Consider the following 61,326-nt stretch of genomic DNA (forward strand, 5'->3'; position numbering starts at 1 on the left):
CATTTTCCCGTTGACTGCTCCCCTGAGTTCTCCTTCTCATCTTCCCCGCTGTTGGGATGGGGAATCCGACAGCCCAGGCAATAATAAGCCTAGACCCAAATGAATTGAATGAGTGGGTTATATATTCATCAGACTTGGTTGCTAGTTAGCCATCACAATGTACTGTATAAAGTCTACTTGGGTCCCTGCCTAAAGGAACGCAAGTGCTGAAGCCGATCATCTTTAATGGTTGCAGTGTGTTATTTCCATAGGTTCATACGGCATAGGAGCAGAGGGAGGCCATTCGGCCCATCATCTACTCCGCCCATCAATCACGGCTGATCTATCTCCACTTCTTCCTAAAGGGCCTGTCCCACTTGAATGGCCTCGCCCCGCCTTACCTCTCTGAGCTGCTCCACCTATATGCTCCTACACGGTGCCTCAGGTCAGCGGATCAGCTGCTCCTTGAGGTACCAAGGTCTAAGCGGAAGCTCAGAGGGGATAGAGCCTTTTCTGTTGCTGCCCTGGCACTCTGGAACATCTTGCCACTGCAGATCAGACAGGCCCCTTCACTGTCCATCTTTAAATCCTCCCTAAAAACTCACTTTTATTCACTGGCTTTCGACACTGGCTGAGACATTGTTCCTGTTTTAGTGCTTTTAATGTCTTTTAATTTTTACTGTTTTTATAGTCCTGTCGTCTTAATGGTTTTAGTAGTTTGTAATAACTTTTTGTTGACTTCCCATGTACAGCACTTTGTGGTAACTGATGTTGTCTAAAAGCACTTTATAAATAAAGTTATTATTATTATTATTATTACTGTACGAGCTAATTCAAGAGTTCTCCTGAGCCTCCTCTGATTCGAACTCGGAGATTTACAGTAATGGCCGCTCGCAGGTACTTCGGGCTCTCATGGACATTTTTCAACATGTTGAAAAATCTTTACGAGTCTTCACGAGCTTACCCCGTTTCCCGAGTACCTGGCGTTAGCGTTACGAGCCGCTAAGAGACGTCCCCGAGCTCCGACGTACCCGCTACGTACATTCTACGTGCTTACCACGAGTTTGATTTTTTTTTTAAACTCGGGAGAGCTCTTGAATTAGCTCGTACAGTGGGACAACCCCATTCTCCTGCCTTCTACCCATAACCCCTGACACCCGTACTAATCAAGAATCTGTCAATCTCCGCCTTAAAAATGCCTAATGACTTGGCCTCCACCGTAGTCTGTGGCAATAAAACCCACAGATTCACCACCCTCTGACTAAAAAGATTCCTCCTAATTTCTTTTCTAAAGGTGCAACTTTTAATTCTAAGGCGATGGCCTCTGGTCCTAGACTCTCCCACTAGTGGAAACATCCTCCTCACATCCAATCTATCCAGGCCTTTCACTATTCGGAAAGTTTCAATGAGATGCCCCCTCATGCTTCTAAACTCCAGCGAGTACAGGCCCAGTGCCATCAAACGCTCATCGTATGTTAACCCAGACATTCCCACTGTCATTCTCATACACAGTAGACAACAAACAATAAGTGCAGGAGTAGGCCATTCAGCCCTTCGAGCCAGCACCGTCATTCAATGTGATCATGGCTGATCATCCTCATCAGTACCCCGTTCCTGCCTTCTCCCCATATCCCCTGACTCCGCTATTTTTAAGAGCCCTATCCAGCTCTCTCTTGAAAGCATCCAGAGAACCTGCCTCCACTGCCCTCTGAGGCAGAGAATTCCACAAACTCACCACTCTCTGTGTGAAAAAGTGTTTCCTCGTCTCCGTTCTAAATGGTTTACCCCTTATTCTTAAACTGTGGCCCCTGGTTCTGGACTCCCCCAACATCGGGAACCTCCTCTGGGCCCTCTCCAGTGCCGGCACATCCCTCCTCAGATACGGGGGTCAAGACTGCCCACAATTCTTTATTTTGTGTTATCCTTCTGTTTTGCAGAAAGCCACAACACAACCACGCAGCCCGCCCAGATCTTACGAGGAGCTTTTACCATAACTCAAGGAGCCTACTATACAGCTCAGCTGCAAAACAAATCATCGCTGCAGTTTAAGGTTCTTGCCTTCGATGTGACCAACTTGGTATGTGCGATATAGCTCTCAGCGTAACACTTTCATTTGTATAGTCGGGTATTGTGGGGGCAGTGGGTGGAGAAGGGAACTTCATCACTCGTTGATCGCCTTAATGGTGACCATCGACACAAGGTTAGAGTTTCCAAATGCCGGGTACAAATGTCACATACTAGAGGCCAGAGCTTTGAGCTGAGTTTGGTGAAAGATTTGGTGGAGATTTAGTTTTTTTCAGTTTTTAGTTTTGGAGATACAGCACGGAAACAGGCCCTTCGTCCCCTCTGAGGCCGCGCTGCCCAGCGTTCCCCGCACACTAATACTACACGTACTAGGGACAATTTACAATTCTACCTGCAGCGGTCGGGGGGGGTCACAGTGGCCTGGCGGTAGAGTTCCCACCTTACAGCGCTTGCAGCGTCGAGGACCAGGTTTCGATCCCGACTACGGCCGCTGTCTGTACGGAGTTTGTACGTTCACCCCGTGACCTGCGTGGGTTCTCTCTGAGATCTTCGCCTTCCTCCCACACTCCAAAGACGTACAGGTTGGCAGTGCGTGCGTGCGTGTGTGTGCGCGCCGAAGGGCCTATATCTCGAGATCCCGGAGAAAACCCACGGGGAGAACGGACAGATTCCGTGCAGACAAGCGCCCGTGGTCGGGATGGAACCCGGGTCTCTGGCGCTGTGAGGCAGCAACTCTACCGCTGTGCCAGCCGGCCGACTCTTTGGGCGACTGAGGAGACGACTCACGACTATACAGGTGACATGTCGCGGGGTGAATGAAGCCTGTACGGTCGTGAGTAGTCGCCCAAAGAGTCGTACCTTGTTCCGGTCACCACCTCCATACTGGAGGCCGCGGCTTTTGAAGCCGACAAGGCCGCGCCGGATGGATCTCGTCACGAGATCCCAGGCTCCCGGTGTAAAGTTCGGTGCCGCCGCCCGCAGCTGGTCGCTCCACAGTCCCGCAGCTCCGCCATGTTGTTCCCGGCGGTCTCAGCTCACCGGAGCTCCAGCGCGGCGACCCGGGCAAGGCATCGCCCGCTCCACGATAGCGCTCCAGCGCTGTGCCACCGCCAAAGCCGAGGTTCTGGGCGGTCTGCGACAGGAAACGCCGCTCCAGGCCCGCTGGTAGGCCGCGAGGACGGGTCGAAGCTGCAGCCCGGAGAAAAGCTGCCTCTCCGACCAGGTAGGGACCCTGAAAGGCAGTTTCCCCCTTCCCCCTTCCCCCCCCCCCCCCCCACCCCCCACACAAAAAAAGTCTAGACCTCCAACAAAACACTTTAATTAACTAAAAATAAAAATAAAATGGTGAAAAGACAGATAACATAGGACAGCGCCCTATGGCCGACCGAGTTTGCGCTGGCCAGCGATTCCTGTATTCTACCACTATCGGACACACTAGGGACAATTTACAATCTTTATCGAAGCCAATTAACCTACAGATCAAGTGCTCTGGATTCCTCCCATACTCCAAAGACGATGTACAGGTTTGTAGGTTAATTGGCTTTAGTTCAGATTAGTTTGGAGATACAGCACGGAAGCAGGCCCTTCAGCCCACTGAGTCCGCACTGACCAGTGATCCCCGCACACTAACACAATCCTACACACACCAGCGACAACTTACATTTGTACCAAGCCAATTAACCTACAACCTGCACGTCTTTGGAGTGTGGGAGGAAACCGAAGATCTCGGAGAAAACCCACGCAGGTCACGGGGAGAACGTACAAACTCCGTACAGACAGCGCCCGTGGTCGGGATCGAACCCGGATCTCCGGCGCTGCATTCGTTGTAATGCCCCTGTCCCACTTAGGAAACCTGAACGGAAACCTCTGGAGACTTTGCGCCCCACGCAAGGTTTCCGTGCAGTTCCCGGAGGTTGCAGGTGGTTGCCGGAAGTTGCAAGTAGTGGAAGCAGGTAGGGAGACTGACAAAAACCTCCGGGAACCGCACGGAAACCTTGGGTGGGGCGCAAAGTCTCCAAAGGTTTCCGTTCAGGTTTTCTAAGTGGGACAGGGGCATAAGGCAGCAACGCCATCGGGACTGCCCTTTAGTTTAAAAAAACTGTACACATTCCGTGGCGTGTAGGATAGTGCTAGTGTACGGGATGATCGCTGGTCGGCATGGACAAGGTGGGTCGAAGGGCCTGTTTTCACACTATATCGCCAAAGTCTATAGACTCAAATGAGTTGGAGCATTAACCTTTGGACATTTTGTACGCGAGGTTTGGGCCACCTTGTACCTGCCATTATTATTTATCAATTGATAGAGACTAATTGACATAATCAATCAATAATTCCATTGCAGTTGACTCTTGGAGTCATAGAAGCAGATGTGGTGAACTTTGATTTTATTCATCAATAATTCACATTGCCTATCTAGCTGGCGGAGTTGGCAGCTCGCTGGCACAGCTGGCAAAACTGCTGCCTAACTGCACCAGAGACCAGGGTTCAATCCTATTCTTGGGTGTTGCCTCTGTGTGGATCTTGCACCTTCTCCCCGTGACTGAGGGAGTTTTCTCCGGTTTCCTCCCACATCCCAAAGACGTGTGGGTTTGTAGGTTAATTGGCCCTCTGGTGCAGTGGGAGTGGATGTGAAATTGGAATAACATAGAACATAGCAAAAGGATTTGAGTATAGGAGCAGGGAGGTTCTACTGCAGTTGTACAGGGTCTTGGTGAGACCACACCTGGAGTATTGCGTACAGTTTTGGTCTCCTAATCTGAGGAAAGACATTCTTGCCATAGAGGAAGTACAGAGAAGGTTCACCAGACTGATTTCTGGGATGTCAGGACTTTCATATGAAGAAAGACTGGATAGACTCGGCTTGTACTCACTAGAATTTAGAAGATTGAGGGGGGATCTTATAGAAACTTACAAAATTCTTAAGGGGTTGGACAGGCTAGATGCAGGAAGATTATTCCCGATGTTGGGGAAGTCCAGAACAAGGGGTCACAGCTTAAGGATAAGAGGGAAGTCTGTTAGGACCGAGATGATGAAAATCATTTTTTACACAGAGAGTGGTGAATCTGTGGAATTCTCTGCCACAGAAGGTAGTTGAGGCCACAGTTCATTGGCTATATTTAAGAGGGAGTTAGATGTGGCCCTTGTGGCTAAAGGGATCAGGGGGTATGGAGAGAAGGCAGGAACAGGATACTGATATTGAATGGCGGTGCAGGCTCGAAGGGCCGAATGGCCTACTCCTGCACCTATTTTCTATGTTTCTATGTTTCTAACTAGCGTGAGTGGCTTTAGTTTTGTTTAGTTTGGAGATACAGTGCAGTAACAGGCCCTTCGGCCCACCGAGTCCTCGCTGACCAGCGATCCCCGCACATTAACACTAATCTACCGGCACCAGGGAGAATTTACTGTTATATACCATGTAAATTAACCTACAAACCTGTAACGTTTGGAGCGTGGGAGGAAACCGGGGATCGCGGTAAAAACACAGGCAGATCACAGGGAGAACATACAAACTCCGTACAGACAGCACCCGTAGCCGGGATCGAACCCGGGCCTCTGGCGTTGTCAGGCAGCAACTTTAACGCTGTGCCACCGTGCCACCCTATGATAAATACGCTCAAAGGGCCTGTTTCCACGCTGTACATTTCAATTAAATCTGAAGAAGGGTTTCGGCCCGAAACATCGCCTATTTCCTTCGCTCCATAGATGCTGCTGCACCCGCTGAGTTTCTTCAGCTTTTTTGTGTACTTTCAATTAGTCACGTGGGTTTTCACCGGGTGATCCAGTTTCCTCCCACACTCCAAAGACGTGCAGGTTTTGTAGGTTAATTTGCGTTGGTAAAATTGTAAATTGTCCCCAGTGTGTGTAGGATAGTGTTAAGGGCCTGTCCCACTTAGGCGATTTTTTGACGCGACTGCCAGCGCCTAGGACAATGGGATTCACCAAAGTCGGCGCTGGTGACAACCTACGACAGGTCAAATTGTCGCCACTGTCGCTGAAAAATTTTCAACATGTTGATCATTTTTCGGCAGTCGCCTGCAGTCGCCTGAAAAATCGTCTAAGCAGGACAGGCCCATTAGTGTGTGCGGGGATCGCTAGTCGGCGTGGACATGGTGGGCAAAGGGCCTGTTTCCGTGCTGTATCTCCAAAGTCTAAAGTCTACAGGGACTAAATGCCAGTGAATTGGGTTAATAAAGCTATGCTTCAATTCCATAGATACAGAACATATATGTGCGGGGACAGTACGAAGATCAGTACAAAGGGTGTGAGGTTCTGGAGTTCCGGTGAGTATCTCGTTGAGAATCCAACGAAATAAACATATCTCCCTATTGAAGCCGAGGTCTAGAAACATAGAAAACATAGAAATTAGGTGCAGGAGTAGGCCATTCGGCCCTTCGAGCCTGCACCGCCATTCAATATGATCATGGCTGATCATCCAACTCAGTATCCCGTACCTGCCTTCTCTCCATACCCCCTGATCCCCTTAGCCACAAGGGCCACATCTAACTCCCTCTTAAATATAGCCAATGAACTGGCCTCAACTACCCTCTGTGGCAGAGAGTTCCAGAGATTCACCACTCTCTGTGTGAAAAAAGTTTTTCTCATCTCGGTTTTAAAGGATTTCCCCTTTATCCTTAAGCTGTCCTGGACTTCCCTAACATCGGGAACAATCTTCCTGCATCTAGCCTGTCCAACGCCTTAAGAATTTTGTAAGTTTCTATAAGATCCCCTCTCAATCTTCTAAATTCTAGAGAGTATAAACCAAGTCTATCCAGTCTTTCTTCATAAGACAGTCCTGACATCCCAGGAATCAGTCTGGTGAACCGTCTCTGCACTCCCTCTATGGCAATAATGTCCTTCCTCAGATTTGGAGACCAAAACTGTACGCAATACTCCAGGTGTGGTCTCACCAAGACCCTGTACAACTGCAGTAGAACCTCTCTGCTCCTATACTCAAATCCTTTTGCAATCAAAGCTAACATACCATTCGCTTTCTTTATTGCCTGCTGCACCTGCATGCCTACCTTCAATGACTGGTGTACCATGACACCTAGGTCTCGCTGCATCTCCCCCTTTCCCAATCGGCCTAGAACCTCACCTTATCCCTTATCCCCTCTCACACCCTTACTGCCTCAACATTGAGCTGAAACTCGATATCAGAACCGTTGCTCTCATTGTTAGAGTTTCAGTGTCACGATAGTACCTGCCTCAACTACCTCCTCCTGCAGCTCGTTCCATACACCCACCACCCTATGTGTAAAAAACTCCCCCCCTCACCTTAAGCCTCTGTCCTCTGGTTCTTGATTCTACTACTCTGGATAAAAGACTCTGTGCATTTACATTTTCTGTTCCCCTCATGATATTCTTAGACCCCCTTCAGTCGTGGCTGACCATGGGTGTCTCCAGGGTGCTATTCCCTATGTGGAGGACGCCTGTGCGTGACTTAATGTGGGGATACTGGTGCACAGACAGCCACCCCACGGTCCTTGACAGATCTGGGTCAGGATCCAGTGGCATGGAGTCCAAGACGACCGGAGACCCTTTTCTGCCGCAGCCTTCATCCGCCTTCCCAGCCGTTGTGACGTTAGCTCCACTAAGGTCAGCCATCGTCCTCCGCCTGTTCCACCATTGAGGTCTTGGTTGGATTGCTCTTTGTCAGAGACCTCCCCCTCGACCTTACCGCCATGGGTGGCCCTACCAGGAGCTTAGGTCCTGACGGCATCGCTCTCAGGATCTCAGGCCCACACAAGCTTCTCCACCACAATCCACGGAGAAATATCCATGATATTATACACCTCTACAAGATCACCCCTCATCCTCCATCTATTCCAAATCAATTCAATCAATGGTCCCCTAATTTGAGGAAGGACATTCTTGCTATTGAGGGAGTGCAGCGTAGGTTTACAAGGTTTATTCCTGGGATGGCAGGACTGTCATATGCTGAGAGAATGGAGCGGCTGGGCTTGTACACTCTGGTTTAGCTGGATGAGAGGATCCTATTGAATCATATGATTATTAAGGGTTTGGACACGTTAGAGGCAGGAAACATGTTCCCGATGTTGGGGGAGTCCAGAATCAGGGGCCACAGTTTAAGAATAAGGGGTAAGCCATTTAGAACAGAGATGAGGAAACACCTTTTCTCACAGAGAGTGGTGAGTCTGTGGAATTCTCTGCTTCAGAGGGCGGTGGTGGCCAGTTCTAAATGGATTACTTTCAAGAGAGAGCTAGATAGGGCTCTTACAGATAGCGGAGTCGGGGGATATGGGGAGAAGGCAGGAACGGGGTACTGATTGAGGATGATCAGCCCTGATCACGTTGAATGGTGGCGCTGGCTCGAAGGGCCAAATGGCCTACTCCTGCACCTATTGTCTATTGTCTAATCAGGTGTTAGAGGTTATGGGGAGAAGGCAGTTGAATGGGGTTCAGAAACAGGCCATTGTTAGCTGTGCTCAAAGCGAAAACAAGTTACAGACAATGAAACTCGACAAGACGGCTTTGAAGCTAGTAAACTTGGGCGGGGGAGGGACAGTGTGAGAGGGGATGCAAGGGTTACTTGGAGTTAGAGAAATTAAAATGCTGGCTTGAAGGGCTGAATGGCCTACCCCTGCACCTATTTTCTATGTTTTTACGACCCCTCGTTAATGGCAGGAACGGCAGCGTCATCGCGTTGTTCGAGCTGCGTTTCACCGCCGCCGTGGCGAACGCCGCTGTACGGGACGAGATGGTGACGGCCATCGAACAGAACGAGGGGTCGCTTCTGGGCAACTTTCGAATCGACCCGAGCAGTCTCCAGATCTCAGGTGAGTGGAACGGACCTAGGAGTAAAAAGGGAAGTGGGTAGAGAGGAACGGAAGATGCTGGAGGTAGACACAAAAAACCCGGAGTAACTCGGCGGGGTCAGGCAGCATCTCCGGAGAGAAGGAAAGGGTGACGTTTCGGGTCAAGACCCTTCTTCAGACTGAGAGTCAGGGGAGAGGATAACGAGAGATAAGGATGGTGATTTTAGTTTAGTCTTGTTTGGATTAACAGTACGGAAACAGGCCCTTCGGCCCACCGGGTCCGCGCAGACCAGCGATCCCCGCACATTAACACTATCCTACACACGCTAGGGACAATTTTCACATTTACACCAAGCCAATTGACCAACAAACCCGAACGTCTTTAGAGTGTGGGAGGAAACCGAAGATCTCGGAGAAAACCCGCGCAGGTCACGGGGAGAACGTGCAAACTCCGTACAGGCAGCACCCGTAGTCGGGATCGAACCCGGGTCTCCGGCGCTGTAAGGCAGCGACTCTACCGCTGCGCCACCGTGGCTGCCCTGATGTCGAGCGATCTAGAACAAATGAATGAATGATATGCGAAAACATAACGACGATGAAGGAAACAGGACATTGTTAGCTGTGATCTAGGTGAAAATGGGTTACAGACAATGAGACTCGACAAGAAGACCTTGAACCCGGTACAATGGCTTGGGTGGGAGACGGGGTCAGTGTGAGAGGGAATGCAAGGGTTACTTGAAGTTAGAGTAATTTAAATAAACAAATAAATAAATAAGTGGTATCAGGACCTGGTAACGGGAGGTAAAACAACAAAAACAGACTTGGTTGGTAGTCCCCTTTCTGCGGAGTTTAATGTTATAATAAGAGCGATTGTTCCTTTTTTCTTTTTCTTTCTTTTCTAGGATCTATTTTCTCACTTTACTTCCTTCTCTAACTTCTTCTCTAAGGGGCTTTCTTTTCCCAACACTCTTGCACTTCACGACTCTCGCGCACTCTCCTTACTTTCCTTACTTCTACCTTTTTCTTAAAGCTCAAAAAAAAAATGAAGCGGTACAAAATATGTATTAAGATATATGTGTTGTGTAGTATTGTAATTTACCGTACTTCTAATAAAAATAAAAATAAAAAAAAAAAAAAAAAAAAAGAAGTTAGAGAAATCAATATTCATACCACTGGGTTGTAAGCTGCCCAAGCAAAATATAGGTTGGAGGATCAGCACCTCATATTTCAATGTTTTCAAGGCACAGATTAGACAATAGACAATAGGCAATAGGCAACAGGTGCAGGAGTAGGCCATTTGGCCCTTCGAGCCCAGCACCGCCATTCAATGTGATCATGGCTGATCATCCCCAATCATAGATTGACATATTCTTGATTAGTAATGGTGTAGGGGGTTATGTGGAGAAGGCAGGAGAATGGGGTGGAGAGGGAAAGTTAGATCAGCCATGATAGAATAGACTTGATGGGATGAATGGCCAAATTCTGCTCCTATCACTTGGATGTAAGGATGGAGGAAGTGATTTGTAGCTGAAGTTAGCGCGGCGTTGGGCAGTCACGGTGGCGCAGCGGTAGAGTTGCCGCCTTCCAGCGCTCGCAGGCGCCGGAGACGGGTGTTTGATCCCGACCACGGGTGCCTGGCTGGTGCCTTCTCCCCGTGACCTGCGTGGGTTTTCTGGTCAGTGCAGACTTGGTGGGTCGAAGGGCCTGTTTCCACGCTGTATCTCTAAACTAAACTAAACTGTAGCCCATGGGCAAGTGGTGGCCATGGAACTGTCTCCAACACTTGACAAAGTCCAGGGAAGAAGGGGAGAAACCAAAAGGGGTTGGGGCAGGGAGTCCAGGCAGGACTTGACTTCACCTGCGACTCAGCCTCTCTCTCTGTTTTCTCTCCTTTCTGCCAAAGAACAATGTCTCAACGGAACCAGGTTGTGCGGCGATATGAGGACCTGTGTGGATATGAACTTATTCTGCAATGGAGAAACTGATTGCCCTGATGCCCTGGATGAGAGCGAGCAGTATTGTGGTAAGAAGGGTCTCAACCCGAGACGTCACCCATTCCTCTCTCCAGAGATGCAATAGACAATAGACAATAGATGCAGCACCTTCGAGCCAGCGCCGCCACTCAATGTGATCATGGCTGATCATCCACAATCAGTACCCCGTTCCTGCCTTCTCCCCATATCTCCTGACTCTGCTATCTTTAAGAGCCCTATCTAGCTCTCTCTTGAAAGTATCCAGAGAACCTGCCTCCACCGCCTTCTGAGGCAGAGAATTCCACAGACTCACAACTCTCTGTGAGAAAATGTGTTTCCTCATCTCCATTCTAAATGGCTTACCCCTTATTCTTAAACTGTGTGTGCCCCCAGGTTCTGGACTTCCCCGACACCGGGACCATGTTTCCTGCCGCTAGCGTGTCCAAACCCTTAATAATCTTATATGTTTCAATAAGATCCCCTCTCATCCTTCTAAACTCCATAGTGTACAAATCCAGCCGCTCCATTCCCTCAGCATATGACAGTCCCGCCATCCCGGGAATTAACCTTGTAAACCTATGCTGCATCCCCTCAAGAGCAAGAATGTCCTTCCTCAAATTAGGGAACCAAAAAGAAGGGTTTCGGCCCGAAATGTTGACTATTTCCTTCACTCCATAAATGCTGCTGCACCCGCTGAGTTTCTCCAGCACTTTTGTCTACTGAACAAAATACTCCAGGTGTGGTCTCATTAGAGCCCTGTATAACTGCAGAAGGACCTCTTTGCTCCTATACTCAACTCCTCGTGTTATGAAGACAAGTCAGTTTCCTCGTGGACCACAATAGAAAGAGAGCAGCTGGAAAACCCCAAACTACCTCTGAACATAGAATGTATGAGTACAGAAGTTGGGATGTAATGTTAAAATTGTACAAGGCATTGGTGAGGCCAATTCTGGAGTATAGTGTACAATTTTGGTCGCCAAATTATAGGAAAGACGTCAACTAAATAGAGAGAGTACAGAGGAGATTTACTAAAATGTTGCCTGGGTTTCAGCACCTAAGTTACAGAAAAAGGTTGAACAAGTTAGGTCTTTATTCTTTGGAACGCAGAAGGTTAAGGAGGGACTTGATAGAGGTCTTTAAAATGATGAGTGGGATATACAGAGTTGACGTGGATAAGCTTTTCCCATTGAGAGTAGGGAAGATTCAAACAAGAGGACATGATTTGAGAATTAAGGGACAGAAGTTTAGGGGTAACATGAGGGGGAACTTCTTTACTCAGAGAAAGTTCTTCTGTGTGGAATGAGCTTCCAGTGGAAGTGGTGGAGGCAGGTTCGATTTTATCATTTAAATAAAATAAATTGGATAGGTATATGGACGGGAAAGGAATAGAGGGTTATGGTCTGAGTGCAGGTAGATGGGACTAGGGGAGAATAAGTGTTCGGCACGGACTAGAAGGGCCGAGATGGCCTGTTTCCGTGCTGTAATTGTTATATGGTTATACAGGTGCACAACCTTTTATCCGAAAGCCTTGGGACCAGACACTTGTCGGATTTCGGACATTTTCGGATTTCCGAATGGAAGATTTTTAGCGTAGATTAGGTAGGTAGCGCGGGCGGCTTGAAAAGTCTGGAGCAGCTGCCTCCTCCCCGGAGACCGGGAGAATCATTGCATAAATGTTAATCAGTTAGTTTGGAGGGATTTTATGTGGTGGTGGTGGAGTAGGGGTGAAGGGGGAAACTTTAATTCTTAGTCCCCTACCTGGTCGGCGACTCCCAACATCGCGGAGCTGGGGGCTCCCTCCGGCCGCGGGCGGCGCCGGTTAGAGCTCCGACCCCGGCAACTCTACCCCTGGCTGCGCGGCTCCAAATCCAGCGACGCTCCGCGAACGTTGGGAGTCGGCGGCCACAGCGCTCCGGAGCTTGCCGCACGGCGACCCGGTAAGGCATTGCCCGCTCCCCGCTGGTATCCCAGCGCTGCGACGCTGCCGACTCCCGACATTCGCGGAGCTGGGGCGTCCGGCCGCGGGCCGCGCTGGATTTGGAGCGCCTCGCAGCCAGGGGTAGAGTTGCCGGGGTCGGAGCTACAACCGGCGCCGCCCGCAGCCCCACCGGCCACAGCGCTGCGGAGCTTACTGCACGGCGACCCGGTAAGGCATTGACCGCTCCCCGCCTCTCCGACCAGGTAGGGGACTAAGAATTAAAGTTTACCCCTTCACCCCCCCTTCACATAAAAGCCCTCCAAACTAACTGACTAACATTTAAGCAATGATTTACAGATGTTTAAGCGTCTCCCGGTCTCCGGGGAGGAGGCAGCCGCTACAGTAGTACAGACCTGGGTTGACCGTGGGTCGTTTCGGGTCAAGTTTGGCGCCAAACGCGAGCTTTGGTGCGCAGACGACATCTGGAAAAAATGGCCGGTTTTCGGAGTTTTTCGGTTTCCGGAACACCGGATAAAAGGTTGTGCACCTGTATTGTTATATGGTTATATGGTTATAACCAGTGGCGGACTGGGTCTAAAAATATTGGTTGCCAGTAGACAAAGGGGGCTCACTTCATCAGGGGCCCAGTTGCCACCAGGCAAGCTGACACCCTGGCTAGTCCGCCACTGGTTATAACTACAGTACAACACAGGAACAGGCCTTTCAGCATTTCATTGTCCTTTCTGGGACACATGACAATCAAACTCTCTTGACTTGACCTGTAGGTTTGCAGGTTAATTGACTTCAAAATAAAATTGTACATTATCCCTAGTGTGCAGGGTAATGCTGTCCCCATTGCAAGTGGACGTACAGGTTGTTGCATATACATTGCAATAGTGGTAACCTAATTTAAGCTCCATATATTCCCACAGCTACACCCTGCGATGGGCAATTTCTGCTGACGGGCAACTTTGGTTCATTCCATTCGCTTAATTTCCCCAGGCCGTACGACCAGAGCACCTTCTGTAAATGGATCATAAGGTGAGTGTTGACTTTTTGTAGTTCAGTTTAGTTTGGAGATACAGCGCGGAAACAGGCCCTTCGGCCCGTCGAGTCCACGCCGACCAGCCTGTTCTCTGGATATACGTTCAAGAGAGAGCTAGATAGGGCTCTTAAAGATAGCAGAATCAGGGGATATGGGGAGAAGGCAGGAACGGGGTACTGATTGTGGATGATCAGCCATGATCACTTTGAATGGCGGTGCTGGCTCGAAGGGCCGAATGGTCTACTCCTGCACCTATTGTCTGAGGTCAATCGTTTAACAATATCCTGCACACACTAGGGACAATTAGACAATAGACAATAGTAGTAGGCCATTCGGCCCTTCGAGCCAGCACCGCCATTCAATGTGATATTTGGATATTTTTAAGGAATCGGGTTAGGAGGGAGAGATAGATCATCCATGATTGAATGGCGGAGTAGACTCGATGGGCCGAATTGCCTAATTCTTCTCCTATCAGTTATGGCCTTTTGCCCATGAATCCTTGGTTGATACCCAAGAACACTCAAATTGGATTGGATGTAGATGACTCACTGGTATGTGTGGGAAGGAACTGCAGATGCTGGATTATACCGCAGATAGACACAAAGTGCTGGAGTCACTCAGCGGGTCAGGCAGCATCTCAGGAGAAAATGGATGGGTGACGTTCCGGGATGGAACACCTTCTTCAGTCTGGCATCCTGTCCGGCACAGACATAACCATATAACCATATAACAATTACAGCACGGAAACAGGCCATCTCGACCCTTCTAGTCCGTGCCGAACACATTGTCGGTTGAAAGGCCTGTTCCTGTGTAGGGGAACTGCAGATGCTGGTTTAAACTGAAGATAGACACCAAAAGCTGGATTGTCTCAAGGGGACAAGCGGCTGTAGGTGTAGTTTTAGTTTTAGAGATACAGCGCGGAAACAGGCCCTTTCGGCCCACCGGGTCCGCGCCGACCAGCGATCCCCACACACCAACACTACCCTGTACACACTAGGGGCAAATTTTCCATCTACCAAGCCAATTAACCTACATACCTGTACGTCTTTGGAGTGTGGGAGGAAACCGAAGATCTCAGAGAAAACCCACTCGGGTCACGGGGAGAACGTACAAACTGCGTACGGACCGCACCCGTAGTCGGGATCGAACCCGGGTCTCCGGCGCTGCATTCGCTGTAAGGCAGAAACTCTGCCACTGTGCCACAGTGACGTTTAGTTTAATTTATTGTCACATGTACCGAGGTACAGTGAAAAACATTTGTTGCTTGCTAACCAGTCAGCGGAAAGACAATGCATGACTATGATTCTAGGAATGGGGATGGGGATTAAAGGACTTGCAAGCTATTGTTCAGATGGGAAACGTATACAGCTGATAAAATATTATTTACGTGAATGTGTGTGTGTGTTTCCACTTGTGCTTACTTGTAGAGTTGAACCAGGCCTTTACATAAAGGTGAATTTCGCTGACTTCCAAACAACTAAAGGGAACGATACCCTTAACTTCTACCAAGGCACCGGCTCCCAGAAAGAATTAGTTGGTGAGAAACGAACTACTTTTTTAAAGATTGTAAACTTATTTTTCTCCTATGCTGTTGTGGTGTTCAAGTTTCGAAAGTTGGAAAGAGTGCAGAGGAAATTAACGAGGATGACTATAGATGATAGCCAATAGACAATAGATGCAGGAGTAGGCCATTCGGCCCTTCGAGCCAGCACCGCCATTCACTGTGATCATGGCTGATCATCCACAATCAGTACGCCGTTCCTGCCTTCTCCCCATATCCCCTGACTCCGCTATCTTTAAGAGCCCTATCTAGCTCTCTCTTGAAAGTATCCAGGGAACCGGTCTCCACCGCCCTCTGAGGCAGAGAATTCCACAGACTCACAACTCTCTGTGTGAAGAAGTGTTTCCTCGTCTCCATTCTAAATGGCTTACCCCTTATTCTTAAACTGTTAACCCTGGTTCTGGACTCCCCCAACATTGGGAACATGTTTCCTGCCTCTAGCGTGTCCAAACCCTTAATAATCCTCTTATCCTTCTAAATTCCAGAGTGTACAAGCCCAGCCGCTCCATTCTCTCAGCATATGACAGTCCCGCCATCCCGGGAATTAACCTCATGAACCTACGCTGCACTCCCTCAATGGCAAGAATTTCCTTCCTCAAATTTGGAGACCACAACACCTATTTTCTATGTTTCTATTACAATCAAGCCATTCGCACTGTACAGAGAGAGGATAAAGGGAATAACATGAATAGCGTTTAGTGCGAGGTAAAGCCAGCAAAGCCCGATCAAAGATAGTCCGAGCTCCCGAATGAGATAGATATTAGCTCAGAACTGTTCTCTGGTTGTGGTAGGATGGTTCAGTTGCCTGATAACAGCCGGGAAGAAACTGTCCCTGAATCTGGAGGTCTGCGTTTTCACACTTCTGTTCCTCGTGCCTGATGGGAGAGGGGAGAAGAGGGAGTGGCCAGGGTGCGACTGATCCTTGATGATGCTGCTGGCCTTGCCGAGGCAGCGCGAGGTGTAGATGGAGTCAATGGAAGGGAGGTTGGTTTGCAGGGCCTGGGTGGACACTGAGGAGAGCTAATGATAAAGATCTCGAAGGATAGATGGGAAAAGTATTTGATGAATACACATAACTGTTCTATTAATGCAAGACATAATTTAATTCAATTCAAATTATTACATAGACTATATTATTCAAAAACGAGGTTGAATAAATTTTATCCAAACGTCTCTCCCAGATGCGATAAATGTTTGTTTCAAAACGCTAATATAACACACTCATTTGTAGGATGTACAAAGTTGAATAAATTTTGGAGTGATATATTTGATATATTTACAAAGATTTTCAAGTCAAGAATAGAACCCAAAACGGAATGGATTATATTTGGAATAATAGGAGAAGATACCAATTTAAATAAAGATCAAAATGTTTTTTTAAATTATGGGTTAATAGTTGGAAAGAAATTGATACTTAAATTTTGGAAAAATACAACCACACCAACTGTTAAAATGTGGATTAGGAATATGATGGACATAGCACGCCTTGAAGAAATGAGACTCCGACTAATAGATAAATATGACCAATTCTTAAGGAGTTGGTCTCCTTTCATCGACTTTTTGGAATCATGTGACGCACCGGTACCGTAAGGATTGCTGATTTCAGTTCATGACGCGGATAGATCTACATCTCCGAATACAGATTTGAAAAATTCTCTTTAAAGGGGCCTTCTCTTCTATTTCTACTTTCCACTTTCTCTCTTCCTTTTTTTTATTTTTTATATACACACTTCACGTTTTTCTACTCTCTACCATCTATTTTTCCACTTTTTCCCCTTTCTATTGTTTTCTTTTTCTTGTCCTGCTTACTTCCTTCTTATAACATAAAACTAGAGGTTGTACATAGAATGGATTACGGTATTACATAGTTGGCACCTAAAATTAGGTGCCACTGTACTGTTTTGTGCTGTATTAACTTCTAATAAAATAAACAAAAACAAAAAAAAAAAATGGAAGGGAGGTCACATTCGCTGCTGATGATCATTTGTCCACAGCCATTGTTCCTCTATTCCTTGCGACATAGCTTATATTGCTTTGTGTCAACACATCTTTCATCATTTAATTTTCCTTCCAAACTTTCAGAGTCTTCCTTCTAATCTTTAGACTTTGAACTTTATAGAGATATTTGGAGGGTTTTGATGCTGGTGTTATTGGGTCATTTCATGGTCAGATCAGGGGGGAGTTCCCCCCCGCAAGGGGTACCATGTAATCCCGTGCTACCTGCCCCATGGTCGGATATTCGGCGACTAAACCGTCTTGCCCACCTGGTTTGCCAGGCGAGGAGGGGGCTGTGGACTCCCAGCAGGACCAAAAACAAGTCCTGCCAAAGGGCGGATGAGCTCCTAGCGAGCCGCCGGCCATCCACACTTCAGTAGAAGTTGCGATCACTGTCGTACATAGCATCGTAAGGAATGATGATAAAGCACACACACACACCAAAATCCTAGACTTCCAGCGGCGGAGGTCCGCAGGAACTGGAGGACAGAGATGTGTGGTGCGTCCGTCACCGTATCCGTTGGAAACCAGCGCCACTGCGTCGCTAATGTTATTGCGTAACATCCTAACTCCAATATGGTTTATTCAGCTTCACTCTCAGGGTCCAATCCCGGATCCGTGTGGATTTTTTCCGACCAGGCCACGGCGGAGTTCCGTTCGGATAACTTTCCGTCTCCTGATCGTGGTTTCGACGCCAGCTTCACGGCGCTTACGCCCGGCCCAGTCAGCAGTAAGTATCACGATCGCTGGGCGTAGAGCGCGGCAACAGCACAGGGTCAGCAATGCCCATGCCGAACACGATGCCAAGCTGGGTGAAAGGGCAGAGGGCATGGAAGGGAGGTGGTGATGCCCCTGGATGAAAGCGAGCAGTATTGTGGTGCAGTCATCAACTCTTTCATGTCATTCAGCGTTTGTCGGCACTGGGCCTGTACCTGCTGGAGTCTTAAAAAATGAGTGGAGGACCTCATTGAAACTTACAGAATAGTGAAAGGCTTGGACAGAGTGGATGTGGAGAGGATGTTTCCACTAGTGGGAGAGTCTAGGACCAGAGGTCATAGCCTTAGAATTGAAGGACATTCCTTCAGGAAGGAGACGGGGAGGAATTCCTTTAGTCAGAGGGTGGTGAATCTGTGGAATTAATTGTCACAGAAGGCTGTGGGGGCCAAGTGAATGGGTGTTTTTTAAGGCAGAGAGAGATAGATCCTTGATTAGTACCTGTGTAGGGGTTATGGGGAGAAGAGATTAGAATGGGGTTGAGAAGGAGAGATAGATCAGCCATGATTGAATGGAGGAGTAGACTTGATGGGCCGAATGACCTAATTCTGCTCCTATCACTTATGACCTTATGATGCAATGTTTGTGGGGGGAGATGTTGAAAGAAAAAATTCAGACGGGTACATGGATAGGATAAGGGAGATATGGGCCAAATTCAAGCAGGTGGGACTAGTGTAGTTGGGGCATGTTTGCAACCCCCCAGATGAGGGGGGTTGCAAACGCATGGGTTTCCTCCAAGTGCTCCAGTTTCTTCCCCCATTCCCAAACGATGGGCGGATACATAGTTTAATTGGCCACTGTAAATTCCCCTTAGTGTGTAGGGAGTGGATGAGAAAGTGGGACACCGTAGAACTAGGTGGCGGCACGATGGTGCAGCGGAAGCGTTTCTGCCTCGCAGCGCCAGAGATCCCGTGTTCGATCCCGACCACGAGTGCTGTCTGTACGGAGTTTGCACGTTCTCTCCCCGTGGCCCGCGTGGGTTTTCTCCGGGATCACCGGTTTCCCCCCACACTCCAAAGACGTCCAGGTTTCTAGGCTAATTGGCTCGGTATAAATGTAAATTGTCCCCGGTGTGAGTGGGGCAGTGTTCGTGTGCGGGGATGGCTGGTGGGAGCTGACACGTTGGGTCTGTTTCCGTGCTGTATCTCTAAAGTAAACTTGAGGGATACGGGCCAGACGCAGGCAGGTGGGACTAGCGTAGATGGGACATGTTGGTCAATGTGGGCAAGCGATGGGCTGAACGGCCTGTTTCCATGCTGTATGACTCCACTAGGAAGGAACTGTGTGTTATGACTCTTTAGGATGCTGGTTTGCATTGAAGATAGACACAAAATGCAGGGGTAGCTCAGCGGGTCAAGCAGCATCTCAGGAGAGAAGGACTGGGTGACATTTCAGATTGAGACTCTCCTTCAGACCGAGTCAGGGGGGGTGGGGGAAGGAAACGAGAGATATAGACGGGGATGTAGAGAGATATAGAACAAATGAATGAAAGATATGCAGAAAAGTAACGATTCTAAAGGAATCTTGTCAGCTGTTCGCTAAGTGGGAACGAAAAGCTGTTGGGGGAGTCCAGAACCTGGGGCCACAGTTTAAGAATAAGGGGTAAGCCATTTAGAACAGAGATGAGGAAACATTTTTTTCTCACAGAGTTGTGAGTCTGTGGAATTCTCTGCCTCAGAGGGCGGTGGAGGCCGGTTCTCTGGATACTTTCAAGGGAGAGCTAGACAGGGCTCTTAAAGATAGCGGAGTCAGGGGATATGGGGAGAAGGCAGGAACGGAGTACTGATTGGGGATGATCAGCCATGGTCACATTGATTGGCGGTGCTGGCTCGAAGGGCCAAATGGCCTACTCCTCCTGCACCTACTGTCTATTGAGACTAGAGTGGGGGAGGGGTGGAGAGAGAGGGAATGCAGGGGTTACTTGACGTTAGAGAAACCCATATTCATACTAAATCCATGTTCAAAGAGCCACGGTGCATTTGAAACTCTGGTGTGATCTTTCTCCGCAGATGAGGAGAAAATAAATTGCAACTTCCAAGATGGATATTGCCACTGGAGACAAGATCCTATGAATGTGGCTGACTGGCAGAGGATGAATGGGCCGTCCTATCCTCCATTCACTGGACCAAACGATGACCACACATATGGAAATCGATCAGGTATGATGATCAAACTAATCCGGGCAATCACATTGTACATACCACATTGTTACAGCAGTCAGCCCATGGTCCTTGCTTCATGCTCCATCTATATATTACTAAAAATCTCATCTTGTTTGTTTCTCTGCGTGTATGTGTGCCTGTCTGCCTATGTGATCCCAGAGCTACACCAAACCTGTACATGATAGGGCTTACTCACAATTGTCCTGTGGTGTATCAAGTTTCATTCAGATTGATGTTATATTTTACAAGTTATTCACATTTTTAACTTTACAAAACCCCACTCTGAGAACAATTTCTTCCATCTGCAGTTACAGCTATGACATCACAATGGGATTGTAGCTCTTACTGCCACAATGTTGCAATCCCAGGACACTGAGTCCTGGCAGCCCTAGCAAGTGCAATTGCATTTTTTTTTAAGTTTAAAATGAGGGAGTGTGAATAAGGGGAAATGAGCCGCCCCTGCATAATTGGGGGCTATGGGTGAGTGGTGGAATATTGCGTTGGGGGACCAGGCATCGCATGTGACAGGGTCTAGTATCACCCACTGGGTCTAGTATCTTTCGATTCCTTGTGTCTGAAGGAACTGCAGATGCTGGTTTAAACCGTAGATAGACATAAAATGGGGATATAGGCAGCACGGTGGTGCAGTGGTAGAGTTGCAACACTAGAGACCCGGGTTCCATCTCGACTGAGAGTGCTGTCTGTACGGAGTTTGTATGTTCTCCCCATGACCACGTGGGCTTTCACGTGGTACTCCAGTTTCCTCCCACACTCCAAAGACGTGCAGGTTTCATAGGTTAATTGGTTAGGGTTTGCATACTTGGTAAAAGTGTGAATTGTCCCTAGTGTGTGTAGCCTTGTGATAATGTGCGGGGATCGCTGGTCGGTGCGGACTCGGTGGGCCGAAGGGCCTGTTTCCGCGTTGTGTCTCCAAACTAAACTGCAGTCTGAAGAAGGGTCTCACCCTTCCATAGCCAGAAGAGGGCGCCTGTCCTACTTGGCGATTTTTTTTGGCGACTGCCGGCGTCATATCGGTGTCGCCAAAAGATTTTGAACATTTCAAAATCCAGCGGCGACAAGAAAATGACGCGACACTTGAAAAAACATCGCACGTCGTACATCATCACGTCACCGCCGCGGCAAGCCGCAAATTTTTCGGTGACCTGACACGTCAGTCAATGATGCCGGCAGTCGCCGAAAAAATTGCCAAGTGGGACAGGCCCTTAAGACCCCTGGTTCTTCTCCACAGCCAACAATGGACCATTGTGGGCTCCACCTTTCCCTGGTCATCGGTGCCGGCTCTGATTTGTTCTGTACCTTCTCATACCTCCAGTTTCCCTCTCCCCTGACTCTCAGCCTGAAGAAGGGTCTCGACCCACAACGTCACCCATTCCATTTTCTGCAGAGATGCTGCCTGACCCGCTGAGTTGCTCCAGCGTTTTGTGTCTTTCCTTGATGACAACTCTTTGGTTTCAGGGTATTACATTGTGACGCCTATGAAGATGTCCAATATGATCATTAAGGTCCGTCTCGTCAGCCTTGAATTGTCCGCGGCATCCAAGCCTTCCTGTATCAGCTTCTGGTGGGTAAAGTGTCTCATACATACACCTTAATCGGGAGATGCAGAGAAGGTCTGAACTCTTTAATCTTCAGATGGTGACAGAGTGAAGATCTTGAGAAAGCAATGGGGAATTGAAGACCCATATGGATTGTATTTTTAAGAGCCCTATCTAGCTCTCGCTTGAAAGTATCCATAGAACAGGCCTCCACCACCCTCTGAGGCAGAGTATTCCACAGACTCACAACTCTCCATGTGAAAAAGTGTTTCCTCGTCTCTGTTCTGCATGGCTTACCCCTTATTCTTAAACTATGGCCCCTGGTTCTGGACTCCCCCAACATCAGGAACATGTTTCCTGCCTCTAGTGTGTTCAATCCCTTAATAATCTTATATGTTTCAATAAGATCCCCTATCATCCTTCTAAACTCCAGAGTGTACAGCTGCTCCATTCTCTCAGCATATCACAGTCCCGCCATCCCGGGAATTAACTTGGTGAACCTATGCTGCACTCCCTCAATGAATGTGTCTAGGTCGAGCCAACTCCTGTCCAAAGTTGACTGAGTCAATGATATTTCTTTGGATGGCGTGCAGATTGGAGGGTGGCTGTAATCACTTCCCTCTGGAAGGCGACTCCGGACGGTAACAGCCAGACATAAAACAGATTTTTTTTCCATGAGTAGTAGCTCGACTCAATAACCAAAAGTCTGTAGCCTCCTTTTGCTTTGGTATTTTATTTAATTCACATGTTTAATCAATAATGTTTTATTAATAATGTTTAATGTTTTATGTGTCATTCCTAACTGTCACTGTATGTCATGTTGTCACTTGCGGGCGGAGCACCAAGGCAAATTCCTTGTATGTGGCTACTAGGCCAACGAAACGTAACATTATTCATATCTATTTGCTCAGCACACCGTTTCCTGATGCCTCTCCCCCTCCCCCCCTCCTCCACCCTCCGCAGGTACCACATGCACGGAATCAGCTTTTCCCACTTGAATGTTTCCATCGTCAGCGACCAAATGCGGGAGATAATGTTCGCGAAGGAAGGCGATTACGGCGATCAGTGGAACTACGGACAGTTCACGGTGAACGAAACATCAGCAGTCAGGGTCAGTCTCTGCCGGGGGTGTAACGCGAGGTTCTCTGCCCTGCTCCCCTTCACCTGAGTTTGACGCTCAATAACCTCCCGTTGGTAAACAGTCTTTGATATCGGCTGCCTTCTTGTGGCAGTGCCTCCTGTACATCCCTTCGATGGTAGGATAGTCAATACCTTTATTTTAGTTTAGTTTAGTTTAGAGATACAGCCCGGAAACAGGCCCTTCGGCCCACCAGGTCCGGGTCGACCAGCGATCCCCGCACATTAACACTATCCTACACTCACTAGGGACAATTTTTACATTTACCAAGCCAGTTAATCTGCAAACCCGTACGTCTTTGGAGTGCGGGAGGAAACCGAAGATCTTGCAGAAAACCTACGCAGGTCACGGGGAGAATGTACAGACACCGTACAGACAGCACGCATAGTCGGGATCGAACCCGGGTCTCCGGCGCTGCATTCGCTGTAAGGCAGCAACTCTACCGCTGCGCCACCGTGACCACCTGTGATGGACCGAACAATGGTCCACCACCCTCTGCAACCTTCGTCTTTCCTGGACCAATCGAGTTACTGTAAGAGGCCGTGATGTGACCACTCTGCCACACACCTGTAGATGTTTGTTTGAGTATTTAAGTCTCCCCAAAACTTCTGAGGAAGTTCATGTTGTATTGCAGGAAGCATGAGAGCCATTTCTAAATTTCTCCGGCCACTCCCTCTTATCCCCTCTCCCATCGGGCAAGAGGAACAGAAGTGTGAAAACGCACACCTCCAGATTCAGGGACAGTGTCTTACCAGCTGTTATCAGGCAACTGAACCATCCTATCATCAGCTGGAGTGTAGTCCAGACCTCCAATTTCTTGATTGGTACGGATGTCAGGGGTTATGGGGAGAAGGCAGGAGAATGGGGTTAGGAGGGAGAGATAGATCAGCCATTATTGAATGGCGGAGTAGACTTGATGGGCTGAATTCTGCTCCTATTCCTTATGACCTTATGACCACCCATCGACCTCACTGGAAAGCTTCTTCTTCTTGCGTATGGCGTACTCAGCCTAAAGTTGCAAGACAACTTGTTCTGTTTGATCTTCTGTTTGTGCACGCCAGGTTGATTGCATTCGTCGAAAAAAAGGGTGGACCAGGTGAAGGTTGCAATCTACCACCCCATTGGAAAGCTTTGAATTATATTCAATTGGACTATAATATTACATCTTTGCTCTAAATGTTGCATCCTTTATCTATCTTTGGCTTGTGGACGGCTTAATTGGAATCATAATGGCAGTTTCTATATCTTCTCAAAGTCCAACTTCGATAGCCATCCCCTCTCGGGTATGTGATGGAGCTGAGGTATACGCACTCACCGCACTCCCATGATGGCTAAAACTAATCCTCCAGACGTTTCGTCTTCATTAATTTGTTTTTATTGAAGTAATACAGAACAAAGAAATAACTCATAACTTTCCGTTCTCCATAGCTGTTCCAATCGTGGCATATAAATCATATTAGTGTCTTCTCATAAGAGTGTGGCGTCTCGTGTCTCGTGTGATCGTGAGATCATGTGATCGTAGGATTGCGAGATCGTGTGATCGTGAGATCTTATGATTGCAAGATCATGAGATCATGTGATCGTCAGATTGTGAGATCGTGTGAACGTGAGATCGTGTGATTGTGAGATCGTGTGATCGTGAGATTGCGAGATTGTGTGATCGTGAGATTGTGAGATTGTGAGATCGTGAGATTGCGAGATCGTTTGATCATGAAATTCGTGTGATCGTGAGATCGTGTGATCATGAGATCGTGTGATCGTGAGATTGTGTGATCGTGGTAAAAACTGTTAGCCTTCACCTCCCTCGAGACAAACTAAAACTCAAATCTATGAGTCTGCGCTTGTCTCCTCCACAACAGACACACCCCGCTATGTATCAAATCCCACCTACAAATGTACAGGCAGATAAAAACTGAAACAATATTAGACATGGCTGAAGCTTAATGGCTCCTACAGTAATCATGTATTATAGTTTATTGGGTAGCACTTAAACAAAACCTTTTCACTGTAGTACAGTACACATGACAAGAATAATAGACTAAACTGAACAACAAAGTCAAAGTCAATTTTATTCGTCACATGCACCCAAAGGTGCAGTGATATGAATTTACCAGCAGCGATACACTTGAAAAAGAACACACAATACACAATATAATTTAACACAAACATCCAGGCAACAAAGTTCAGTCAGTCCTCCTCCTTTGTTCATCTGTGGTCAGGGCCACAGGTCGCTGCTACGGACGGCCGGATGTACAGACTGCTCCACCACTCTCCATCAGACTGTACTATAGCGCCATCAAGTAATGGCTATCGGAGTTGGACTTTGAGAAGGTATAGAAGCTGCCAATGTGAATACAACTGCAATGTGTCGATGACCAGATCGTGTGATATGATCCTGCAAGTAAGAATGTCACCCTTCCGTTTTGGGACAAATGACAATAAAACACTCGAGACTCTCGTGACACAGCGTGGAAACAGGGCCCCTTGGTTCACAGAGACTGTGCCGACCAGCGATCACCCCGTGTACTATCACTATCCTACACGCTGGGGACAATTTACATTTTACATAAACCTGCACCTCTTCAGAGAGTGGGAGGTAACCGGAGCACCCGGAGAAAACCCACGTGGTCACGGGGAGAATGATCGATCTCCGTATAGACAGCACCCGCAGTCAGGATCGAACCCAGCTAAGGTAGCAACGCTACTGGTGCGCCACCATCATGGTGCTGTAAGGCAGCGGTAACTCTGCCACTGCGCCACCGTGCCTCCCCGACTCTTGACGATGTGTTTTTGGGCTGTTGACCACAGGATTAATAAATTAAATTATTTAATTTAAAGATTAATTAAACCCACAGGCTGTGTCGTGGGTTTGTTAATGAGTCTTTCTCTCTGCATGTCCGTCTCCCAGGTTGTCTTCGAAGCAGAGCGAGGTTACGGGACGATGAACGAGGTCGCACTGGACGATATCTCTCTGACGAACGGCGCTTGCGATGACAACGGATACGTCGAGCCGACAGCCAAGCCGAAGCCCACACCACCCCCTGCTGGAGCCAGTGAGTACCCGCATCGTACCAGATGGCGGCACGGCGGCACAGTTGCTGCCTCACAGCGCCAGAGACCCGGGTTCGATCCTGACTACCGGTGCTGTCTGTACGGAGTTTGCACGTTCTCCCCGTGACCTGCGTGGGTTTTAACCGGGTGCTCCGGTTTCCTCCCACACTCCAAAGACGTCCAGGTTTGTAGGTTAATTGGCTTGGTATAAATGTAAATTGTCCCGTGTGTGTGTAGGATTGTGTGAGTGCAGGGTGATGGCTGGTCAGCACGGACTCAGTGGGCTGAAGGGCCTGTTTCTGCGCTGTATCTCTAAACTAAACTAAACGAAACTAAACTAAACTGAACTGAACTGAACTGAGCTGAGCTGAACTGAGCTACAGAGACCAGAAAACATCTCAGTCTGATAAAAAGTAAATGAAATTTATTGCCGTAAATCAAGAATCCATTCGGCCCATCGTATACCAAGAAATGGGGCAGCAGACCTTCCTCCAAAACATGTTAGGTTCTCATGTAGAAAGATGGAACTGCAGATGCTGGTTTATACCAAAGATTGACACAAAGTGTTGGAGTAACGTTGCAGGTCAGGAAGCATCTCAACAGAAGAAAGGTTGGGTAATGATTCAGTTTGGGACCCCTCCCCGCCCCGACAATCATTCTGATGAACGGTCCCGACCTGAAATGTCACCTATCCCCGGAGAAATTCACGCGGTCACAGGGAGAACGTACAAACTCCGTACAGACAGCAACCGTAGTCGGGATCGAACCCGGGTCTCTGGCGCTGTGAGGCAGCAACTCTCCCGCTGCGTAACCGTGCCGCCCTAGTTCAGACTGAGAGTTAAGGGCCTGTCCCACGGTACGAGTTCATTCCAAGAGCTCTCCCGAGTTAAAAAAAAAAATCAAACTTGTGGTAAGCACGGAGAATGTACGTAGCGGGTACGTCGGAGCTCGGGGACGTCTCTTAGCGACTCGTAACGCTAACGGCAGGTACTCGGGAAAAGCGGTAAGCTCGTGAAGACTCGTGAAGATTTTTCAACATGTTGAAAAATGTCCACGAGAGCCCCGAGTACCTACGAGCGGCCATTACCGTAATTCTCCGAGTTCGAATCAGGGGAAACTCGGGAGAGTCTTGAATTAGCTCGTACAGTGGGACAGGCCCATAAGGGAATAGGGAAACTAGAGGTAGGAAAAGGTGCAGAACAAATCAGAGCTGACACCGATGACCAAGGAAAGGTGGAGCCCACAATGGTCCATTGTTGGCTGTGGAAGAGGTGACAACGAAGGGATACGAACAGTGAAACTAGCACGACGACCAGGGAGGGGGAGGAACAGAGAGAGGAAGGGGATGCAAGGGTTAATTGAAATTAGAGAAATCAATATTCATATATACAGCACCCGTGGTCAGGATCGAACCCAGGACTCTGGCGCTGTCAGGCAGCAACTCTGGGCATCACAGTTGCGGTCGCTGTTGTTTATATCTCTGTGTGTCGTGGTGCGAGCTGCCTTCAATAAACTGATCCCTCGTCCTACAGCTGACTGCGGAGGCCCGCTGGAACTGAGCGAACCAAACACCACCTTCAGTTCCGTCAATTATCCCAGCAACTATGTGAACAACGCATTCTGTAAGTCAGCCTTTTCTCCCCCGATCGGTCATGTTTTGGTATTTGCTCAGTGTTACAGGGATAGGATGTCACAAGTTACAGGAGTAGAATTAATTCCCCGGGATGGCGGGACTGTCATATGCTGAGAGAATGGAGCGGCTTGGCTTGTACACTCTGGAGTTTAGAAGGTAGACAAAATTGCTGGAGAAACTCAGCGGGTGCGGCAGCATCTATGGAGCGAAGGAAATAGGCAACGTTTCGGGCCGAAACCCTTCTTCAGACGTTTAGAAGGATGGAGTTCAGAAGGAGATCTTATAGGAACAGATAGGATTATTAAGGTTACACAAAAAAGCTGGAGAAACTCAGCGGGTGCAGCAGCATCTATGGAGCGAAGGAAATAGGCAACGTTTCGGGCCGAAACCCTTCTTCAGACTGATCGGGGGCGGGGGTGGGTGGGGACAAGAAAGGGAAAAGGAGGAGTAGCCAGAAGGCTGGGGGATGGGAGGAGACAGCAGGGGGGCTGAGGAAGGGGAGGAGACAGCAAGGACTAACAAAATTGGGAGAATTCGATGTTCATGCCCCCGGGGTGCAGACTCCCCAAACGGAATATGAGGTGCTGTTCCTCCAATTTCCGGTGCTGCTCGCTGTGGCCATGGAGGAGACCCAGGACAGAGAGGTCGGAGGCGGAGTGGGAGGGGGAGTTGAAGTGCTGAGCCACCGGGAGGTCAGCTTGGTTATTGCGGACCGAGCGGAGGTGTTCGGCGAAACGATCGCCCAACCTCCGCTTGGTCTCACCGATATAGATCTGCTGACATCTAGAGCAGCGGACGCAATAGATGAGGTTGGAAGAGATGCAGGTAAACCTCTGTCGCACCTGGAACGATTGCTTGGGTCCTTGAACGGAGTCGAGGGGGGAGGTAAAGGGTTAGGATTATTAAGGGTTTGGACACGCTAGAGGCAGGAAACATGTTCCCAATGTTGGGGGGAGTCCAGAACCAGTGGTCACAGATTAAGAATAAGGGGTCGGCCATTTAGAACGGAAGTGAGGAAAAACCTTTTCACACAGAGGGTTGTGAATCTCTGTGGCATTCTCTGCCTCAGAAGGCAGTGGAGGCCAATTCTCTGGATGCTTACAAGAGAGGGTTAGATAGAGCTCTTACAGATAGCGGGAGTCAGGGGATATGGGGAGAAGGCAGGAACGGGGTACTGATTGGGGATGATCAGTCACGATCACAGTGAATGGCGGTGCTGACTCGAGGGGCCATATGGCCGACTCCTGCACCTGTTGTCCATTGTCTGGAAGGAGACAAGTTTAAAGGAGATGTGCGGGGCATGTGTTTTACACAGAGGGTGGCGGGTGCCTGGAACACGTTGCCAGGGGTGGTGGTGGAGGTAGATACGAGAGGGGCATTTAAATAGGAACATGGATTATGCAGAGAATGGAGGGATATGGATCATTAGTCTAGCAGAGGTGATTTTATTTGATCCCAATGGCTGCCGTGAACCTCCATTTGTTGATTTAGGTCCATTGTCAAGGTACATGAAGCCAACAGTTGTGAACCTGGGTTTTAGGATGGACAGTGACTTTAAATTAGATCGCCAAATATGCGCGGTGGTTAAGTCCAGCTTCTTTCACCTAAGGAAGCTGGCGAAGGTGAAGCCCATTCTCGAGCGGCAGCATTTTGAGACAGTAATCCATGCCTTTATTACATCTAGGCTGGATTACTGTAACGCGCTCTATTTTGGTGTTGCTCGTTCTTCACTGGCTCGTCTCCAGTTGGTTCAGAATGCTGCTGCTCGCCTTTTAACAGGGACTCGAAAGAGGGAGCACATATCGCCAATTCTGGCCTCCCTACACTGGCTCCCGGTGCACTTTCGAGTTCATTTTAAGATACTGTTATTTGTTTTTAAATCTCTGAATGGGCTCGCCCCGCCTTACCTCTCTGAGCTGCTCCACCCATACACTCCTGCCCGGTCCCTCAGGTCAGCTGGTCAGCTGCTCCTGGAGGTACCGAGGTCTAGTCGGAGGCTCAGAGGGGATAGAGCCTTCTCTGTTGCTGCTCCGGCACTCTGGAACACCCTGCCGTTGCACATCAGACAGGCCCCCTCACTGTCCATCTTCAAATCCAGTGTTAAAACACATTTGTACTCCCTGGCTTTTGACCATGCCCGAGACTTTGCTTCTGTTTTTGGTGTTTTTGATGTTTCGTTATTTTACATGTCTTTTCCTACTATTTCTTTTGATTGTTATTTTTGGTGTGTATTAACTTTTTTGTCAATGATTAGTGAGGTACAGCACTTTGTTGCAGCTATGTTTGTTTTTAAAGTGCTCTATAAATAAAATTATTATTATTTATTATTATAACATTTAGTGCAAGGTAAAGCCAGCAAAGTCCAATCAAGGATAGTCGGAGGGTCACCAATGAGGTAGATAGTAGTTTAGGGCTGCTCTCTGGTTGTGGTAGGATAGTGCAGTTGCCTGATAACAGCTGGGATGTCCGCACATCATGTTCTGCAGAGACATTGTGCATAGGGTCGCCAACGTTCTCACTCCCAAATAAGGGACAAAAGGTCAAAATACGGGACAAATTCCCGACGGCAATTCATTGACCGACTCGGCCGTGTCTGGGTGAATGATGAGTTGGCCCGGGTGCTGGACTGCACACAAAGCCCAGCCGGTGGGCCAGCTGAGGAGTTTTGGCCCGGGCCGCGCGACGTCACTCGCAAAGTCCGGCGCCCCGTCCAACTCATGAACCGATGATCAGGAGAAGGAGGGGAGGTGGTGGTGTCGGCGGTAAGCGAAGGTCCGAAGGTCGGACAGCTGGCCGGGCTGCCGACCGACGGGGCCACGGGCGAGGCGCTGCTGCTGCACTCCACGGGCTGCACTACGTCGGGACGGGTGAGGCGGGGTGACCCGACAGTCCCCTCGACCCGAGTAGTAGCGGTCAAATACTGGACAAGGGCGGTCCCGTACGGGGCAAAACAATTTAGCCCAATATACGGGATGTCCCGGCTAATACGGGACAGTTGCTAACCCTAATTGTGGGCCGAATGGCCTGATCATGTGCTGTACCATTCTATGTTCTGTCATCATTTCAGGTACCTGGTATCTCATCGCAGAGAAGGGGGATAATATTCAGCTCCACTTTGAAGACTTCAACGTGGAAGATATTTACGATGTGGTGGAAGTCCGGGATGGAAGTGGAAATGACTCTCTCCTGATGGGTAAGAGGAATCCGACCCGGGAACCCTGGGAATCCAACTTTTACACCCAGAGAGTTGTGAATCTGTGGAATTCTCTGCCACAATAGACAATAATAATAATAATAATAATAATAAATTTTATTTAATGGGCGCCTTTCAGACATCTCAAGGACACCTTACATAGATAAATAGGAATAAAAACATATAATCAGAATAAAATAAGTAATAAAGACATCACAGAGACACAAATTAAAAACAAAATTCAATCCAAAAAGCGCGCCAGCGTCCACTCTCTCTTCACGGCAGCCATCTTGGACACAGACTTACAAAATTACATTAGACAAAAAAAATCATCCCCCCACAGTGGATAGTACTGTGGGGGAAGGCACAATGTCCAGCCCCACCCCAAGTTCACCCCAAAGTCAGGCCTATTGAGGCCACCGCAATTGCCTCTACGGAGGCCCGATGATCCTGGCCGTTCTCACCGGGTGGTCTTGCCCCGGCGTCGGGAGAGTCCTCTCGGCGGCTGGGCCACGTGGAACGGCCGCTTCCTGGTTGGGGACCGCGGCTGCCGAAGCCGACAAGGCCGCGCCGGTTTGGAGCTCCCAGGCTCCCGATGTTAAAGTCGGCGCCGCCTCTCCGCACTGCCGCCTCTCCGCACGCCGCCTCTCCGCTCCGCAGACCCGCAGCCCGTAGATGTTGCTCACGGCGGTCCAGCTCACCAGAGCTCCAGCGCGTCGCTCCAGCGCGGCGACCCAGGCAAGGCATCGCCCGCTCCACTCCGCTCCGCGATAGCGCTCCAGCGCTGTGCCGCCACCGAGGCCGAGGTGCTGGGCGGTCCCCGCCAGGAAACGGCGCTCCAAGCCCGCTGGTAGGCCACGAGGACGGGTCGACGGGCAGCCCGGAGAAAAAGCTGCCTCACCGACCAGGTAGGGACCTAGAAATAATGTTTACACCTACCCACCACATTAAAAAGTCCATATCCCCTACAAACAAAAAAAGAGGACTCACTAAAAACTATAAAAAAAACGAATTAAAATGGACGGCTGCTGGCTAGCAGCCGTTCACCAAGATGGCTCCTCCTCCTCCTGACAATAGACAATAGGTGCAGGAGTATGCCCTTCGAGCCAGCACCGCCATTCAATATGATTATGGCTGATCATCCACAATCAGTACCCCGTTCCTGCCTTCTCCCCATATCCTTTTTAAGAGCTCTATCTAACTCTCTCGTGAAAGCATCCAGAGAACTGGCCTCCACTGCCCTCTGAGGCAGCGAATTCCACAGATTCAAAATTCTCTGGATTAAAATGTTTTTCCTCATCTCTATTCTAAATGGCCTACCCCTTATTCTTAAACTGTGGCCAGTGGTGGACTGGGCAGGGTGTCATCTTGCCCGATGGCAAGTGGGCCCCTGATGAAGTGGGCCCCCTTTGTCTCCTGGCAACCAATATTTTTAGACCCAGTCCGCCACTGACTGTGGCCCCTGGTTCTGGACTCCCCCAACATCGGGAACATGTTTCCTGCCTCTAGCGTGTCCAAGCCCTTAATAATCTTATATGTTTCAATAACATGCCCTCTCATCCTTCTAAACGCCAGAGTATACAAGCCCAGTCGCTCCATTCTCTCAGCATATGACAGTGTTCTCCAGAGTTGCTGCCTCAACCACTGAGTTGCTCCAACACTTTGTGTCTTTTTTTGTAAACCAGCATCTGCGGTTCCTTGTTTCCACCTGAAACATGAATTTGTTTTCACTCTCTGCCAGTTCAGTCAGTTGTGTACCGAGGTACAGTGAAGAGCTTGTCGTTGCATGCTAACCAGTCAGCGGAAAGACAATACATGATTACAAATGAGCCATTTACAGTGTGTAGATACATGATAAGGGAGTTAACGTGAGAACCGCTGCCGAAGGAGTAGAGATTTAAGAGTGCGGAGCGATTGTAATATGTGACTGTGCAAATAATCGCCTGGGCTGGGCGCCATCTTGGAAGCTTTTACTTGGATGCCAGACTGATAATTTCCAGCATTTGATGTGTTTATTCCATATTTCATTTAGATGCACGATTTTATATTTCCAGTATCAGTGTATCGGTTCCCTCTGTAAACATGTCATAAGGAATAGGAGTAGATTTAGGCCATTCGGCCCATCAAGTCTACTCCGCCATTCATTAATGGCTAATGTATCTCTTCCTCATAACACCATTCTCCTGCCTTATATATTATATATATTAAAGCTTTATTTCAGACACAGGTCCATATACACATCAAACAGCACAAAGAATTACAAAGATACATTAAGAAATTGCATATCATATAGACAATAGACATAAGGTGTAGGAGTAGGCCATTTGGCCCTTCGAGCCAGCACCGCCATTCAATGTGATCATGTCTGATCATCCCCAATCTGTACCTCGTTCCTGCCTTCTTCCCCGTATCCCCTGACACCCGTACTAATCAAGAGTCTATCTATACTCTGAAGAAGGGTTTCGGCCTGAAACGTTGCCTATTTCCTTCGCTCCATAGATGCTGCTGCACCTGCTGAGTTTACCCAGCATTTTTGTGTACCAAGAATCTATCTATCCCTACCTTAAAAATATCCACTGACTTGGCCTCCAAAGCCGTCTGTGGCAAATAATTCCACAGATTCACCACCGTCTGACTCAAGAAATTCCTCCTCATCTCATTCCTAAAAGAACATCCTTTAATTCTGAGGCTATGACCTCTAGTCCTAGACTCTCCCACTAGTGGAAACATCCTCTCCACATCCACTCTGTCCAAGCCTTTCGTTAAAACGTTATGACGGGCGAATAAGCAAGCCACGCGTGGTGGAAAAAAAAGAGATCTGTATTAACACAGTAAAGATCTCAGCTTGCACGCGGATGGGGGAAGGTTAACCCGGGGTTCATTATATATACCAGGGCACACCCCGCAACCCCGTGACAACTCCCTACCTCCTGCCCCCGACTGCCGAGGGTTCGCACAGTATGTGGCCTAACCACCAGGTGGCGCCACAATGTTTCAATGAGGTGTCCCCTCATTCTTCTAAACTCCAGCCAGTACAGGCCCAGTGCCGACAAACGCTCATCATAGGTTAATCCACTCATTCCTGGGATCATTCTCGTAAACCTTCTCTGGACCACCCCCCCCCCCAGAGCCTGCACATCCTTCCTCAGAATTGATCACAGTATTCCAAATGCGGCCTTACCAGTTTCTTACCAGTACATCCAAGGATGTACACTCCATTGAGGATAAATGGGGATCCTGTGGATAGGGTGAACTGTTTTAAATATCTGGGAGTCCACATCTCCGAGGATATGACATGGGCATCACACGCCTCAGCACTCGTGAGTAAGGCAAGGCAGCGCCTTTACCACCTCAGGCAATTGAGGAAATTCAGAATGTCTCCGAGGATCCTCCAGTGCTTCTACACAGCGGCGGTGGAAAGCATCTTGTCCGGGAACATTACCATCTGGTTTGGGAATTGCTCTGCCAAGGACAAGAAGGCTCTGCAGAGAGTAGTGCGTTCGGCCGAATGCACTATGGGAACTTCACTCGCCCCCCTGCAGGAACTATACAACAGGAGGTGTAACTCCAGAGCAAATAAAATCATGGGAGACCCCTTCCACCCCTGCAACGGACTGTTCCAGCTGCTACGGTCAGGCAAACGCCTCCGTTGCCATGCGGTGAGAACGGAGAGGTTGAGAAGGAGTTTCTTCCCAGAGGCAATTCGGACTGTAAATGCCTATCTCACCAGGGACTAACTCTACTGAACGTTTTTCCTTCCATTATTTATTATGTAAAAGAATATGTGTGTTATGATTGTGTTTATAATTTGTTTGGTTGTTTTGTTGTTTGTCTTTTGCACAAAAGTCCGCGAGCATTGCCACTTTAATTTCACTGCATATCTCGCATGTGTATGTGACAAATAAACTTGACTTGACTTGACTTGACATAAGCCTCAGCATTAGATCCCTGTTTTTGTACTCGAGCCCAGTGATTCCCAACCTGGGGCCATGGCAAATTTCGGGGGGGGGGGCCACAGAAATATTTTGGGATTTAAGGGGCCACAGGTTCAATGAAGGGGGCCACAGAGCTATCGCCCTGTTGCCTCCTAAATTTCAATTCTAATAAATTTAAATCTATGTAGTTTAAATATTTTTGATGTTTGTGGAATAGATTAAATGGGAATATGTGTGCAATTAATAGACTGATATTTGTATGGAAGGTATTATAATATTGAAGTACTTTTTTTCCCACTAATAATTTCAGGGGAGGGCACAGAAAAATGAAAAGATCACATGAGGGCCATGAGCTAAAAAAAGGTTGGGAACCACTGCTCTAGCCGTCTTGAAATAAATGCTGCCGTTGTGTGTGCCTTCTTCACTAGTGATTCGACTCGCAGATTAACCTGTTGGCCAGCAGATGGCTCTTCAACATAAGAATCAGAAGTCAGACACAAAATCACAGCGGGTCGGGCAGCATCTCTGGTGAAAAGGAATAGGTGATGTTTCGGGTCGAGACCCTTCTTCAGACAGAGAGTCAGGGGGAAAGGGGAATGAGAGAAACAAGAAACAAGGGTATTTTTCACAGTGGTGATGCCCAGATTCCTGGTTAGCACGGCTGTCAGGGGGCTATGGGGAGAAGGCAGGAGAATGGGGTTAGGAGGGAGAGATAGGTCAGCCACCATTGAAAGGCGGAGTAGATTTGCAGGGCCGAATGGCCTAATGCTGTTCCTAAGACTATGAACATGATCCAATGAGAAGGCACTGTTGGTAAAAGCTAAAATTGATATTTTTTGTCCATTCATAGAAACATAGACATAGAAACATAGAAATTAGGTGCAGGAGTAGGCCATTCGGCCCTTCGAGCCTGCACTGCCGTTCAATATGATCATGGCTGATCATCCAACTCAGTATCCCGTACCTGCCTTCTCTCCATACCCTCTGATCCCCTTGGCCACAAGGGCCACATCTAACTCATCCTAACTAATCTTTCTCTGGCATTCATCACAGCTGTGTTAACGGGCCGGGGGCCATTTGACGACTTCTACTCCACCAGGAATGGGATGACAGTCCTTTTCACCTCAGACAAGATGGGAACCAGGAGAGGATTCCAGGCGAATTTCACCGCAGGATATCACTTGGGACAACCAGGTAAACGATTCCTACCTCGTAAGCCCGCGTCACTAGGAACAACACGGAGCGGCACGGTGGCGCAGCGGTAGAGTTGCTGCCTCACAGCGGCAGAGACCCGGGTTCGATCCTGACAACGGATGCCGTCTGTACGGAGTTTTTAACTTTCTCCCTGCGACCTGCGTGGGTTTTCTCTGGCAGCTCCGGTTTTTCCCACCCTCCAAAGACGTACAGGTTTGTAGGCTAATTGGCTTTGATAAAATTGGGCCATTCGGCCCATCAAGTGTACTCCGCCATTCAAACATGGCTGATCCACCTCTCCCTCCTAACCGCCTTCTCCTGCCTTCTCCCCATAACCCCTGACTCCCGTACTAATCAAGAATCTATCTATCTCTGCCTTTAAAATACCCATTGACTTGGCCTCCACAGCCTTCTGTGGCAATGAATTCCACAGTTTCACCGCCCTCTGACTAAAGAAATTCCTCCTCAATTTTCTAAAAGGAATGTTTTCTTTAATTCTGAGGCTGTGACCTCTAGTCCTAGACTCTCTCACTAGTGGAAACATCCCACTCTATCCAAGCCATTCACTATTTGGTACGTTTCAATAAGGATCCCTCTCATCCTTCTAAACTCCAGCGAGTACAGGCCTGTCAAACGCTCATCATATGTCAACCCACTGACTCCTGGGATCATTCTTGTAAACATCTTCTGGACCCTCTCCAGGGCCACCAAATCGTTCCTCAGATATGGGGCCCAAAATTGCTCACAGTACTCCAAATGCGGCCTGACCAGTTCCTTATAGAGCCTCAGAATTACATCCCTGTCTAGCCCTGTTGAAATAAATTCTAGTATTGCAGCTGCTTTCTTTACTACTGGTTCGACTTGCAGATTAGCTCTTTGGGAATCCTGCACCAGCACTTCCAAGTCCCTTTGCACCATAGATAGGGCTCTTAGAGATAGCGGTGTCAGGGGATATGGTGAGAAGGCAGGAACGGGGTACGGAATGTGGATGATCAGCCATGATCACAGTGAATGGCAGTGCTGGCTCAAGGCCGAATGGCCTACTCCTGCACTTAAGGGGTTGGACAGGCTAGATGCAGGAAGATTGTTCCCGAAGTAGGGGAAGTCCAGGACAAGGGGTCACAGTTTAAGGATAAAGGGGAAATCCTTTAGGACCGAGATGAGAAAACATTTTTCACACATAAGGTAGTTGAGGCCAGTTCATTGGCTATATTTAAGAGGGAGTTAGATGTGTCCCTTGTGGCTAAAGAGATCAGGGGGTACGGAGAGAAGGCAGGTACAGGATTCTGAGTTGGATGATCAGCCATGATCATATTGAATGGCGGTGCAGGCTCGAATGGTTGACGTTTTTCGTTTCCCTCTTCCCTTGACTCTCAGTCTGAAGAAGGGTCTTGACCCGAAACGTCACCCATCCTTTTTCTCCAGAGATGCCGCCTTGCCCGCTGTGTTACTCCAGCACTTTGTGTCTGTCTTTGGTATAAACCCGCATCTGCAGTTCTTTGCATCTACAGTTTTCCACAGATGCTGCCTGACCCACTGAGTTTTCTGTCTATCTCCTGGATAAATCCGTCTATCTCTACTCATTTACCCTATCAATTCACGGCGGTCACGGTGGCGCAGCGGTAGAGTTGCTGCCTTACAGCGAATGTAGCGCTGGCGACCTGGGCTTGATCCCGACTACTGGTGCAGCCTGTACGGAGTTGGTACATTCTCCCCGTGACCTGCGTGGGTTTTCTCCGAGATCTTCGGTTTCCTCCCACACTCCAAAGACGTGTGGGGTTTGTAGGTTAATTGGTTTGTTATAAATGTAAAAACTGTCCCTAGTGGGTGTAGGATAATGTTAGTGTGCGGGGATCGCTGGTCGGCGCGGACCCGGTGGGCTGAAGGGCCTGTTTCCGCACTGTATAACCATATAATATAACCATATAACAATTACAGCACGGAAACAGGCCATCTCGACCCTTCTAGTCCGTGCCGAACACGTATTCTCTTCTAGTCCCATATACCTGCGCTCAGACCATAACCTTCCATTCCTTTCTCATCAATATAACTATCCAATTTATTTTTAAATGATAAAAACGAACCTGCCTCTACCACCTTCACTGGAAGCTCATTCCACACAGCCACCACTCTCTGAGTAAAGAAGTTCCCCCTCATGTTACCCCTAAACTTCTGTCCCTTAATTCTCAAGTCATGTCCCCTTGTTTGCATCTTCCCTCCTCTCAGTGGGAAAAGCTTATCCACGTCAACTCTGTCTATCCCTCTCATCATTTTAAATACCTCTATCAAGTCCCCCCTTAACCTTCTGCGCTCCAAAGAATAAAGCCCTAACTTGTTCAACCTTTCTCTGTAACTTAGTTGCTGAAACCCAGGCAACATTCTAGTAAATCTCCTCTGTACTCTCTCTATTTTGTTGACATCCTTCCTATAATTAGGCGACCAAAATTGTACCCCATACTCCAGAATTGGCCTCACCAATGCCTTGTACAATTTTAACGTTACATCCCAACTCTCTAAACTAAACTAAACTAAATATCCCCTCATGATCTTGTACACTCTTCATCCGCCTAATGTTCCCTCATTTGATATATCTTCTTTGTCTCTGTAGCTCCATGTTCACCTACTGAATACCAGTGTGGAAATGGCCAATGTGTCTCCATGACAAAACTCTGCGATGGTCAGCTCGACTGTGAAGATGGCTCTGATGAGGGGGACAACTGCGGTAAGATGCTCCAGTCTCCGCCACCCTCACACCCCCCCCCCGAGTACCACATCATAAAAGCAGGAAGGCACACTAACGCAGCTGATGGAACCACTGCCTCACAGCGCCAGGGACCTGCCTTCCTTTTTTTTTATATATAATATTTTTATTAGAAGCAAACATATTATAGTAAAGAATAGTTACATATTATAGTAAAAACACTTTTCATATACATCAATCATGCATTATTAAAATTTTCAATTTTCGATTAATTCTGCTTCTAGTGTTTTTTTATATGGATGGAAAGAGAGAGAAAGAGAAAAAAATTACAAATATCAAAAAAGAGAAAATGCGGAATGAATTACTTATCATTGGAGATATGTTCGTAGATTATAAAGTATAACTTTTCATCTAATCCTGAGTTCAAGCTTCAGTTGGGTTTTCGTGCTGGGCCAATCTATCCCTTCAAATAATTAATGAATGGAGACCATATTTTAACAAAAAGTTCTTGTTTGTCCATTAAGACAAGTCTAATTCTTTCTAGATGTAGGGTCTCCGACATTTCCACAATCCACATTTTAATTGTGGGGGTTATAGGGTCTTTCCAAAATTTTAATATTGATTTTTTCCCAGTTATTATACTGTAGTCGAGGAAGTTTCTTTGGCTTGTTGTGAGTGTGAAACTTTGTTCTGATATTCCAAGTATTATTAATTTTGAGTCAGGATCCAATTTAGTATTAACAACTTCAGAAATTATTCCAAAAATATCAGTCCAGAAATTTTTAATTTGTGTACAATTTGCAAAAGTATGTGTTAAAATTGGCCTCTAGATGCAGACATTTATCACAAATAGGAGAAATATGTGGGAAGATTCTGTTTAATTTTATTTTGGAGTAATGTAATCTGTGTAAGACTTTAAATAGTATTAAAGCATGTCTGGCATTTAACGAGTATTGATGTATATATTGTAGACTTTCATCCCAAATTCGTTATAGATTGACCTAATTCATTTTCCCATGTGTATCTATACAGTTCCATCGATGGTACCTCATTGTTTAAGAGGGTGTTATAACTATGTTATTAATTTTTCAGTGTTAGGATGCTTATTCAAACATTCATCAAGAATTTCTGGTTTCCTAGTCCTATAGACTTGTGTATTAGATTTAACATAATCTCTAATTTGTAGATATCTGAAGAAATTATTTGAGTGCAGCCCATAAATATGTTGTAACTTGAAATAAAAGAAAAATGCCTTTCCTATAAAGATGCCCTATCTTTTTAATTCCGTAATTTTTCCATTGTGTGAAACCTTTATCCAATATGGATGGTTTGAATAAAGGATTGTTTACAATGGGAAGACAGGGACCCGCCTTCTAACCTGACATTGGATGCTGTCCGTGTGGAGTTTGCACGTTCTCCCTGTGACTGCGTGGCTTTTGTCCGGGTGCTCCGGTTTCCGCGCTGTATACCTAAAGTTGAAAGTAAAGTCTTAAGTTTGGAGGGACATGGGCCAAATGCGGGCAAACTGAGTTAAATCTGGTTTCCTCCCACACTCCAAAGATGTGCAGGTTTGTAGGTTAATTGGCTTTGGTAATTCAGAGGTTGTAAAAATGTCCCTAGTGTGTGGGATAGTGCTAGTGTACAGGGCGATCGGTGGTGATCAAATAGGTTTCTAGTTTACACCCCAGCGGTATGAACATTGACTTTTCTAACTTCAAGTAACCCTTGTTTTCCCTCTCTCTCCATCCCTCCACCTTCCCAGTTCTCCCACCATTCTAACTGTCTCCGACTACATTTTATCTCTGTTTGCTTTGATGTCACCTTGTCCCAGCTAACAATGATCTTTTAGAGATACAGCTCTGAAACAGGCCCTTCGGCCCACCGGGTCCGTGCTGTCCTGCGATCCCCGCACATTAACACTATCCTACACCCACTAGGGACAATTTTTTACATTTACCAAGCCAATTAACCTACAAACCTGCACGTCTTTGGAGTGTGGGAGCAAACCGAAGATCTCGGAGAAAACCCACGCGGGTCACGGGGAGAACGTACAAACTCCGTGCAGACAGCACCCGTAGTCGGTATCGAACCCAGGTCACCGACGCTGCATTCGCTGTAAGGCAGCAACTCTACCGCTGCGCCACCGTGACTTCCCATTCTATTCAACCGATCTATTCTACATTTTCCTTGATCTCCATCCCCCTTTGTCCTGTTTTCACACTTTACACTTCCTTATCTATGTACCTCCCTCTCCCTTGACATCAGTCTGAAGAAGGGTCTCGACCCGAAACGTCGCCCCTTCCTTCTCTCCAGAGATGCTGCCTGTCCCGTTGAGTTACTCCAGCATTTTGTGTCAATCTTAGGTTTGTGTGTTAACTGGCCCTCTGTGAAGTGTGGAGGGAGTGGCTGAGACAGTGTAGATGGGACGTGTTGGTCAGTGTGGGCAAGCTGGTCCCAAGTTGGGTTTCCACGTTGTGTATGACTCCACGACTCGAAATGTTAGAGGTGAATCTAAAAAAGAGCTACGCTCATTCCTTCGATGCAGAGATGGTGCGTGCACTTTGTGTCTATCTTTGGTGTAAACCAGCAGCTGCAGTTCCTTCCTACACAAAAAGTTACACTTCCTTATGTTTGAACATCTCATGCGTATTTTTAAAACAATTACCCAACTCTTCAGTTTCACAAGTCTTTTAGTTACACAACTTTTAATTTTGCAACTTTCAAGTTCCCCTTGCTTGTATTCAGATATCACCCACACTTGTGACCAGGGTTTGTGAGTTCCATATCATGGTTATTTCACTGATTGGAAACCCCTTGACCCCAATCACTGCTACCCTGGTCTCAACTTCTCCGCGGACCGTCACCTTGTCGTGGCGGAGAAGCTCGTGTGGCCCTGAGAACCTGAGAGCGATGCCGTCTGGAGCTGTGCTCCTGGTAGGGCCACCCATGGCGGTAAGGTCAAGAGGGAGGTCTCTGACAAAGAGCAATCCAACCAAGACCTCAACGGTGGAACAGGCGGAAGACAATGGCTGACCTTAGTGGCCATCCTGGGAATTAACCTTGTAAACCTACGCTGCACTCCCTCAATAGTAAGAATGTCCTTCCTCAAATTAGGTTGCCACTCAGGTTCCTATCAAGAGACCCCCCCCCCCCCCCCCCTTCCTAATATATGACGTTATTTGACGGGTCCAATTTCTTGTTGCCTACTGCAGTGCGACTGTTTAACGGAACACAAAACAGTGACGGGGTGGTGCAGTTCAAGATGAATAACGAATGGTGCTCCACATGCACAGATCATTGGTCAGATGCATTGTCAGACCGCGTCTGCCACCTGTTAGGTTACAGGTAAGTCATGTCTCCTCTTCATTAACACCTGTGTTTTGCTGGTAGATACAAATGCTGGAGGAACTCAGCGGGTGAGGCAGCATCTATGGAGCGAAGGAATAGGTGACGTTTCGGGTCGAGACCCTTCTTCAGACTGATGTGGGGGTGGGGTTTGGGGCGGGTAGAAGAAAGGAAGAGGCGGAGACAGTGGGCAGTGGGGGAGCTGGGAAGGGGAGGGGAAGGAAGGAGAAAGCAGGGACTACCTGAAATTGGAGAAGCCAATGTTCATACCAGTGGGGTGTAAACTACCCAAGTAAAATATGAGGTGCTGCTCCCCCAATTTGCGGTGGGACTCACTCTGGCCATGGAGGAGGCCCAGGACAGAAAGGTCGGATTGGGAATGGGAGGGGGAGTTGAAGTGCTGAGCCACCGGGAGATCAGGTTGGTTATTGCGAACCGAGCGGAGGTGTTGGGTGAAGCGATCGCCAAGCCTGCGCTTGGTCTCACCGATGTAGAGACCGATTTTAGACATCTTCCTATACGAAAACAAAAGCCTCCTCTAAACAACTCCTTTAGACCTAGTGGCACGATAGCGCAGCGGTAGAGACGCTGCCTTTGCAGCGCCAGAGACCCAGGTTTGATACTGACTCCGGGTGCTGTCTGTATGGAGTTTGTACGTTCTCCCCGTGACCTGCGTGGGTTTTCCCCAGATGCTCTGGTTTCCTCCCACACTCCAGAGACGTACAGGGTTAATTGGCTTTGGTAAAAATTATAAATTGGTGTGTGTAGGACAGTGGGTACTGATTGTGGATGATCAGCCATGATCACATTGAATGGCGGTGCTGGCTCGAAGGGGCGAATGGCCTACTCCTGCACCTATTTTCTATGTATCTATGTATCTGTGTAACACAATAGTGACCCGGGTTCGATCCTGACCTCACCGACTGTCAGTGTGGAGTTTGCATGCTCGCCCCAATCAACATATTAACAATGCTCCATAGCCTTTTATCATAGTATTTTAACACAGAGGGTGGTAACTGTATGGATGGAGTTGCCATATGAAAAGGTTGAGATACATTAACAACATTTAACTCCTGCATGCCAACCCCCCCCCTCCTCCCCCCCCTCCCCTCTCTCCCCTCCTCTCTCCCCCTCCCTCCCCCTCCTCCACCTCTTCCCCCCCCCCTCCCTCTCCCCCTCCCTCTCCTCCTCTCCCTCTCCCCATCCCCCTCTGCCTCCCCCTGCCCCTCTCCTGCCTCTTCCCTCCCCCCCTCCCCTTCTCCCCCCCCCTCTCTCCCTCCCCTCCCCCTCTCCCTCCCCCCCCCTTCCCCTTCCCCCTCTGCCTCACCCTGCCCCTCTCCCGCCTCTTCCTCCTCCCCTTCCCTCCCCTCTCCCCCCCCCCCCCCACCACCCCCTAGTTGTCCCAGTTCCACTGTTTGCATCCTTGTATCCCCCTCATTAGCTCACCTTCCCCAGCCAACACGGGGCCCTGTTGGGTTCCACCCTTCCTTGGCCATCTGTTGCCTACCTTGATTTGTTCTGGCCTTTTCTCACCTCCCCCCCCTCTCCCCCCCCACCCTCCCCTCCACTACTTTCAGTCTGAAGAAAGGTTCCGACCCGTAACGTCACCGATTATCTTTCCCCAGAGATGCTGCCTGACCCGCTTAGTTACTCCAGTATTTTTTGTGTCCAACAACACTTAATAGACATTTGCAAAATTGAATAGACATAGAAACATAGAAAGTAGGTGCAGGAGTAGGCCATTCGACCCTTTGAGTCCAAAATGATCATCCAAAATCAGTACCCTGTTCCTGTTTTCTCCCCATATCCCTTGATTCCATTAGCCCTAAGAGCTAAATCTAACTCTCTCCTGAAAACATCCAGTGAATTGGCCTCCGCTGCCTTCTGTGGCAGAGAATTCCACAGATTCACAACTCTCTGGGTGAAAAGGTTTTTCCTCATCTCAGTCCTAAATGGCCTACCCTTTAATCTTAAGGAAAGGTTGAGAGGGATATGGGTCAGGGATAAGCAAATGGGACTAGTTCTGATGGGGCATCTTGGTTAGCATGGATGATTTGTGCCGAAGGGCCTGTTTGAATGCTGTTTGAATCTATGACTCTTAAAGAAATATGAAGCGTACATTTGTTCTTCACCTTGATAGGAACAACAACAAAACGACAACATCTCCTGCTTTGGGCTACGAGCCCTTTGTACAAATGAATAAAAGCACAAGTGGAGCGGTGGAACTTATACCAAGGTATTGAAAAACATTTTTAATATATCATATTTATTGTACATTTCTAATTGTCTGTGAAAAGTGATGGTGAACCTGTGGGGAAAATGTGTGGACCTCATTGAAACGTTCCGAATATTGAAAGGCCTGGATAGAGCGGATGTGGAGAGGATGTTTCCACTGGTGGGAGAGTCCAGGACTAGAGGTCACAGCCTTAGAATTGAAGGACGTTCCTTTAAGAAGGAGATGAGGAGGAATTTCTTTGGTCAGAAGATCATGACTGGATAGACTTGGTTTATACTCTCTAGAATTTAGGAGATTGAGAGGGGATCTTATAGAAACTTACAAAATTCTTAAGGGGTTGGACAGGCTAGATGCAGGAAGATTGTTCCCAATGTTAGGGAAGTCCAGGACAAGGGGTCACAGCTTAAGGATAAGGGGGAAATCCTTAAAAACCGAGATGAGAAGAACTTTTTTCACACAGAGAGTGGTGAATCTCTGGAACTCTCTGCCACAGAGGGTAGTTGAGGCCAGTTCATTGGCTATATTTAAGAGGGAGTTAGATGTGGCCCTTGTGGCTAAGGGGATCAGGGGGTATGGAGAGAAGGCAGGTACGGGATACTGAGTTGGATGATCAGCCATGATCATATTGAATGGCGGTGCAGGCTCGAAGGGCCGAATGGCCTACTCCTGCACCTAATTTCTATGTTTCCATGTCTATGTTTCTATGAATCTGTGGGATTCTTTGCCCAATGGAGACCCAGTCAATGGATGTTTTTAAGGCAGAGATAGATAGGTTCTTGATTAGTATGGGTGTCGGGGGTTATGGGGAGAAGGCAGGAGAATGGGGTTAGGAGGGAGAGATAGATCAGCCATCTTCTTGTGTATGGTGTGCACAGCCTAAAGTTGTAGGACAACTTGTTCTATTTGATTGTCCACGCCAGATTGATTGCATTCGTTGAAACAGGGCGGACCACGTGAAGGTTGTAATCTCCCAACCTAGATCAGCCATGATTGAATGACAGAGTAGACTTGATGGGCCGAATGGCCAAAATTCTGATCCTGGAACCTATTCAACATATAAACAAGGCTCAACCAATCAAGGGCGGCACATTGGTGCAGCTGGTAGAGCTGCTGCTTCACAGCGCCAGAGTTCCCGGTTCAATCCTGACCTCGGGTGCTGTGTGTGTGGAGTTTGCACGTTCTCCCTGTAGCTGTGTGTGCTTCCTTCAGTTCAGACTTTACAGGTACAGCGCAGAAACAGGCCCTTCGGCCCACCAAGTCCAAGCCAACCCTGTATCCTACACTCTAGGGACAATTTACAATTTTTACAGAAGCCAATTAACATACAAACCTGCACGTCTTTGGAGTGTGGGAGGAAACCGGAGCACCTGGAGAAAACCCATGCAGGTCACGGGGAAAACTCCGTACAGACAGCACCTGTACTCAGGATCGAACCAGGATCTCTGGTGCTGTAATGTCCCTGTCCCACTTAGGAAACCTGAACGGAAACCTCTGGAGACTTTGCGCCCCACCCAAGGTTTCCGTGCGGTTCCCGGAGGTTTTTGTCAGTCTCCCCACCTGCTTCCACTACCTGCAACCTCCGGCAACCACCTGCAACCTGCAGACGGAACCGCACGGAAACTTTGGGTGGGGCGCAAAGTCTCCAGAGGTTTCCGTTCAGGATTCCTAAGTGGGACAGGGGCATCAGGCAGGAACTCCACCAATGCGTCCCCATTCCACCCCAAATCCCGAAGACATGCATGTTTGTAGGTTAATTAGTCCCTGTGCAAATTACCCCTAGTGTGTACTGTAGGGACTCGATGAGAAAGTGGATCTTGTGTGAAGGGGTAGGCATGGACTCGGTGGGCCGAAGGGCCAGTTTCCATGCATGATGCTGAGTGAAGAGCTGATATATGCCTTAAACTATCTTCCTTTTTGGTTGAACACAAACTCAAAACTGATGGTAGGGCTGGGTGAGCGGGCGTGCGGAATGGTAGTTGCATATATCTTCTTTTTCGCTTTTTCACTTTTTCCAGTTCTGTTTTTTTTTCCCTTGCTTGTTTTTCCCTCTTTTCTTCTTTCTTTCCTTTTTCTCCTTTTTTTTTCTTTCCTATCTAGTTAATAGTTTATAAAATGTTAAAACTGTGAAGCTGTTCGAAAATTGTATCTGATATGTCGATCATTTTTTTTTGTACAATTGCTTCTAACAAAAAAAAAAAACGTTCTTCCTTTTTTATCCTTTCAATGGATGTGGGCTAACATTGATCACCCCTAATTTTCTTGGCATTAATCTTACGGTGGTCTTTGGGAACAAACAGCATTTCTGTCATTTGACCCAGCATTGGTCCTTCTGTCTAAGTATGGTGATTCCTTGCTTGTAGGAAGCACATGGGATTTATTGGCATAATCCAGTTAATTCATAGTCACCAATATTGATCGCGGCTTTTTATCCAAGTTAATTAATTGATTGGACTTAAATTCCCCTAAGCCTGCAAAGGATGCATTAAGTGATTAAGTCTCTTTGTCTTCCAGTGGGAACTGCTCTGCCGATGCAGTTGTTCATCAGAAGTGCAACAGGAAATGTAAGTAAAATTGTCCAATAGACAGTTTAGTTTGATTGAGAGATACAGCGCGTAAACAGGCCATTCTGCCCACTGAGCCCGCGCCGACCAACGATCCCCGCACACTAAAGGGCCTGTCCCACTTGGCGATTATTTTCGGCGATTGCCGGCGTCTTATCAGTGTCGCCAAAAGATTTCGAACATTTCAAAATCCAAACTTTCGAAAAAATGTCGCGACACTTGAAAAAAACACCGCGCGTTAATACGTCGTCACGCCGCGTCACGCCTCGATTTTTTTGGTGACCTGATACGTCAGTAAATGATGCCGGCAGGAAAAAAATCGCCGAGTGGGACAGGCCCTTAACACTATCCTACACACACGAGGGACAATTTAACATTTTTACCGAAGCCAATTAGCATACAACCCTGCACGTCTTTGGAGTGCGGGAGGAATCCAGAGCTTCCGGAGAAAACCCACGCAGGTCACGGGGAGAACCTACAAACTCCGTATAGACAGCACCCGTAGTCAGGATGGAACCCGGGTCTCTAGCGCTGTGAGGCAGCAACTCTACCGCTGAGCCACTGTGCCGCATTTAGATTGTGGCTCAATCCTCATATTGTGCTGGTCTTGGGTGGTCTTGAGTGGTCTTGGGTTGTAGAGAAATAGAGATTTTTTTGTGAGAGTCTCAGCCTCAACCACCCACTCACAAAGTGTGTTCCAGATACCAAATACTCTCTAGGTCATAATCCTAGTCATAGAAACATAGAAACATAGAAACATAGAAAATAGGTGCAGTAGGCCATTCGGCCCTTCGAGCCTGCACCACCATTCAATATGATCATGGCTGATCATCCAACTCAGTATCCTGTACCTGCCTTCTCTCCATACCCCCTGATCCCTTTAGCCACAAGGGCCACATCTAACTCCCTCTTAATATAGCCAATGAACTAGCCTCAACTACCTTCTGCGGGAGAGAATTCCACAGATTTACCACTCTCTGTGTGAAAAAAGTTTTCCTCATCTCGGTCCTAAAAGATTTCCCCTTTATCCTTAAACTGTGACCCCTTGTTCTGGACTTCCCCAACATCGGGAACAATCTTCCTGCATCTAGCCTGTCCAACCCCTTAAGAATTTTGTACGTTTCTATAAGATCCCCCTTCAATCTTCTAAATTCTAGTGAGTACAAACCGAGTCTATCCAGTCTTTCTTCATATGAAAGTCCAGAAACCACACCTGGAGTATAGTGTGGAAACAGGACCATGACCATGGTGTCCCACCTACACTAGTCCCACCTGCCTGTGTTTGGCCAATATCCCTCTGAACCTGTCCGATCCATGTACCTGTAGAGAATGTGTTCCTCAGCCCAACTCATCATTCTGCCCCGCACCTTAAACCTCTGCTGCCGATTTTGCAAGTTAATCGGCTTTGGTAAAAATTGTCAAACTTGCCCCAGTGTGTGGGGCAGTGTTAATGCGCGGGTGATCGCTGGTCAGTGCGGACTCGGTGGGCCGAAAGGCCTGTTTCCGTGCTGTCTCTAGAGTATAATAAACTGGAACGATCAGTAAGTAACGATCTGCATCTTTCATATCAGTTAATTTCTCCGACACCATGATTCCATTTCTCCTCTCAGCCTGTGGGAAGGTGTTGGCGCGGCCGAAAGATGCGGCGAGAATCGTTGGCGGTCACGACGCGGTGGACGGCACTTGGCCGTGGATTGTGTCCCTCCACTTCATCGGACATCACATCTGTGGATCCACGCTGATCAGCAAGCAGTGGCTCGTATCTGCGGCCCACTGCGTATACGGGTAACCACATACAGCACGGAAACAGGCCCTTCGGCCCATCGAGTCCACGCCGACCTTTATCCTATATCTGTACACTGTGGGCAGCTTGATTGTAATCATGTGTAGATTTAGTTTTAGTTTTGGGGATGCAGCGCGGAAAAGGGCCGGCCCACCGAGTCCGCACTGACCAGCGATTCCCGTAAACTGGCACCATCCTTCATAGCAAAAGGATTTGAGTATAGGAGCAGGGAGGTTCTACTGCAGTTGTACAGGGTCTTGGTGAGACCACACCTTGTTGTCCCTTCAGCTCTCTTGTCTATCTACTGTAATTTCTCCTCACTTTTGGAATTCTGAAGTATGCTAAATGTCTCTCACGCTTATCCCGACTTCCATAATTGTTTACAGCGCAAACATTGACAATTTCAGTGGGTTTTAACGGGCCCGCTACGCTGGAAACAATGGTAAATGCCTACCTGCAGTACATCGCGTGTAATCCATTTGGAGTAGCATAGCAACATTATCTGAATGGTGGCCGATTAGGAAAGGAGGAGATGCAGCGAGACCTGGGTGTCATGGTACACCAGTCATTAAAAGTAGGCATGCAGGTGCAGCAGGCAGTGAAGAAGGCGAATGGTTTGTTAGCATTCATAGCAAAAGGATTTGAGTATAGGAGCAGGGAGGTTCTACTGCAGTTGTACAGGGTCTTGGTGAGACCACATCTGGAGTATTGCATACAGTTTTGGTTTCCTAATCTGGGGAAAGACATTCTTGCCATAGAGGGAGTACAGAGAAGGTTCACCAGAATGATTCCTGGGATGTCAGGACTTTCATATGAAGAAAGACTGGATAGACTTGGTTTATACTCTCTAGAATTTAGTAGATTGAGGGGGGATCTTATAGAAACTTACAAAATTCTTAAGGGGTTGGACAGGCTAGATGCAGGAAGATTGTTCCCGATGTTGGGGAAGTCCAGAACAAGGGGTCACACAGTTTAAGGATAAGGGGGGAAGCCTTTTAGGACTGACATGAGAAAAACATTTTTCACACAGAGAGTGGTGAATCTGTGGAATTCTCTGCCACAGAAGGTAGTTGAGGCCAGTTCATTGGCTATATTTAAGAGGGAGTTAGATGTGGCCCTTGTGGCTAAAGGTATCAGGGGGTATGGAGAGAAGGCAGGTACAGGATACTGAGTTGGATGATCAGCCATGATCATATTGAATGGTGGTGCAGACTCGAAGGACCGAATGGCCTACTCCTGCACCTATTGTCTATGTTTCTATGTTTCTATGTTATTGGGGACAATTTCTACAGAAGCTAATTAACCAACGTACCTCCACGTCTCTGGAATGTGGGAGGAAACCGAAGCATCTGATGAAAATTCGCGCGGTGACGGATAGAACGTGCAAACTCTGCACGGACAGCACCCATAGTCGAAGTGCGTACAGAGTTACAGTGAAAACATTTAGAATTTTGTGCTATCTGGTCATATCGTACAATACAAAAGTGACCTGGGTAGTGCAGAGAACAAAATGCATCATTTAGGGCAGTCACGGTGGCCCAGCGGTAGAGTTGCTGCTTTACAGCGAAGGTAGCACCGGAGACCCGGGTTCAATCCCAAGATAGATTACAAGATAGATTTTAATTGTCACATGTGCCAGATGGCACAGTGAAATGAATTCCCATACAGCCATACAAAAAAAATAAACAGGACTCAACACACTATAGAATTTAACACAAAACATCCCCACACAGCAGAATCAAAGTTTCCCACTGTGTGGGAAGGCACCAAAGTCAGTCTTCTTCCTCCACTGTTCCCCGTGGTCAGGGTCTCCCCAAGCCCTCTGCAGTTGCAGCTACGGGCGGCCCGATGACCAGGACCGCTCGCCGGGATGATACAAGTCCGACGTCGGGGCTGCAGGACGTCCTCAGCGGCGTGGACACAGAGTCGGCCCCCTCCTACCGGAGTCGGCGGCTTCCAATGTCCGTAGGCCGCGCCGGGTGGAGACTGCTGCTGGAGACCGTCTACAAGGCGCCCCAGGACTCCACGATGCCATTCAGCGCCGCCCGCGTTGGAAGCTCTCCGCACCAGAGCTTCACGATGTTGGAGCAACGGCTCAATGCTCCGGAGGTCCAAACGGCGACCCAGGCAGGCATCGCCCGCTCCGCGGTGACTCCAGCGCTGCGCCGCCGCTGTAGCAGCCCTGGTCCGGTTTCCCCCTTACCCTGCCCCCCCTCCCCCACATAGAAAAGTAAAAGTTTCCCCCTAAAACAGACTTTAGACTAACTAAAAATAATTTAAAAAAAGATAGAAATGACATACAGGCTGTAGGTAGAGGCTGCTGCCAGTGCAGTGCCCCTAGTGGACTGCGGGTGCTGTCTGTACGGAGTTTGTATGTTCTCCCCGTGACCTGCGTGGGTTTTCTCCAGGTGCTCCGGGTTTCCTCTCGCACTCACTCCAAAGAATATTGTCGCTAGTGGGTGTTGGATCGTGTTAATGTGCGGGGATTGCTGGTCGGCGCGGACCCGATGTTTCTGCGCTGTATCTCTAAACTAAACTACACTAAATATAGTGTTACAGAAACAGAGAAAGTGCAGACATGGACACACTTCATAGGAGATAGGAGCTGAATTAAGCCATTCGGCCCATAGAGTTTGCTCGGCCATTCGATCATGGCTGATCTATTTTTCCCTCTCAACCCCCCCCCCCCCCCCATTCTGCTTTCTCCCTATAACCCCTCACACCCTTAGTAATCAAATTAATGATTAATAACTTTGCAGTTGACATCAAGTCTACTCTGCCATTCAATCATGGCTGATCTATCTTTCCCCTACAAACCCCATTCTCCTGCTTTCTCCCCATAACCCTTGACAATAGACAATGGGGTGCAGGAGTAAATAGGTGCCGGATACTGCAAGGTAGAGCCAGCAAAGATAGTCTGAGGGTCACCAATGAGGTAGATAGTAGTTCAGGACAGCTCTCTAGTGTCTACCTCATAGGTGATCCTCGGGCTATAAGGTCATAAGTGATAGGAGTTGTATTCGGCCATTCGGCCCATCAAGTCTACACCGCCATTCAATCATGGCTGACCTATCTCTCCCTCCTAACCCCATTCTCCTGCCTTCTCTTTGATCGGACTTTACCTTGCGTTAAACGTTGTTCCCTTATGGGGGCTGTCCCACTGTACGAGTTCATTCAAGAGTTCTCCAGAGTTTCCCCTGATTCGAACTCGGAGAATTACGGTAATCATCGGTACTGGGGGCTCTCGTGGACATTTTTCAACAGGTTGAAAAATCTTCACCAGTCTTACCGAGCTCACCCGAGTACCTGCTGTTAGCGTTGCGAGCCGCTAAGAGACGTCCCGAGCTCCGACGTACCCGCTACGTACATTCTACGTGCTTACCACGAGTTTTTGGGGTTTTTTTAACTCGGGAGAGCTCTTGAATGAACTCGTACAGTGGGACAGGGCCATTATCGTGTTGGAACAGGTAAGGTGACTGGAGATTTCTGATTGTCTTCCAGGAGGAATCAGGTGCTGTCACGCTGGGAGGCGGTGCTGGGTCTACACGCACAAGGGAACCTCACCTCTCCCCAGACCCAAGTCCTTGCGATCGATCGCATCCTGATAAACCCACAGTACAACCGGAGAACCAAGGACGGGGACATTGCCTTGTTGCGTTTGGAGTCAGCAGTGCAGTACACAGGTAATGTTCATCAGATCACAAGACATAGGAGCAGAATTAGGCCATTCAGCCCATCGAGTCTGCTGTGCCAATCTGTCATGGCTGATCTGTTTTTTACCTCTGATTGAAACATATAAGATTGCTAGAATAAGTGGGACCCATTGGGTCCCAGCATCACACGGGAGGGCTGGTCCCCCAACGCAATATTCCACCTCTTACCACCTCTTACCACTTACCACAAGGCCGCTAAAGACAGCGAGTCGTGACCTCTCCCTCCTCCATCTTGCAGAGACTGAGCCATGCCCACACTTCAGGGTTTTATAGTCCCTCCCCCTCTCACCAGAAGGGGCGCACCCTTCATGGTGTGATTGACAGGAAAGAGAATCTCAACATTTTTTACACACTAATAACTCTTTTATTTTTAATCGATGGGAAAAATCCTCTTGTCCTGCTCATCAGAGGGGGACTCTGAGTAAGATGGTTGAAAATCACAGCCAAAAGTGGTAGTGTTTTTTCTAAAATCAATATACCGAACAACAGGAAATGGTCAAGATCAGACTTTTAGTAATATAGATTAAGTGTTTGGACACGCTAGAGGCAGGATACGTATTCCCGATGTTGGCGGAGTCCAGAACCAGGGGCCACAGTTTAAAAATAAGGGGTAAGCCATTTAGAATGATGAGGAAAAGCTTTTTCACCCAGAGAGTTGTGTGTCTGTGGAATCTCTGCCTCGGGAGACAGTGGAGGCCAATTCTCTGGATACTTTCAGGATAGGGCTCTTAAAGATAGCGGAGTCAGGGGATATGGGGAGAAGGCAGGAGCGGGGTACTGATTGGGGATAATCAGCCATGATCACATTGAATGGCGGTGCTGGCTCGAAGGGCCAAATGGCCTACTCCTGCACCTATTGTCTATGTCCACCTTAAAAATACCTAATGGCATCCTCCACAGCCGTCTGTGGCAATGAAGTCCACAGATTCACCACCATTGCATTCAAACCACTCCTCCCCATGTTGTTGGCACAGTGCCACAGCAGTGGAGTTACTGGAGCTGTAGCGCCAGGGACCCTGATTCGGTCCGGACCTCGGGTGCTGTCTGTGTGGAGTTTGCACGTTCTCCCTGTGACCACGTGGGTTTGCTCCGGTTTCCTCCCCCGTCCCAAAGACGTGCGAGGTTTGCAGGTTAATCGGCCCTCTGCAAATTCAGCTCCACCAAGCAGTGGGATATCGCGCATGAACAGGTTGGCATGGACTCGGCTGGGCAGAAGGGCCTGTTTCCATACTGTATCTCTAAGCTAAACTAAACTAAACTAAACAATACCTGATTAAAAATTACTCACGGGCTGGAAGGGTGTCAGGGGTTACGGGGAGACGGCAGGAGAATGGGGCTAGGAGGGAGACGTCCATGATTGAATGGCGGAGTAAACATGATGGGCCGAATGGCCTAATTCTGCTTATTTTTTAGTTTAGTTTGGAGATACAGTCCCTTTGGCCCACCGAGTCCACACTGACCAGCGATCCCCACACATTAATACAAGCCTACACACACTAGGGACAATTTACACTTGTACCAAGTATACAAACTCAAGCTAATTAATCTACAAACCTGTACGTCTTTGTGGGAGTGTGGGAGGAAACCGAAGATCTCAGAGAAAAACTCACGCGGTCACGGGGAGAACGTACAAACTCCGTACAGACAGCGCCCGTAGTCGGGATCGAACCCGGGTCTCTTGTAAGGCAGCAACTCTACCTGCTGCGCCACCGTGCTCTCATAACTATGAACTTATGAACTTCTGAGCAACATTGAAACATAGAAAATAAGTGCAGGAGTTGGCCTCTCGGCCCCGCGGACCAGAACCACCATTCAATATGATCACGGCTGATCATCCAAATTCAGTACCCCGTTCCTGCTTTCTCCCCATATCCCTTGATTCCGTTAGCCCTAAGAGCTGAATCTAACTCTCTCTTGGAAACTTACAATGGCCTTATTCTACTCCTCGAAATAATGAACTTATTGTGGACATATGAACCACCGTTCACCCCAGTTACAGAAGCAGCACGGTCAATGGTTGCTAATACGGGCGGCGCTGACGTTAACATCGCGGAGTCCTGGTGATCCCTTTGCCGAGGGCCGCCAGTGTTGGAGCTCCACCCAGCTCGGCCTGTGGACTTTGTAAGCCACGGTCTCCGGTAGGAACCGGCTGATTCGGAACTCCAAGCCGCTGAGAGTGCTCTTCTGTCCCGACGTCGGTGCTCCGATCGTCCCGGCGAGGGGGCCTGAACATCGGGCCGTCAGTAGCAGAGACACAGTCTTAGAAAAAAGGGGAGGTCATTTAAAACTGAGGTGAGAAAAAACCTTTTCACCCAGAGAGTTGTGAATTTGTGGAATTCCCTGTCACAGAGGGCAGTGGAGGCCAAGTCCCTGGATGGATTTAAGAGAGAGTTAGATAGAGCTCTAGGGGCTAGTGGAGTCATGGGGAGAAGGCAGGCACGGGTTATTGATTGGGGACGATCAGCCATGATCACAATGAATGGTAGTGCTGACTCGAAGGGCCGAATGGCCTCCTCCTGCACCTAGTTTCAATGCTAACTTAATATTACTTCTTCATTACAGATTACATCCAGCCCGCCTGCCTGCCAGACAGCAAGCAACATTTCTCAGTGGGAACGAGATGCTCCATCGCTGGCTGGGGAGCAATGAGCGAAGGGGGTAAGTTGGTGGACAGACACAAAATGCCAGGGGCTGTGACCTCTCTGGTCCTAGACTCTCCCACCAGTGGAAACATCCTTTCCGCATCCACTCTCTCTAAGCCTTTCATTATTCTGTAAGTTTTTGTAGATTTCGGTAAATTTACAAATTTTACCAAAGCCAATGAATTGACAAACTTGCACGTCTTTAGAGTGTGGGATGAAACCGGAGCTCCTGGTGAAAACCCACTCTGGTCAACGGAGAGAACTTGCAGACAAGCGCCCGTAGTCAGGATCGATAGGGGATGATCAGCCATGATCACATTGAATGGCGGTGCTGGCTCGAAGGGCCGAATGGCCTACTCCTGCACCTATTGTCTGTCTAGGCAGTGAAAAAAGCGAATGGTATGTTAGCTTTCATAGCAAAAGGATTTGAGTATAGGAGCAGGGAGGTTCTACTGCAGTTGTACAGGGTCTTGGTGAGACCACACCTGGAGTATTGCGTACAGTTTTGGTCTCCAAATCTGAGGAAGGACATTATTGCCATAGAGGGAGTGCAGAGAAGGTTCACCAGACTGATTCCTGGGATGTCAGGACTGTCTTATGAAGAAAGACTGGATAGACTTGGTTTATACTCTCTAGAATTTAGGAGATTGAGAGGGGATCTTATAGAAACTTACAAAATTCTTAAGGGGTTGGACAGGCTAGATGCAGGAAGATTGCTCCTGATTTTGGGGAAGTCCAGGACAAGGGGTCACAGCTTAAGGATAAGGGGGAAATCCTTTAAAACCGAGATGAGAAGAACTTTTTTCACACAGAGAGTGGTGAATCTCTGGAACTCTCTGCCGCAGAGGGTAGTCGAGGCCAGTTCATTGGCTATATTTAAGAGGGAGTTAGATGTGGCCCTTGTGGCTAAGGGGATCAGAGGGTATGGAGAGAAGGCAGGTACGGGATACGGAGTTGGATGATCAGCCATGATCATATTGAATGGCGGTGCAGGCTCGAAGGGCCGAATGGCCTACTCCTGCACCTAATTTCTATGTTTCTATGTCTATTGCCATCAAAGGGTTAACCGTATCCACATTTGGGCGTGCTAATCCTCCAGGAATAGATTCTTCGTGAATTATTTAATGCCTGTCTCGTCGCCACCATCTAAGACATCGCTGCAACTATTTACAATCTGGAAGGAATGGCAACTTAAAGCAAGCAGCAGAGCAAATAAAGATGAGAACATGTTCAACTGAAAGGGACATTAGGAAGTAATGGCCATGGCAGATGGGTATCAAATACAGTTTAGTGTAAACTAATAAGAAGTGATCGGTATTAGAATGAAGAAAAGATCAAGAAATAAATTGAAAAGACAAGGGAAGTAAGCACTCGAAGTCATTAAGCAGGTTAGATTACCTCATTCATCCCTATTATTCCGTAAAGCATCCTGGCTATGGGTTTATATATCTATATCACAAGTCAACATCAATATAAACACAAATATCCCATCCAGAAGTCTTTTCAGCATCTGCAGTTCCTTGTAGCCCGAGAGTAGGCTTTCTAGAAAGACTGGATAGACTCGGCTTGCACTCGCTAGAATTTAGAAGATTGAGGGGGGATCTTGTAGAAACTTACAAAATTCTTAAGGGGTTGGACAGGCTAGATGCAGGAAGATTGTTCCCGATGTTGGGGAAGTGCAGAACAAGGGGTCACACAGTTTAAGGATAAGGGGGAAATCTTTTAGGACCGAGATAAGAAAAACATTTTTCACACAGAGAGTGGTGAATCTCTGGAATTCTCTGCCACAGAAGGTAGTTGAGGCCAGTTCATTGGCTATATTTAAAAGGCAGTTAGATGTGGCCCTTGTGGCTAAAGGGATCAGGGGGTATGGATGGAAGGTGGGTACAGGATACAGAGTTGGTTGATCAGCCATGATCATATTGAATGGCGGTGCGGGCTCGAAGGGCCGAATGGCCTACTCCTGCACCTATTGTCTATGTTTCTATGGTGCTTCTGTATGAGTTTGTCAGAATAGTTTGAGCTGTTCCTCATGAGGTCATAAGGGATAGGTATAGAATTAGGCCATTCGGCCCATCCAGTCTACTCCGCCATTCAATCATGGCTGACCTATCTCTCCCTCCTAACTCCATTCTCCTGCCTTCTCCCCCTAACCCCTGACACCCGTACTAATCAAGAACCTATCTATCTCTGCCTTTAAAATATCCACTGACTTGGCCTCCACAGCCGTCTGTGGCAATGAGTTCCACAGATTCACCACCCTCCGACTAAAGAGATTTCTCCCCATTTCCTTCCTAAAAGAACATCCTTTAGCGGTGCAGAGACAACAACCAGTTTATTTGAACAGAATTTTATTACGAAATTGCTTTATGGTCAAACAGGTCTACACACATGGGATTGTCCACCACGATGGTCAGTCGATCAAATGCCGCGTGAAAGCGAAACCGCGCGAAAACCACAGCCCCTCCCGAGTCACATGACCGCGGCTTCCGAACGACGGCTTTGATATCTACGTGCACCAGCAGGCTCCGCTACAGTCCTTTAATTCTGAGGCTGTGACCTCTAGTCCTAGACTCTCCCACTAATGGAAACATCCTCTCCCCATCCACTCTGTCCAAGTCTTTCACTATTCTGTACGTTTCAATGAGCCCCCCCCCCGCCCCATTCTTCTAAACTCCAGCGAGTACAGGCCCAGTGCCGACAAACGCTCATCATAGGTCAACCCACTCATTCCTGGGATAATTCTTCCAAACTACAGGTATACTACAACTACATTTTGTTCCTAGCCAAATGCATTCCTTGATTACATAGTAACATGGAAAATAGGTGGAGGAATGTGGTCTCCAAATCTGAGGAAGGACATTATTGCCATAGAGGGAGTGCAGAGACGGTTCACCAGGCTGATTCCTGGGATGTCAGGACTGTCTTATGAAGAAAGACTGGATAGACTTGGTTTATACTCTCTAGAATTTAGGAGATTGAGAGGGGATCTTATAGAAACTTACAAAATTCTTAAGGGGTTGGACAGGCTAGATGCAGGAAGATTGTTCCCGATGTTAGGGAAGTCCAGGACAAGGGGTCACAGCTTAAGGATAAGGGGGAAATCCTTTAAAACCGAGATGAGAAGAACTTTATTCACACAGAGAGTGGTGAATCTCTGGAACTCTCTGCCACAGAGGGTAGTTGAGGCCAGTTCATTGGCTATATTTAAGAGGGAGTTAGATGTGGCCCTTGTGGCTAAGGGGATCAGGGGGTATGGAGAGAGGGCAGGTACGGGATACTGAGTTGGATGATCAGCCATGATCATATTGAATGGCGGTGCAGGCTCGAAGGGCCGAATGGCCTACTCCTGCACCTAATTTCTATGTTTCTAATAGGCTATTCGGCCCCTCGAGCCTGCACCGCCATTCAACATGATCATGGCTGATCATCCAGATTCTAGGCGTCTTTCCCTTCTCCATCATTGCAGGTCCACCTCCGAGTGTTCTTCAGGAGGCTGAGGTTCCTCTCATTGCTGCTCAGAAGTGCCAGGCGCTGCTGCCAGAGTACAACATCACACAGAACATGGTGTGTGCAGGTTATGAGGAAGGAGGAACAGATACCTGCCAGGTAAACCCACTCCCCTGGTTCCCCAACCAACATGGCTCTTACAATAGGTGACACACAATAGGAGTTGGCGTTTGGGCTGGAGTTTTTTTTTTTTTTTTTTTTTACATTTGGGCTGGAGTTGGCGCTTCTTCTCCGCACTGGCTGTGGGCCCCGGACGTCTCCGACCAGCCCCCGGAGGCACGGGTCTGTGTGAGCGCTCTCCCCTGCCTCCCGCTCGCACCTCTCTCTCGCTGTTACACCCCGCTACCTGGTACTTTGGGGGGAGGGGATGAGAGTTTTACGTAATTTATGAAGAAAGAATTTATACACAGTTCCTTCAGCCAGCACTTCATTTGCTTTTACTTTATGGTGAATGACCTTTGACAGATCCCCATGATTCCTTGCGTTTTTCGGAATACCGAACTCGCTTATTGAGGGGATATGGACCACGTGCAGGAAGTTTAGTTGAGTTTAGAAATGCAACAGTCACTTAGGCCCACCCAGTCCCAGCCGACCAGCGATCACCCGTACACCTGTTCTATCCTACACACACTAGGGACAATTTACAGAACCCAATGAACCGACAAGCCTGCACGTCTTTGGAGTGTGGGGGGAAACCGGATCACCCGGAGAAAACCCACGTGGTCACGGGGAGAATGTACAAACTCTGTACAGGCAGTACCCGCAGTCAGGATCGAACCCGGGTCGAAGGTAGCAAAGCTACTGCTGCCCTGATGAGTTGGATTGGAACTAATATGGTTGGAACTAATCAGGTTGGAACTAATAACTAAATCCTAGTGTGGATCGATATACCACGGTGGCACAGCGGTAGAGTTGCTGCCTCACAGCGCCGGAGACCCGGGTTTGATCCTGACCACGGGTGCTGTCTGTACGGAGTTTGTACGTTCTTCCCTGTGACCTGCGTGGGTTTTCTCCAAGATCTTCAGTTTCCTCCCACACTCCAAAGGCGTACAAGCTTATAGGTTAATTGGCTTGGCATAAATCAAAAATTTCCCTAGTGTGTGTGGGATAGTGTTAGTGTGCGGGGATCGCTGGTCGGCGCGGACCCGGTGGGCCGAAGGGCCTGTTTCTGCGCTGTATCTCCAAACTAAAAATACGGGGCCCAATTTTGGCGAGGCAATTGGTAAAGGCAAGTCTCTTTATTTCATTTAGGGTGATTCGGGAGGGCCACTCGTCTGCAAGCAAGATGATCAACGGTTCCTGGCTGGAGTGACCTCTTTTGGCCGCGGTTGTGCGCGACCACACAGTCCAGGTGTCTACGCCCATGTCACCGCATTCATCGACTGGATACAGGAGGCCCTCAGCCAAGGCCCATCTTTAAAGATGGCCGCCGGGACTCAGCGCTGACCTGTTTTGCTTCCATCGGCCACTTCTGTGCTCTTTTACCCCAATACCTGAAGCTCTCAAAACATTGTCAAAACAGCAGCAAAGGGAGTTCTGCATAACTTTAGTTTAGTTTAGTGATACCCTGCGGAAAAATCATCCTTGAGTCACACAGTGCAGAATGCCCCATCTAAGAAGGGTCTCGACACGAAACGTCACCCATTCCTTCTCTCCAGAGATGCTGCCTCACCCGCTGAATTACTCCAGCATTTTGTGTCTCCCCCCCCATCCACACTAGTTTAGTATAGTTTCAATTTAATTTAGTTTAGAGATACAGCGCGGAAACAGGCCCTTCGGCCCACCGAGTCCCCACCCACCAGCCTTCCCCGCACAGTAACGCAACCCTACACTCAAGTTTACATATTTTTAAATGCGCTGAACAGCTCTCGTTCCCCACTCCCGACTCTCAGTCTGAAGAAGGGTCTCGACCCGAGGCGTCACCCATTTCTTCTCTCCAGAGATGCTGCCAGACCCGCTGAGTTACTCCACCATTCTGTGTCGATCTTCACTAAAAGTGAGAGGTGAACTTTCTCACTTTTGGACGTGGTGATTATTTCCAAAAGGACCTTTCCTTTCAAGAAACGCCGTTCAATCTGAATCGATTAATGATATCGTTTATTCGTTAAAAATTGTGTTTTTTGCAAATTGCTGTTCAAGGGAGCATGCAGAAAAGGGAACAAAAAATAAACTGCTGAAAGAAATCAGCGATCCATCCCACTCCAGGCTCTCTGTCATTGTCCTTTAGTTGAGTTTAGTGTAGAGATACACCGCAGAAACAGGCCCTTCGGCCCACCGGGGCCGCGCCGACCAGCGATCCCCGCACACTAATACTATCCTACACCCACTAAGGACAATTTTTACATTTACACCAAGCCAATTAAACTACAAACCTGCACGTCTTTGGAGTGTGGGAGGAAACCGAAGATCTCGGAGAAAACCCACGCAGTCACGGGGAGTACAAACTCCGTCACAGCACCTATGGTCGGGAGAACCTGGGTCTCCAGTACAAAGGCTCAACTCTACCGTACACCTCTACACTGCACCCTCTTGGGTTTCTCCGCCTGGGTTTCAACAACTAGTCAGAGATTGAACCTGGTCTCCAGTGCGCAGAAGGTGCATGATAGCTTTAAAATGTGAAGGGATAGACAGAGTTGATGTGGACAAGCTCCCTTTGAGAATAGGGAAGATTCAAACAAGCTGACTTCCACCGAAGTTTAGGGGTAATATGAGGGGGAACTCTTTACACTGTAATGAGCCCCAGTCCAGGTCTTAAGTTAAAGGCCAAAATTTGTTCAACCCGAACTTTTTTGATTTCTTTTAGTGAAACCTGTCTATGCTTTGGTAAACCTCTTTCTCCTCCGCGACTCCTAGTTCCTCATCACTTGGAATATTGAGTTGCCCACCTTGGGATTTGGGCCAAATGCGAGCAATTAAAACAGTTTTTA

General features: G+C 48.1%; 1 protein-coding gene across 1 annotated transcript; it reads left to right on the forward strand.

Moving 5' to 3' along the window:
• Nucleotides 1–7,429: 7,429 nt before the first annotated feature.
• On the forward strand, nt 7,430–60,718 carry tmprss15 (transmembrane serine protease 15). The gene is made up of 21 exons (XM_055644224.1): nt 7,430–8,801; nt 10,684–10,803; nt 13,604–13,712; nt 15,144–15,376; nt 17,862–18,002; nt 20,056–20,205; nt 21,685–21,790; nt 22,728–22,875; nt 25,811–25,955; nt 27,486–27,575; nt 30,654–30,853; nt 35,743–35,908; nt 38,517–38,630; nt 41,822–41,954; nt 44,095–44,190; nt 46,702–46,751; nt 48,362–48,536; nt 52,036–52,217; nt 54,810–54,905; nt 58,359–58,498; nt 59,651–60,718. Exons 1-21 carry the CDS (start codon nt 8,621–8,623, stop codon nt 59,843–59,845), a joined length of 2,970 nt encoding a protein of 989 aa, XP_055500199.1. The 5' UTR covers nt 7,430–8,620; the 3' UTR covers nt 59,846–60,718.
• The last annotated feature ends 608 nt before the right edge of the window (nt 60,719–61,326 follow it).

The sequence above is a fragment of the Leucoraja erinacea genome, chromosome 13, assembly GCF_028641065.1.
Source record: "Leucoraja erinacea ecotype New England chromosome 13, Leri_hhj_1, whole genome shotgun sequence".
Taxonomy (NCBI): domain Eukaryota; kingdom Metazoa; phylum Chordata; class Chondrichthyes; order Rajiformes; family Rajidae; genus Leucoraja; species Leucoraja erinaceus.

Bases quoted from the DNA above. Each gene is read 5' to 3' on its own strand.
- tmprss15 (XM_055644224.1), top strand. From the start codon at position 8,621: ATGTTTTTACGACCCCTCGTTAATGGCAGGAACGGCAGCGTCATCGCG. The intron at 20,206-21,684 runs GTATGATGATCA...CTTTGGTTTCAG, and splicing joins CACATATGGAAATCGATCAG to GGTATTACATTGTGACGCCT. The intron at 38,631-41,821 runs GTAAGATGCTCC...TGCCTACTGCAG, and splicing joins TGATGAGGGGGACAACTGCG to TGCGACTGTTTAACGGAACA.